Here is a 71,551-nt window from a genome sequence, read left to right on the forward strand (position 1 = left end):
GTCTGCTGTAATGCGGGCTCTGCGCCGGTCTGTCGTGGTGAAGAAGGAGCTGAGCCAGAAGGCGAAGCTCTCGATTTACCAGTCGATCTACGTTCCTACCCTCACCTATGGTCATGAGCTGTGGGTCGTGACCGAAAGAACGAGATCTCGTATACAGGCGGCTGAAATGGGTTTCCTCCGCAGGGTGGCCGGGCTCACCCTTAGAGATAGGGTGAGGAGCTCGGTCATCCGGGAGGGGCTCAGAGTAGAGCCGCTGCTCCTCCGCATCGAGAGGAACCAGTTGAGGTGGCTCGGGCATCTGGTCAGGATGCCTCCTGGACGCCTCCCTGGTGAGGTGTTCCAGGCACGTCCCTCTGGGAGGAGACCCCGGGGAAGACCCAGGACACGCTGGAGGGATTATATCTCTCGGCTGGCCTGGGAACGCCTCGGGATCCCCCCCGCAGAGCTGGCAAATGTGGCTGGGGAGAGGGAAGTCTGGGCTTCCCTGCTTAGGCTGCTGCCCCCGCGACCCGACCCCGGATAAGCGGCAGAAGATGGATGGATGGATGGACTTTAGTCAGTTTCAGCTTATTTTACAGGCAGCTGTTTTTTCCTTTCTTTCATGAAAGGGTATGAATAAATATGTGCAAAATTGTATACATATATATATTTATATATATAATATTGCTAAAAGTTTTACTCTCTCATGAGGTGGTTTTGCAGATGTGTAAATGTAGAAGAATATCATAAAACTTAAATAGAAATACTTTTTTTCACATTTAAACGTTACCAACATGTGACCAGTTCATTTTAAGTAAAGATGTGGCCGGTGTGTAAGAACGGAGAAGGAAACAGAAATCTAATTTATAAATAATAAAAAGAATTTAGCGTCCATCCCCGACAGGACAGGACAGTGAAATGCAATTTTACTACGAATTAGGAAGAAACGCAGGAGAAGGGCTTCGGTGGAATTAGGTGGAAAAGCCTGAAACAACTCGGCTAGCTGGAATCAGTCGGGATTCTTTTAGAATCTCGACAGAAACCGAATGGACCAATCAGACGCGGCGTGTTGGCAGCTTCACCAGAGACGGTTGTGAGCTACGCTGCTACTGTAGTCTGCTTTCTGTCTGCTTCTTCAAGCTGGAACAGGATGAACCCCGCCTTTTCAGTGCACCTTCACCTCATGTCGAGTCCATCTTGGTTTTTGCCATTTTGTTATTAATCACCATTTCTTCTCAAACCTGGCGTGCATAAACACAAACATCCATATTTCTCCTCCCAATTATTCGCAGTCTTGTGTTGTTTATTCACACCCATTCTGGTGTGTAGAGCTTAACTCTGTGATGGATATCTTACCCTTTGGGTGGTCTACAGAGGTTTTCCAGGTATTTATTTCCCATCCAGTCCTGTAAGAATAAACAGCATGTAGTTGTGTTGTTTGGTTAAACAACCAGTCACAGGTCATGGCCTTTCATAAACACATGGCTGGACTGTAAACCTTCTGTTGGCTGCACCAATGATCTGGCAGTTTTAAGGGGTCGACTCAGAGATCATCGACTCCAGACCCTTTGGGTCAGTGTCCTGCAGGTTTTAGAAGTTTCCCTGCTGCAACTGGTGTTGAGCCTGGTGCAGAAGCTACTGAGAACCATTTTCCTCGGTGTGTTACGGCAGGGAAACTTGCTAAACCTGCAGGAGTTGGTGATGCTGGGTTCAACTCCCAGATTAAAGCATCAGTACTGGTACTGTTACCGGTTTTATTTCTGACATGTCTGTCACTAGGGGCAGCGGACAGCGTCGCTAAGTACCTGCTGCAGTCCCAGGCAGCTGAAGCTCGAGCCAATGCTTCAACCACCGATGCTGGCAGCTGGGTGGAGACCTCTGCAGGTCTGCGCCAGCTCACAGAGAAAAGACTAAACCAGAGCAGCGAGGACTTCCTGAGGACAAACACTGAGCATGCTGAAAAACTGGATGATCTGGCAGGAGAGCTGCAAACGTTGGACTTATCAGAGATCAGCCATAAGGTGGGAGAACTAAACCTGCGCTGTTTTATTCCTACTGGAAGGTTGTGGAGATCAGGGAGGTCTTGGTCTGGTGCCGGACGTCAGTCTGCAGATATCTGCACAGACTAAATCCCCTGGTTGTCAAATTAAGAGCTGCATGACATCAAAACACCTGATGTTTGTGTGTTTGCATGTTTGCATGTTTAGATGTTTAGATGTTTGGGTGTTTGCATGTTTGCATGTTTAGATGTTTGGATGTTTGGATGTTTGGATGTTTAGGTGTTTAGATGTTTAGATGTTTGGATGTTTGGATGTTTGGATGTTTAGATGTTTAGATGTTTGGATGTTTGGATGTTTAGATGTTTTGATGTTTAGATGTTTAGATGTTTGGATGTTTAGATGTTTGGATGTTTGGATGTTTGGATGTTTAGGTGTTTAGATATTTAGATGTTTAGATGTTTTGATGTTTAGATGTTTAGATGTTTGGATGTTTGGATGTTTAGATGTTTAGATGTTTAGGTGTTTGGATGTTTGGATGTTTAGATGTTTTGATGTTTTGATGTTTTGATGTTTAGATGTTTGGATGTTTTGATGTTTTGATGTTTGGATGTTTGGATGTTTGGATGTTTGGATGTTTAGGTGTTTGGATGTTTGGATGTTTGGATGTTTAGATGTTTTGATGTTTAGATGTTTGGATGTTTGGATGTTTAGATGTTTAGATGTTTAGGTGTTTGGATGTTTGGATGTTTAGATATTTAGATGTTTAGATGTTTTGATGTTTAGATGTTTGGATGTTTGGATGTTTAGATGTTTAGATGTTTTGATGTTTAGGTGTTTAGGTGTTTGGATGTTTGGATGTTTGGATGTTTAGATGTTTAGATGTTTAGATGTTTGGATGTTTAGATGTGTGGATGTTTGGATGTTTAGGTGTTTAGATATTTAGATGTTTAGATGTTTTGATGTTTAGATGTTTAGATGTTTGGATGTTTAGATGTTTAGATGTTTGGATGTTTAGGTGTTTAGATGTTTGGATGTTTGGATGTTTAGATGTTTAGATGTTTTGATGTTTAGATGTTTAGATGTTTGGATGTTTAGATGTTTGGATGTTTGGATGTTTAGATGTTTGGATGTTTAGGTGTTTAGAGGTTTGGATGTTTAGATGTTTGGATGTTTGTATGTTTGGATGTTTAGATGTTTAGCTGTTTGGATGTTTAGGTGTTTAGATGTTTGGATGTTTAGATATTTGGATGTTTGTATGTTTGGATGTTTAGATGTTTAGATGTTTGGATGTTTAGATGTTTGGATGTTTGGATGTTTAGATGTTTGGATGTTTGGATGTTTAGAGGTTTGGATGTTTAGGTGTTTAGAGGTTTGGATGTTTGGATGTTTGGATGTTTAGATGTTTGGATGTTTAGATGTTTAGATGTTTGGATGTTTAGATGTTTGGATGTTTGGATGTTTGGATGTTTGGATGTTTGGATGTTTAGATGTTTGGATGTTTAGATGTTTAGATGTTTGGATGTTTAGATGTTTGGATGTTTGGATGTTTAGGTGTTTAGATGTTTGGATGTTTGGATGTTTAGATGTTTGGATGTTTAGATGTTTAGATGTTTGGATGTTTAGATGTTTGGATGTTTGGATGTTTAGATGTTTGGATGTTTGGATGTTTAGATGTTTGGATGTTTAGGTGTTTAGAGGTTTGGATGTTTAGATGTTTGGATGTTTGTATGTTTGGATGTTTAGATGTTTAGCTGTTTGGATGTTTAGGTGTTTAGATGTTTGGATGTTTAGATGTTTGGATGTTTGGATGTTTAGATGTTTGGATGTTTAGGTGTTTAGAGGTTTGGATGTTTAGATGTTTGGATGTTTGTATGTTTGGATGTTTAGATGTTTAGCTGTTTGGATGTTTAGGTGTTTAGATGTTTGGATGTTTAGATGTTTGGATGTTTGTATGTTTGGATGTTTAGATGTTTAGCTGTTTGGATGTTTAGGTGTTTAGATGTTTGGATGTTTAGATGTTTGGATGTTTGGATGTTTAGATGTTTGGATGTTTAGATGTTTAGATGTTTGGATGTTTAGTTGTTTGGATGTTTGGATGTTTAGATGTTTGGATGTTTAGATGTTTGGATGTTTAGATGTTTGGATGTTTAGGTGTTTAGATGTTTAGGTGTTTAGATGTTTGGATGTTTGGATGTTTGGATGTTTAGATGTTTAGGTGTTTAGACGTTTGGATGTTTAGATGTTTGGATGTTTGGATGTTTGGATGTTTAGGTGTTTAGATGTTTGGATGTTTAGGTGTTTAGATGTTTGGATGTTTAGATGTTTGGATGTTTGGATGTTTAGATGTTTGGATGTTTGGATGTTTAGATGTTTGGATGTTTGGATGTTTAGGTGTTTAGGTGTTTGGATGTTTGGATGTTTAGATGTTTGGATGTTTGGATGTTTGGATGTTTAGGTGTTTAGATGTTTGGATGTTTAGATGTTTGAATGTTTAGATGTTTGGATGTTTGCATGTTTGGATGTTTGCATGTTTGGATGTTTTGATGTTTAGGTGATGATTTGATGGCAATCACATCGTTTACCAGGGAACATCAACTAAAACCGGACAGTCTTTTTGGGTTTCCGTTAAAAAGCGGCAAACCTGACCTGTGATGGACCAAAGTGTTCCCGGTGAGTTGGGACAGGCTCCAGCTTCCCTGCAACCCTTTACTGGACTAAGCGGTCCAGAAAATGGACACATGACGTGACAAACCCATGACAACCAGCTTGGACCAGACAACTTGCTTCACTGTGATGTTGGGATTTAGCAGAATTCCGCTGCTGCCATGATGTTTAGCATCTCTTCTCTGAAATCACCGTGGGAACGGAGTTTTCCAGTAAATGGGATTTAACAACATGGATAGTTTTTTTGTTAGGATGGATTTCACGATGTTTTTCAGACATGCAGCAGAGTTTTGCTTCTTGTCGTTCAGTGAAGCTTTGAGATGAGATTCTGGACTTTCGGTGGATATCAGACCCTTTTTTACACCACAGTCCTCATGTTGCCCCCGCTGGACCAGATGTTGACTTAATCACCCCAATAGGAGAGGCACTTCAAGGTTGTGACATTACCACATAGTTTTTGTTTAATTAGGATCTTCCTGATCTGATCTTGACCAGCTACGCCTCTAAACCAGTTTAGTTAATAGATCAACATATTTTAAATAAAACCTTGTTCGGTTTCCTTCAAAGAAAACAGAAAATTAAGGTAAAAATCATCTTTTAACCTCAAAATGTGGTTATAATGAAGGTCTACGCTGCAGATCCTGTTGCTAACAGTCCCAGATTTCCCTTTTCTCTTCATTCTGACGTTACAAACTCACTTTTCTCAGTTATCCCTGTAACGCATCGAGGCCTCTCCAGCAGATGCCTGTTTAAAGGCTGTTTTCTCAGAATTGCAAACTGAAACTGAAGATGGAATATCTACAAATGAACCACTTCAATGAACATTACTAAAGCCTGTTACATACTCCACGAGAAGCAAGAACTGAGTTCTTGTTCTCGAGGCTGCAAGAACAAGAAAAAACGTCTTGTTCGGCAGGTCCATCCATCCTCCAGGAGAAGCAGGTCTGCAGCGGGGAGGGATCACTGCGGGGGGGCGATGTCTGCTTTATGTGCAATGAACCCGGTTGTTACCTCCACCGAGGAGGTTGTTTCCCCGGCGTCTTTTTGCTTAAGATAACTTAAAAGGTTACGGAGGGGTTTTATAAATATTTCAAGAGTTGTTGCAAATGTAAAAATGAAGAAGTGATTAAATTCTGGTGGTGATCAGGATCACCGTTTGGATCCAGGAATGTTTTAAAAGGATTCTTAAACATTGTGCTTGGCGGAGGTTTCTGCTCTGCGAGTTTCTAGTTTCATATTTAACAAGCAGCTTCGGCAGGGCGGGTCGTGCACGCGGCAGGGCGGGTCGTGCACGCGGCAGGGCGGGTCGTGCACGCGGCTGGGTCCGAGTGTTTTAACGCCACATGTAAAAATGTTGGTACTTTCTCACCACCTCGATCAGCTGTTTTATCAAAACAATCCGTTTTGCCGGCAATAGCAAACACACGGAAGCAGCAACTCCGCTTCCTGCTTTCTCTGTGTTAACCACGCCCACCTCCAATGGCCGACCAATCACACAATACTTCTCGCAGCCCCGCAAGAAAAAAGTTCTGCCAGCCCGGTGTGTCAAGAACCGTCCTCAAACACGTCCACAAGAACAAAATGACGTCATTTTCTTCTCGGAGCCTCGAGAACAAGAAAAAAGTTCTCGCTTCTCGTGGAGGATGGAACAGGCTTAAGTCATGCAATACACCCCCACTAACTAGATTATAAATATTCTATATATACACATATATAGGCCTCAGGGATAAACCGGACAAGAAGGCTGGTTTTGCCTCTGGACCAGTTTGACACCCCTGGTTTCCAGCTTGATGACAGTGTGGACGGTACTGGTTGTGGTGGTTCAGTCAGATGATGCCTTCATTGTCTGGTTTGGTTCTTGCAGACGTGTGGTAGTCCCTCATCTGGTCAGGACTCGTGCTGGTCTTCTACCTGTGGAGGTCTGGGCTGTGTGGACCCTGAGGGTCAACGCCGCTGTGGAGGAGAAGGATGCGGTGGCGCCGTGACGACGGCCCACGGCGTCCTGAGGAAGGCCCAAGAGTCTGAGAAGGAAATACTGAATGCGATGGAGGAAGTGGAGAAACTCTCCAAGATGGTGGGTCTGTCATGTCCAGCTGTCTGCTGCGTCTCGTGGACTGAAAGCAAATTTCTCATCTTATTTTGTCCTCAGGTGTCAGAGGTGAAGCTGCAGGCGGATGAGGCAAAACTCAGCGCTCAAAACGTCCTGATGAAGACCAACAGAACCAAACAGAAAGTGGACCAGAGCAACGAGGAGCTGCGAGGCCTGATCAGGCAGATCCGAGACTTTCTCACACGTAGGTCGCACAGGAAGGAGGACGCCTGGTCCTTCAGCTGGACGCTGCAGTTCACCTGTTCTCGCTCCGTGTCCTTCCAGAGGACGCTGCGGACCTGGAGAGCATCGAACTTGTGGCTACTCAGGTTCTGGCCATGCAGATGCCGACCACCCCGACTCAGCTGCAAAACCTCACGGACGAGATCCGACAGAAGGTGGGCGAGCTGGGACACGTGGAGACCATCCTGCAGCAGAGCGCTGATGACATTCTGAAGGCCGAGGACCTGCTGGACCAGGCCCGTCGAGTCAGGCGAGTCTTTTCCCCCGCAGAGTGGCTTCGTTCCATCCTGCATCACCACACGCCCACCGATGTCGCTGGAGACGGAGGTACAGACCGTCTCCTGCGTTGTTGGTGTCCAAGGCGCTCAGGGTTCCTAACAGTCTAAAGGAGGTCATTTCCAGGTAGTTCCAGATGCATCAACTTGGGAAAAAAGGACCATTTTGAGTTTCTATAACTGCTGTAGAAAATAAGAAAATCCTGAATAGTTGCAACCATGTGAGCATTTTAGATTATGATTAATAAACCATAAAAGTTGTTGCAGTTTTTTACTAACAAGTGTGAAATACAATCAGCTGTTATAACTAAACCCACAAGATGCTGCAAACTGCATCAACACAGAATAAAAGCCACGAAAAGAAAAACAATGTGACTGGATTTCAATAATTTGACTGAAAAAAAGAGTTTTTCAAAAATTCACGCTGCTGGTGCCAAAACAATCAAAATAAATAGAAAAATAAGGAGACGAAACTTCCCACAGGTGGAAGAAGACTTAAACAAGAATGCTTCTACATTTTTGTTTAAAACCTTTAAATAGTTTTATTTCTGTAAAATAAACTTTGTCTCCTTGTGTTCCTCAGTGAGGAAGCAACCGGTGTGAAGGACTCCGCAGAGCAAGTGAAGAAAGCTCTGGAAGAAGCGCAGAGAGCACAGGCGGCAGCCAGCAGCGCCATCCAGCAGGCCACGTCCAACATCCAGAACACCAAGGAGCTGCTGTCCTCCGTCAGTACCGTCTGTCCCCGACAGGAACGGAACTTCGCCTCCGGTCGGTTTCACTGACATGAAGGAAATGTTGCTGTTTGCAGGTGCAGTCAGAGGCCGACACGGCAGAGTTAAAGCTGAGCAACGCAACTCGCAGACTGCATGAGCTGGAGCACGACGTGATGCTGCTCAGAGACAAAGCTGACAATGCAACTCTGACCTCCAAACTGACCAATCAGGATGCAGCAAGTGTCACAAAGATGGCCGACCAGGTGAAGAAGGTGAGCTGGCCCGTTACCGTCTCAGTACAGGCGGTCCTCTGCTTCCCCGGTTCTCTACTTATGTCGTTTCGACTTTACAACGCTCATTAGATAAATGTAAATAAAAAGATGAAGTAATTTTGGAAGTTACAAGGATCCAGAGAAGCTCTTACGACGCGAGACACTGAGGCTGAGACCATGTTTCAGTGTGGATTTTAAATGCCTCTACTGTTTTTCTATTGACATGATGTATAATACGTGTATTTAGATGCTTATTTAGTGATTAAGCAGCAATATGGGGTATTTAAGGATAAAAATCCAACTTGCGTGGAACTTCGGGTTATGTTGTAACGGTAGGAACGGAACTAGTTTGTAAACCGAGGACCACCGGTATGTCTTATTTCCTTTGGTGATTAAATGTGTGTGTGTGTGTGTGTGTGTATGTGTGTGTGTGTTTAGGATCTGGAAACAGAAGTGATGCAGAAGTACAGCACCGTGGAGCAACTGATTGGTCAGAAGGCAGGGGGTGTGGTCGATGCGAAGAAGAGGGCGGAGTCTCTGCAGAAAGAAGCCAAAGACCTGCTGCTGCAGGCGAGTGACAAGCTGCAGCTGCTGAAAGGTACAGTAAGGAAGAAATACTGACATCTACTGGAAAAAATGAGTACAGCAATGACTGAAAAGCAGATGCAGCTGTGACTGTATGGTGGCCGTCAAAGGCCAAAATTCTCCCAGACAACAGAAGCCTCAGGTGCAAGCGTTACTTCATTACAGATAATTACTTCCAGTTCCAGTTTAACAAATACGTGACATCATATGGTAACAAAACCATTTTATTATAACATGAACATGCAGACGCAAAACGCTCAGTAAGCCAGCATATATATATATATATATATATATATATATATATATATATATATATATATATATATATATATATATATATATATATATATATGTGTATGTATATATATATATATATATATATATATATATATATAGATAGATAGATAGATAGATAGATAGATAGATAGATAGATAGATAGATAGATAGATAGAGAGAGAGAGAGAGAGAGAGAGATATACATATATATACACATAAATATGTATATATATGTATATATCAATCGTCTTGAAAAAGCCAGTGAGGCCAGTAGAACGCAGCAGCCTGACTGTCATTCTGCTGCTTCCTTGCTGGACAAGACAAGTAAAAAAAAAAAAAAACAGTGTTCAACAAAATACTAGGTTCTGAGTGATGTGTACTTTATTAGTTTTGTTTGCTAAGTTTTCATGTTTTTATTGAACCACATGTCAAAAGCAGTTTTGTCTAAACTCACAGCTGCTTTTTGCTTCTTTAATGCAAAGTTATGAATAAACCTGAGGACTTTGGCTTTATTTCGCTTTCAGATCTGGAAAAGTCGTATGAAGACAACCAGCGGACGCTGGAGGTGAAAGCGGAGCAGCTGGTGGAGATGGAGGCCGCTGTGAAGGAGCTGCTGCAGGAGATCAGCCACAAAGTCACCTTTTACAGCACCTGCTTGTTCTAGATCCAGATTTCTGCCAACAGAAATAATCCTGAGGCTTCACTCCTTTCTGAGCTGAAGAAATGAAACAAAGACCAAAGATTAAAGGACCATTTTACTGAAACCAAAGACACAATATTTTTACTGGATAAATGCTGGATGTTTTCTGTTCAGATTTAAGATTTGTTTCCTTTTTGTCCTTTAATAATCTGGAAGAAAATCCACTAAACAGCCTTGTGATCAGATTGTTGAAGAAACGTTTTGTTCCATGACAGTAATAAAATCACCTGCTCCTCATTTAACCAGATTTCACACAAAACAAATGTTTCATTTTATAATTTTCACATCTTTATCTGAAATCATCTTTAGTAAAAATCTTTCAGTCAAATGAATGGTTGATGCTGGATTATTTTCTCAGTACAACATCAGCGCTTCGTGTGCTCAGAATGCGAGCTCTGTCTTCTGTCACGGCTCGTCGAGGTGTGCAGGATGGAGAAGCAGGCGGACCGTTTGCAGGAACACGATCTGATCCAGAACACTGGACTGAACATAAGACCTGGAAGTCGCAGGAGACAACAGGCAGCAAACACAACAAACCAGCCCTGCTAGGAGAAACCAAGGGCTGTAGATGCAGACAGAAACGGAACAAGACTCTGCCGTGTTGAGTAGACCGAGTCTGGGTGAACTTAACAGGAAGGCTCAACAGAAAAATCACAATTTCAAAATAAAACAGAAAACATGAACCAAAGACACACAAAGTCCAAACCGAGACAGTTTCCCATGTTCCCAGAGGCTTTGACAGTCCACGACCACGGGGGACTGAGGACCCATGAGGGTCATTATCACATCTAAAGGTCCATTTCTGCTCCCTTTACCTTTCACACATCACGTCGCTGTCATGCCAATGGTTGGTACTGGTAAGTACTGGTTGGTACTGGTAAGTACTGGTTGGTAGTGGTTGGTACTGGTAAGTACTGGTTGGCAGTGGTTGGTACTGGTAAGTACTGGATGGTAGTGGCTGGTACTGGTTGGTAGTGGTAAGTGCTGGTTGGTACTGGTAAGTACTGGTTGGTAGTGGTTGGTAGTGGTAAGTACTGGTTGGTAGTGGTAAGTACTGGTTGGTAGTGGTTGGTAGTGGTAAGTACTGGTTGGTACTGGTAAGTACTGGATGGTAGTGGCTGGTACTGGTAAGTACTGGTTGGTAGTGGTTGGTACTGGTTGGTAGTGGTAAGTACTGGTTGGTACTGGTAAGTACTGGATGGTAGTGGCTGGTACTGGTAAGTACTGGTTGGTAGTGGTTGGTACTGGTTGGTAGTGGTAAGTACTGGTTGGTACTGGTAAGTACTGGATGGTAGTGGCTGGTACTGGTAAGTACTGGTTGGTAGTGGTTGGTACTGGTTGGTAGTGGCTGGTAGTGGTAAGTACTGGTTGGTACTGGTTGGTAGTGGTAAGTACTGGTTGGTAGTGGTTGGTACTGGTAAGTACTGGTTGGTACTGGTTGGTACTGGTAGGTACTGGATGGTAGTGGCTGGTACTGGTAGGTACTGGATGGTAGTGGCTGGTACTGGTTGGTAGTGGTTGGTACTGGTAAGTACTGGTTGGTACTGGTTGGTACTGGTAAGTACTGGTTGGTACTGGTAAGTACTGGTTGGTAGTGGTTGGTACTGGTTGGTAGTGGTAAGTACTGGTTGGTAGTGGTTGGTAGTGGTAAGTACTGGTTGGTACTGGTTGGTAGTGGTAAGTACTGGTTGGTACTGGTAAGTACTGGATGGTAGTGGCTGGTACTGGTAAGTACTGGTTGGTAGTGGCTGGTAGTGGTAAGTACTGGTTGGTACTGGTTGGTAGTGGTAAGTACTGGTTGGTACTGGTAAGTACTGGATGGTAGTGGCTGGTACTGGTAAGTACTGGTTGGTAGTGGTTGGTACTGGTTGGTAGTGGTTGGTACTGGTTGGTAGTGGTAAGTACTGGTTGGTACTGGTTGGTAGTGGTAAGTACTGGTTGGTAGTGGTTGGTAGTGGTAAGTACTGGTTGGTACTGGTTGGTAGTGGTAAGTACTGGTTGGTACTGGTAAGTACTGGATGGTAGTGGCTGGTACTGGTAAGTACTGGTTGGTAGTGGTTGGTACTGGTTGGTACTGGTTGGTAGTGGCTGGTAGTGGTAAGTACTGGTTGGTAGTGGTAAGTACTGGTTGGTAGTGGCTGGTAGTGGTAAGTACTGGTTGGTACTGGTAAGTACTGGTTGGTACTGGATGGTAGTGGTTGTTACTGGTTGGTACTGGTAAGTACTGGTTGGTACTGGATGGTAGTGGTTGTTACTGGTTGGTAGTGGTAAGTACTGGTTGGTAGTGGTTGGTAGTGGTTGGTAGTGGTAAGTACTGGTTGGTAGTGGTAAGTACTGGTTGGTAGTGGTTGGTACTGGTTGGTAGTGGTTGGTAGTGGTAAGTACTGGTTGGTACTGGTAAGTACTGGATGGTAGTGGCTGGTACTGGTAAGTACTGGTTGGTAGTGGTTGGTACTGGTTGGTAGTGGTAAGTACTGGTTGGTACTGGTTGGTAGTGGTAAGTACTGGATGGTAGTGGCTGGTACTGGTAAGTACTGGTTGGTAGTGGTTGGTACTGGTTGGTAGTGGCTGGTAGTGGTAAGTACTGGTTGGTACTAGTTGGTAGTGGTAAGTACTGGTTGGTAGTGGCTGGTAGTGGTAAGTACTGGTTGGTAGTGGCTGGTAGTGGTAAGTACTGGTTGGTACTGGTTGGTACTGGTTGGTACTAGTTGGTAGTGGTTGGTACTGGTAAGTACTGGATGGTAGTGGCTGGTACTGGTTGGTACTGGTAAGTACTGGTTGGTACTGGTTGGTAGTGGTTGGTAGTGGTAAGTACTGGTTGGTACTGGTAAGTACTGGTTGGTAGTGGTTGGTACTGGTTGGTAGTGGTAAGTACTGGTTGGTAGTGGTTGGTAGTGGTAAGTACTGGTTGGTACTGGTAAGTACTGGATGGTAGTGGCTGGTACTGGTAAGTACTGGTTGGTAGTGGCTGGTACTGGTTGGTAGTGGTAAGTACTGGATGGTTGTGGCTGGTACTGGTTGGTAGTGGTTGGTAGTGGTTGGTACTGGTTGGTAGTGGCTGGTAGTGGTAAGTACTGGTTGGTACTGGTAAGTACTGGTTGGTACTGGTAAGTACTGGTTGGTAGTGGTTGGTACTGGTAAGTACTGGATGGTAGTGGCTGGTACTGGTTGGTACTGGTAAGTACTGGTTGGTACTGGTTGGTAGTGGTAAGTACTGGTTGGTACTGGTTGGTACTGGTTGGTAGTGGTTGGTACTGGTTGGTAGTGGTAAGTACTGGTTGGTAGTGGTTGGTAGTGGTAAGTACTGGTTGGTACTGGTTGGTAGTGGTAAGTACTGGTTGGTACTGGTAAGTACTGGATGGTACTGGCTGGTACTGGTAAGTACTGGTTGGTAGTGGTTGGTACTGGTTGGTAGTGGCTGGTAGTGGTAAGTACTGGTTGGTAGTGGTAAGTACTGGTTGGTAGTGGCTGGTAGTGGTAAGTACTGGTTGGTACTGGTTGGTACTGGTAAGTACTGGTTGGTACTGGTTGGTAGTGGTAAGTACTGGTTGGTACTGGTAAGTACTGGATGGTAGTGGCTGGTACTGGTAAGTACTGGTTGGTAGTGGTTGGTACTGGTAAGTACTGGTTGGTAGTGGCTGGTAGTGGTAAGTACTGGTTGGTACTGGTTGGTAGTGGTAAGTACTGGTTGGTACTGGTAAGTACTGGATGGTAGTGGCTGGTACTGGTAAGTACTGGTTGGTAGTGGTTGGTACTGGTTGGTAGTGGTTGGTACTGGTTGGTAGTGGTAAGTACTGGTTGGTAGTGGTTGGTAGTGGTAAGTACTGTTTGGTACTGGTTGGTACTGGTTGGTAGTGGTAAGTACTGGTTGGTACTGGTAAGTACTGGATGGTAGTGGCTGGTACTGGTAAGTACTGGTTGGTAGTGGTTGGTACTGGTTGGTACTGGTTGGTAGTGGCTGGTAGTGGTAAGTACTGGTTGGTAGTGGTAAGTACTGGTTGGTAGTGGCTGGTAGTGGTAAGTACTGGTTGGTACTGGTAAGTACTGGTTGGTACTGGATGGTAGTGGTTGTTACTGGTTGGTAGTGGTAAGTACTGGTTGGTAGTGGTTGGTAGTGGTTGGTAGTGGTAAGTACTGGTTGGTAGTGGTAAGTACTGGTTGGTAGTGGTTGGTACTGGTTGGTAGTGGTTGGTACTGGTTGGTAGTGGTTGGTAGTGGTAAGTACTGGTTGGTACTGGTAAGTACTGGATGGTAGTGGCTGGTACTGGTAAGTACTGGTTGGTAGTGGTTGGTACTGGTTGGTAGTGGTAAGTACTGGTTGGTACTGGTTGGTAGTGGTAAGTACTGGATGGTAGTGGCTGGTACTGGTAAGTACTGGTTGGTAGTGGTTGGTACTGGTTGGTAGTGGCTGGTAGTGGTAAGTACTGGTTGGTACTGGTTGGTAGTGGTAAGTACTGGTTGGTAGTGGCTGGTAGTGGTAAGTACTGGTTGGTTGTGGCTGGTAGTGGTAAGTACTGGTTGGTACTGGTTGGTACTGGTTGGTACTAGTTGGTAGTGGTTGGTACTGGTAAGTACTGGATGGTAGTGGCTGGTACTGGTTGGTACTGGTAAGTACTGGTTGGTACTGGTTGGTAGTGGTTGGTAGTGGTAAGTACTGGTTGGAACTGGTAAGTACTGGTTGGTAGTGGTTGGTACTGGTTGGTAGTGGTAAGTACTGGTTGGTAGTGGTTGGTAGTGGTAAGTACTGGTTGGTACTGGTAAGTACTGGATGGTAGTGGCTGGTACTGGTAAGTACTGGTTGGTAGTGGTTGGTACTGGTTGGTAGTGGTAAGTACTGGATGGTTGTGGCTGGTACTGGTTGGTAGTGGTTGGTAGTGGTTGGTACTGGTTGGTAGTGGCTGGTAGTGGTAAGTACTGGTTGGTACTGGTAAGTACTGGTTGGTAGTGGTTGGTACTGGTAAGTACTGGATGGTAGTGGCTGGTACTGGTTGGTACTGGTAAGTACTGGTTGGTACTGGTTGGTAGTGGTAAGTACTGGTTGGTACTGGTTGGTACTGGTTGGTAGTGGTTGGTACTGGTTGGTAGTGGTAAGTACTGGTTGGTAGTGGTTGGTAGTGGTAAGTACTGGTTGGTACTGGTTGGTAGTGGTAAGTACTGGTTGGTACTGGTAAGTACTGGATGGTACTGGCTGGTACTGGTAAGTACTGGTTGGTAGTGGTTGGTACTGGTTGGTAGTGGCTGGTAGTGGTAAGTACTGGTTGGTAGTGGTAAGTACTGGTTGGTAGTGGCTGGTAGTGGTAAGTACTGGTTGGTACTGGTTGGTACTGGTAAGTACTGGTTGGTAGTGGTTGGTACTGGTTGGTAGTGGTAAGTACTGGTTGGTAGTGGTTGGTAGTGGTTGGTAGTGGTAAGTACTGGTTGGTAGTGGTAAGTACTGGTTGGTAGTGGTTGGTACTGGTTGGTAGTGGTTGGTAGTGGTAAGTACTGGTTGGTACTGGTAAGTACTGGATGGTAGTGGCTGGTACTGGTAAGTACTGGTTGGTAGTGGTTGGTACTGGTTGGTAGTGGTAAGTACTGGTTGGTACTGGTTGGTACTGGTAAGTACTGGATGGTAGTGGCTGGTACTGGTAAGTACTGGTTGGTAGTGGTTGGTACTGGTTGGTAGTGGCTGGTAGTGGTAAGTACTGGTTGGTAGTGGTAAGTACTGGTTGGTAGTGGCTGGTAGTGGTAAGTACTGGTTGGTACTGGTTGGTACTGGTAAGTACTGGTTGGTACTGGTTGGTAGTGGTAAGTACTGGTTGGTACTGGTAAGTACTGGATGGTAGTGGCTGGTACTGGTAAGTACTGGATGGTACTGGTTGGTAGTGGTAAGTACTGGTTGGTACTGGTTGGTACTGGTTGGTAGTGGTTGGTACTGGTTGGTAGTGGTAAGTACTGGTTGGTAGTGGTTGGTAGTGGTAAGTACTGGTTGGTACTGGTTGGTAGTGGTAAGTACTGGTTGGTACTGGTAAGTACTGGATGGTACTGGCTGGTACTGGTAAGTACTGGTTGGTAGTGGTTGGTACTGGTTGGTAGTGGCTGGTAGTGGTAAGTACTGGTTGGTAGTGGTAAGTACTGGTTGGTAGTGGCTGGTAGTGGTAAGTACTGGTTGGTACTGGTTGGTACTGGTAAGTACTGGTTGGTACTGGTAAGTACTGGTTGGTACTGGTAAGTACTGGATGGTAGTGGCTGGTACTGGTAAGTACTGGTTGGTAGTGGTTGGTACTGGTTGGTAGTGGTAAGTACTGGTTGGTACTGGTTGGTAGTGGTAAGTACTGGATGGTAGTGGCTGGTACTGGTAAGTACTGGTTGGTAGTGGTTGGTACTGGTTGGTAGTGGCTGGTAGTGGTAAGTACTGGTTGGTACTGGTTGGTAGTGGTAAGTACTGGTTGGTAGTGGCTGGTAGTGGTAAGTACTGGTTGGTTGTGGCTGGTAGTGGTAAGTACTGGTTGGTACTGGTTGGTACTGGTTGGTACTAGTTGGTAGTGGTTGGTACTGGTAAGTACTGGATGGTAGTGGCTGGTACTGGTTGGTACTGGTAAGTACTGGTTGGTACTGGTTGGTAGTGGTTGGTAGTGGTAAGTACTGGTTGGTACTGGTAAGTACTGGTTGGTAGTGGTTGGTACTGGTTGGTAGTGGTAAGTACTGGTTGGTAGTGGTTGGTAGTGGTAAGTACTGGTTGGTACTGGTAAGTACTGGATGGTAGTGGCTGGTACTGGTAAGTACTGGTTGGTAGTGGTTGGTACTGGTTGGTAGTGGTAAGTACTGGATGGTTGTGGCTGGTACTGGTTGGTAGTGGTTGGTAGTGGTTGGTACTGGTTGGTAGTGGCTGGTAGTGGTAAGTACTGGTTGGTACTGGTAAGTACTGGTTGGTAGTGGTTGGTACTGGTAAGTACTGGATGGTAGTGGCTGGTACTGGTTGGTACTGGTAAGTACTGGTTGGTACTGGTTGGTAGTGGTAAGTACTGGTTGGTACTGGTTGGTACTGGTTGGTAGTGGTTGGTACTGGTTGGTAGTGGTAAGTACTGGTTGGTAGTGGTTGGTAGTGGTAAGTACTGGTTGGTACTGGTTGGTAGTGGTAAGTACTGGTTGGTACTGGTAAGTACTGGATGGTACTGGCTGGTACTGGTAAGTACTGGTTGGTAGTGGTTGGTACTGGTTGGTAGTGGCTGGTAGTGGTAAGTACTGGTTGGTAGTGGTAAGTACTGGTTGGTAGTGGCTGGTAGTGGTAAGTACTGGTTGGTACTGGTTGGTACTGGTAAGTACTGGTTGGTAGTGGTTGGTACTGGTTGGTAGTGGTAAGTACTGGTTGGTAGTGGTTGGTAGTGGTTGGTAGTGGTAAGTACTGGTTGGTAGTGGTAAGTACTGGTTGGTAGTGGTTGGTACTGGTTGGTAGTGGTTGGTACTGGTTGGTAGTGGTTGGTAGTGGTAAGTACTGGTTGGTACTGGTAAGTACTGGATGGTAGTGGCTGGTACTGGTAAGTACTGGTTGGTAGTGGTTGGTACTGGTTGGTAGTGGTAAGTACTGGTTGGTACTGGTTGGTACTGGTAAGTACTGGATGGTAGTGGCTGGTACTGGTAAGTACTGGTTGGTAGTGGTTGGTACTGGTTGGTAGTGGCTGGTAGTGGTAAGTACTGGTTGGTAGTGGTAAGTACTGGTTGGTAGTGGCTGGTAGTGGTAAGTACTGGTTGGTACTGGTTGGTACTGGTAAGTACTGGTTGGTACTGGTTGGTAGTGGTAAGTACTGGTTGGTACTGGTAAGTACTGGATGGTAGTGGCTGGTACTGGTAAGTACTGGATGGTACTGGTTGGTAGTGGTAAGTACTGGTTGGTACTGGTTGGTACTGGTTGGTAGTGGTTGGTACTGGTTGGTAGTGGTAAGTACTGGTTGGTAGTGGTTGGTAGTGGTAAGTACTGGTTGGTACTGGTTGGTAGTGGTAAGTACTGGTTGGTACTGGTAAGTACTGGATGGTACTGGCTGGTACTGGTAAGTACTGGTTGGTAGTGGTTGGTACTGGTTGGTAGTGGCTGGTAGTGGTAAGTACTGGTTGGTAGTGGTAAGTACTGGTTGGTAGTGGCTGGTAGTGGTAAGTACTGGTTGGTACTGGTTGGTACTGGTAAGTACTGGTTGGTACTGGTAAGTACTGGTTGGTACTGGTAAGTACTGGATGGTAGTGGCTGGTACTGGTAAGTACTGGTTGGTAGTGGTAAGTACTGGTTGGTAGTGGCTGGTAGTGGTAAGTACTGGTTGGTACTGGTTGGTAGTGGTAAGTACTGGTTGATACTGGATGGTAGTGGTTGTTACTGGTTGGTAGAGGTTGGTACTGGTAAGTACTGGTTGGTAGTGGTTGGTAGTGGCAATGCGGCGCCATAAGTCGTTTAGAACCGTCCAAAAAAAAAAGAAAAAAAAAGCAGTTTTTGCTTTTAACTGCTTGTTTGGCAGTTTGTACATCCTCTTCTTCTCTGGCTGTGCGTCAGCTTACAGCACTGCCCAGTGGTTCCGGTGGTACTACTCCGTTCTCAACATGGTTCTAGACCAGGTGTGCCCTAGTCCAGTCCTGGAGATCTACCTTCCTGCTGTTTGTAGGTGCAACCCTTCTCCAACACACCTGAATCAGATAAGCGTCTCATCAGCAGGCCTCTGCAGAGCTGGATGACGTGCAGAAGAGGAATTCAGCTGTTTGACTCAGCTGTGCTGGACAGGGGTTGCATCTAAAGGTTGCAGGATGGTAGATCTCCAGGACTGGACTTGGGCACCCCTGGTCTAGACGCAGGAGATGAACAGAGATTTGAATGTTTATTGTGGAATTTAGTTTACATTCTGGAGTTACAGGCTTTTCAGCAACTCCATTTTCAGGACATCTCCAAACAGGGAAAGGCTTAGGGGTGATCTTGATCGCCCAGGATGGTCTTTCTACTGGTGCAGCGTTTGGTAGTAAAATATTTTCAGCACCAATCTTCAGATTTAATAGATTTCATAGTTTCCTGTAAGTCGGACAGGAAACTTGTTGGAACAAAGGATCTTTGTTCCAACAAGACATAACATGCCAGTAGCCATTAAGGTGATGATTCACACTGGAATGGACAAAGGAGAGAAGGTATTCCTACACGATCGGTTGCTTTGGCAGAGAATTTAAGCGCACTGCACCCTCTACTGAGAAAAGTTTGTAACTTCCTCTACAAGCCAGAAGGAAACTTCCAGATGTGTTCAGAACTGTCTTTAAACATGTCTGAAACAAAATGGTTCTCAGCGCTTGGAGAACAGTTCAGACGTAAGAAGCTTTATTCTGACTAGAAAAGAGCTGGCAGCCATTGTGTTGAGTCTGGACCATTAAGATAAAGACTGTCCACTCCTGTCAGGTGTTTTGTTCTTCCCAGTCAGACTTCTGTACCTGTTGACAGGGATTTTGTCCCACTGTTCAGAAAAATGCTCTTTACAGCACATGTCAGCTGGACCAGGTGAGATGTGAACACAGGAATGAGTGTCAGGTCCTCTGTAGGAGCAGCTTTTCCTCTAAACTACAGAACTTCTGCAGGTTAGTGGTGATCTGCAGACTGATTCAGCCATCCTACCTGTACTGGAACAATCCGGTTCGTTGCAGTTTCTCTGTATTAAAGCATCACTGCAGGTCAGCAGCTCAGTCGTGCCTGACTTGAGGATCTTTGGCTTAAACTGGTGCAGCTGTAGCTCGATGGAGACTTTTCTACCTTATGGAGAGATTGCAGGCCTCCCCAGACAAGCCTATGGGTCCTTGGACCAGACAGGTGAGTCCCAAGTTGACCTGACCCCCCCCCCCCCCCCATGAGAGAATTTAGCATGTCGTGTAAAACCCTTTGTGCACCACATAACAGTAACAAGTCCATTTACCAAGCTTAAGGTTCCTAAGGATGGACAGAACATTTGTGTAAGACTCTAGGTCAATTTATCCAACCCCCCCTCCCTCCAGTCAGCAACAGCTTCTGATCAGGTTATGAGAACAGAAACATCTGCCTGATGAAGTCATGTGAGCATTGACCACTAAATTCCCCACCAAGTCAGACATTAAAAGCCATTTATTGCATCCCATCAGCAGGAAGCAGCTTCACCTCTGCAGCATGGAGACCTGCAACACAAAGACAGCAGTCAGTCAACTGGCAGCAGCTACAGAGAGACAGACGGAGTGAAGGAGCCTCACCACAAACATCTTCAGAAGCCCTTCTGGACCTGGCCTTTGCTGTGCTGAGACGTTTTGCCATGGTGTTGGAATATTGGCCCCTGGTCCTCAACTGGTTCTGTTGGGATGTAGACGAACTGGTGGAACCTCAACTTACTCTTCCTGTACTGGGAGCGAGATTTGCGAGCGTAGACTTGATCCTCGGCAGACACGTGAGTGAAGTCGGGCTCCTGGTCGCCACCGGTAGATGAAGAGCTCCAGTCCCCCTGTGCAGACTGGGACTGGCTGCCTGGATATCCAGACTGGCTGCTCTGCTGGACCCCAGAACTGAAGCTGCCAGAATCTGGACCAGGATGGGAGCTGCTGGAGATGGGATATCCAGGATAGCTTGGACCAGCAGGACTGGAGAAGCTGCCAGAATCTGGACCAGGATGGGAGCTGCTGGAGATGGGATATCCAGGATAGCTTGGAGCAAAGAAGCTGCTAGAACCTGAAGCAGGAGGGTAGACGCTGCTGGTGTAGGAAGATCCAGCAGAACTAGACTGGCCAGCAGGTTTCTCATAATCTGGAAAACCTCCAGACCTGGGATACAGGGGTCCTGTGGAGAACAGGTTCAGGAGGAGTCAGCAGCCAATCACAGCTCAGCTTCTCATTCCAGGTATTTCCTGCCACCTTACCTGCGTAAGGTGAAGGAACGCAGGTGATGCTTCCAACCAGCAGCAAAGAAACCCACAACACCCTGCAGACACATCATGAAGGTCACAAGACATTCCAGACCAGTGGGTCCATTAGTCCACCCCACCACCTCCCTCCACCCAACATGCAGCATCCTGAGGAGCTTGACTGCACAGTGTGATGCTGTGACTGATGCAGGTTGTTTCTCCTCTCTGAAACATTGGAGGCAGCCCAGGATCAGAGCCACCTTTTAGAAGCTCTGCTGGAGACGAAGTTCCTCACCTCATTCTGCTGCAGTTAAAGCTGACCTGGGACCTGCTGCTGACAGACAACACAGAGTTCACAGCACTCTGACTTCAAGCTGCAGCAGCTGCTTTTATATGATCCTCAGCGCAGAGGGACTGATTGGAGCTGATTGGTCACTGATAACACCTGCTGGAGGTGCTGATTGGTCTCCAGGTGATCTGGTTATTGACACCAGAGACAGAAATTTCTGTTTGTGTTAAAACTTGATATTTACTTCAAGACTTGAAGATTTTATAAGTTCTTCCAGAACACACATTACAGACAATAGAAAATGATCTCCTCTGCAGTGGAAATATGTTCTAACAAAGGAATAAATGCACATTAATCTGAAGAATATCAAACTTTATAAAAAGACATAAAGCACAGAATTTACTGGATGAAAGTTTAACCATTTATGTTTTTTTTTTTTGCACATTTGAGTTAAATCTGCACATTTGACACTTAAATCAATTATTGAAACCCATCTGGATACAAACTGGCTTCATCTGTGGCCTGAACGCGGTTAAAGGAATTAAACGCTCCAACACAAAAATAAGAAGATTTTGTCACCTGGTGAACAAACAGGACTGAAAAAACACCATTCAGTCGTTTTAACCGACCCGTTCTAAACCATAGGATGGAGATACGTCATCAGTCTGTCCCTTCCCCTTCACCCCCTCTGCACAAGCCCCCCTTCCTCGCTGCTTTTCTGGCAGATCACAGATCAGCTGAGTCTGCAGGTGTTGTGAGTCGGGCTGCCGGCCTGAAGCAGCTCCGTGATGTTGGAGCCGCTGCAGAACGTCTGGCATTAGCTCCATGATGTTGGAGCCACTGCAGAACGTCTGGCATTAGCTCCATGATGTTGGAGCCGCTGCAGAACGTCTGGCATTAGCTCCATGATGTTGGAGCCGCTGCAGAACGTCTGGCATTAGCTCCATGATGTTGGAGCCGCTGCAGAACGTCTGGCATTAGCTCCATGATGTTGGAGCCACTGCAGAACGTCTGGCATTAGCTCCATGATGTTGGAGCTGCTGCAGAACGTCTGGCAGTGATGTTGGAGGCACTGCAGAACGTCTGGCAGTGATGTTGGAGCCACTGCAGAACGTCTAGCAGTGATGTTGGAGCCGCTGCAGAACGTCTGGCAGTGATGTTGGAGGCGCTGCAGAACGTCTGGCAGTGATGTTGGAGCCGCTGCAGAACGTCTGGCAGTGATGTTGGAGCCGCTGCAGAACGTCTGGCAGTGATGTTGGAGCCGCTGCAGAACATCTGGCAGTGATGTTGGAGCCGCTGCAGAACATCTGGCAGTGATGTTGGAGCCGCTGCAGAACGTCTGGCAGTGATGTTGGAGCCGCTGCAGAACGTCTGGCAGTGATGTTGGAGCCGCTGCAGAACATCTGGCAGTGATGTTGGAGCCGCTGCAGAACATCTGGCAGTGATGTTGGAGCCGCTGCAGAACGTCAGGCAGTGATGTTGGAGGCGCTGCAGAACGTCTGGCAGTGATGTTGGAGGCGCCGCAGAACGTCTGGCAGTGATGTTGGAGCCGCTGCAGAACGTCTGGCAGTGATGTTGGAGCCGCTGAAGAACATCTGGCAGTGATGTTGGAGGCACTGCAGAACGTCTGGCAGTGATGTTGGAGCTGCTGCAGAACATCTGGCAGTGATGTTGGAGCCGCTGCAGAACTTCTGGCAGTGATGTTGGAGCCGCTGCAGAACTTCTGGCAGTGATGTTGGAGGCGCTGCAGAACGTCTGGCAGTGATGTTGGAGGCGCTGCAGAACATCTGGCAGTGATGTTGGAGGCGCTGCAGAACATCTGGCAGTGATGTTGGAGCCACTGCAGAACATCTGGCAGTGATGTTGGAGGCGCTGCAGAACGTCTGGCAGTGATGTTGGAGGCGCTGCAGAACGTCTGGCAGTGATGTTGGAGCCGCTGCAGAACGTCTGGCAGTGATGTTGGAGCCGCTGCAGAACGTCTGGCAGTGATGTTGGAGGCGCTGCAGAACGTCTGGCAGTGATGTTGGAGCCGCTGCAGAACGTCTGGCAGTGATGTTGGAGCCACTGAAGAACATCTGGCAGTGATGTTGGAGCCGCTGCAGAACGTCTGGCAGTGATGTTGGAGCCGCTGCAGAACGTCTGGCAGTGATGTTGGAGCTGCTGCAGAACGTCTGGCAGTGATGTTGGAGCCGCTGCAGAACGTCTGGCAGTGATGTTGGAGGCGCTGCAGAACGTCTGGCAGTGATGTTGGAGGCGCTGCAGAACGTCTGGCAGTGATGTTGGAGGCGCCGCAGAACGTCTGGCAGTGATGTTGGAGCCGCCGCAGAACGTCTGGCAGTGATGTTGGAGCCGCCGCAGAACGTCTGGCAGTGATGTTGGAGGCGCTGCAGAACGTCTGGCAGTGATGTTGGAGCCGCTGCAGAACGTCTGGCAGTGATGTTGGAGGCGCTGCAGAACGTCTGGCAGTGATGTTGGAGCCGCTGCAGAACGTCTGGCAGTGATGTTGGAGCCGCTGCAGAACGTCTGGCAGTGATGTTGGAGGCGCTGCAGAACAACTGGCAGTGATGTTGGAGGCGCTGCAGAACGTCTGGCAGTGATGTTGGAGGCGCTGCAGAACGTCTGGCAGTGATGTTGGAGGCGCTGCAGAACGTCTGGCAGTGATGCTGGAGCCGCTGCAGAACGTCTGGCAGTGATGTTGGAGGCGCTGCAGAACGTCTGGCAGTGATGCTGGAGGCGCCGCAGAACGTCTGGCAGTGATGCTGGAGGCGCCGCAGAACGTCTGGCAGTGATGTTGGAGCCGCCGCAGAACGTCTGGCAGTGATGTTGGAGGCGCCGCAGAACGTCTGGCAGTGATGTTGGAGCCGCCGCAGAACGTCTGGCAGTGATGTTGGAGCCGCTGCAGAACATCTGGCAGTGATGTTGGAGCCGCTGCAGAACGTCTGCAGTGATGTTGGAGCCGCTGCAGAACGTCTGGCAGTGATGTTGGAGGCGCTGCAGAACGTCTGGCAGTGATGTTGGAGCCGCTGCAGAACGTCTGGCAGTGATGTTGGAGGCGCTGCAGAACATCTGGCAGTGATGTTGGAGGCGCTGCAGAACGTCTGGCAGTGATGTTGGAGGCGCTGCAGAACGTCTGGCAGTGATGTTGGAGGCGCTGCAGAACGTCTGGCAGTGATGCTGGAGCCGCTGCAGAACGTCTGGCAGTGATGTTGGAGCCGCTGCAGAACGTCTGGCAGTGATGTTGGAGGCGCTGCAGAACATCTGGCAGTGATGTTGGAGGCGCTGCAGAACGTCTGGCAGTGATGTTGGAGGCGCTGCAGAACATCTGGCAGTGATGTTGGAGGCGCTGCAGAACGTCTGGCAGTGATGTTGGAGGCGCTGCAGAACGTCTGGCAGTGATGTTGGAGCCGCTGCAGAACGTCTGGCAGTGATGTTGGAGGCGCTGCAGAACATCTGGCAGTGATGTTGGAGCCGCTGCAGAACGTCTGGCAGTGATGTTGGAGGCGCTGCAGAACATCTGGCAGTGATGTTGGAGCCGCTGCAGAACGTCTGGCAGTGATGTTGGAGGCGCTGCAGAACATCTGGCAGTGATGTTGGAGCCGCTGCAGAACGTCTGGCAGTGATGTTGGAGCCGCTGCAGAACGTCTGGCAGTGATGTTGGAGGCGCTGCAGAACATCTGGCAGTGATGTTGGAGCCGCTGCAGAACGTCTGGCAGTGATGTTGGAGCCGCTGCAGAACGTCTGGCAGTGATGTTGGAGCCGCTGCAGAACGTCTGGCATTGCTGACTGAGTGACAGATCCAGTAAAACAGGAGCCATTCCAGCCACATTCTTCCCAGATGCCGCAGGAGGAAGGTTTGCAGGTTCGTCGTCCTTACATAACCCTCCTGGTGAAATCACAGGAAGTTTCCCACCACCTTACCCGACAGCACCACTCCCACCATTAAATGGACTCTTTCATGATAATTTACTTCTCCTGGATGTTTAATGTGTTGGAAATAATTCTGTTTTTACATAGCCAGGTAATATTTAGCCTCCGTGACGACCGTCCCAACCCAGCGAAGTGGATGTGTTATTAAACTGTTTTACTTTCATTTCCATTTGTTTTCGTGAACTTGGTGTGTTGTTGTTGTGCACGCCAGTGAAGCAGACTTGCCCAGAAGCTGTGGAGGTTTTCATACATCTGTTCAGAGTCCGCTACGTTTTGCAGCATTCTGCCGAAAAATAAAAGGACAAAATCAGTCTTGTGTGTCCTGTTTCTGACTCCTCTCACCTGAAGAAGGGTCCTCTCAACCTGAACCAGAACTACAGCCGATCTGGGTTGGAGGACTTGCAGGTTCTCGGCTGAGTGCAGCACGAAGTACCAGGTGTTTGTTGCAACAACATGACTTGATAGGGGCCCAAAAAGATGCACAAACTATTAAAAAAAAAGTCATTAAACCTTCATTAAAAATAATAAATACTTTTTTCAAAGATTGTGATAAAATATAGCAGTAATATAAACTGATAAACTGAACTATTTATATTAAAATAACCTAGTTAGATGTATGCGCTGTGATTTAACCCTTTATATGGCACTCAATGAAATACCTTCAAATTAGAAATTTTAATCTAAAATTGTCCTTCTGGTCTGAACAAAGACCTCCATTTTGTTGTTACATTAACAAACAAACAAACAAAAAATAGTGATCAAAAATGGTCACATAAAGAGTTAAACACAGCCCTAGATCTAAATTATTATATTATATAATTTTATTATTCCCATGAAAAGCTATTTTCTTTATCAGCTTGAAGCAAAAACAAAAATCTGAAATTTGGGATGAAGTGTTGGCGTCCATGCTGTTGTCTTTCATAGGACCCAAAATGTCCTGGCAGCGCCCCTGCATCGCCCTGTCAATCATCTCTGGATTCCTCCTCCCTCTCCTCATTTTCTGGAAACAATCCGTCATTAGTCATCATGTTAGCGACAATGGGAGGGAGAGGAAGCTGTTCTTCTTCCCAGTCTGACCAGTCTGACCACATTTCATCAGAGTGAGGAGATGAAGGCGTGTCTGCACAGTGATGAAGGAGAACAAGCTGGGAAAGTTCATAAACACGATGAAAATAACTTTTAAAACAAAAAAACAAGTTTTTTCTTGCTTCACCAACAGAAACTCATGATTTCTTCTGTTGGGACAACTTTTTATTTTCTCCAGATAAACCTTTTAATACTTTTATCTACCTGTTGGGACATGAAAACACTGCTGCTCCTCCCACCTGTCCTCCCACCTGCCCTCCTCCCACCTGTCCTCCCACCTGCCCTCCTCCCACCTGTCCTCCCACCTGCCCTCCTCCCACCTGTCCTCCCACCTGCCCTCCTCCCATCTGTCCTCCCACCTGCCCTCCTCCCACCTGTCCTCCCACCTGCCCTCCTCCCACCTGTCCTCCCACCTGCCCTCCTCCCACCTGTCCTCCCACCTGCCCTCCTCCCACCTGTCCTCCCACCTGCCCTCCTCCCACCTGTCCTCCCACCTGTCCTCCTCCCATCTCAGGTATCTGACTCAGTCCAGGAAGCACCTCACCTGAGCGTCGGGCTTCTTCTTCTTTTCTGACCAAACTGTAAGTGGGAACTTAATTCTTTGTTTCTTCGTTTGGGGAAAATGGTCACTTTGGATTTCAGCTCCGATCTCTCGGCTGTTCCAAGCCGGGATGATCAGAATATTGATGAACTGGAATGAGACGGAACGTCCAACCTGTTTTCTGCTTCCTGTTTGGAAGTCTTCCATCTTGTTTAGTTTCAGATACAAAAAGAGAAGAAATATTTCCAGCTTTATTAAAGTTCTCTGATATGTGTGTTTTGTCCCCTAAAGTCTCTGAAAGTAAACAGGAAGAATTCTGGTGATGATTTTAACTCTGATGAAGGTCTTCTCCATCATCTATCAGCAGGAGTGAGTCTGCTGACTTTTAGGTCTAAAAAGTCTGGCAGGTTTTAGTTGTTTCCCAGGTCCCGCACACCCGACTGAAATTAATGTTCATTATGGAGAAGTTGACAAGCAGCTGCTTGATCCATTTGATCTGATTGGACGGAACTTTGAGACCCTTGTTCTCGACAGTTGTTGTTGTTATCATCATCAGTCTATGGCTCCACGTCTCCATCTAGTGTCCTGACAGACGTTCAGCAGCTGAAGGCAGCTTCTTCTTCCTCACTGCATCTATGTGACGCTGATATGAAGCAGAAACTCAGAGCCGATCAGAGGAGGACCAGCTGGGGGTGCTCAGGTGACTGATGTGTGTTTTCTCGGCAGGTGAAGGTAGAAAGTGTGTGTGAGCTGATGTGAATCCAGCATCATGGATCAGGACCAAGAGGGCGGGGTCCCTCCCTCTAAAACCACTGAGAGACGTCCATCCCTCACTGTCCATGACTCGTCTCCATGTCAGAGATCTGCGCTCACATCACCAAACATCTGGATTCACCAGCCTGGACCTGAACCAGAACTCAGACCTGATCCCAGCTGTGTGTCCTTAAAAAGCAACAAGTCTAAGGGGGCAATTACTAATTTCTCCTCAGATCCTCAGAGGTAAGCTGTGACTAAATGCTGTATCAGACTCAGTTTAAATTATTTTCATTTATTTTTATTTTATTTTGTAGGGAAAATGGTGATTCATGGGGGAAAACAATATAAATAAATAAAGGTCAAATTTAAAAAGTTTCAAGAACACGAAGGGGCAGCGCACTCTAAGAGTGATGAGTTTGACCCTCCTGCCCTGCTGTAGCAGCTCTGACGTCATGTGAAAACAGAAGCTGGGAGGTCGGAGACGCTCATTGTACAAGTCGGTTGTGTACTTCATGTGAAAGTTAGACAGTCCCGTCCAGTACTGGAAACCGACAAGAGATTTAGTGGCAGTACACAGTTCCATGAAGACGGGAGAACGTACACACACAGACACACACACACACACACACACACACACACACACACACACTTATATATACATATATATATGTATATATGTGTATATATATATATATATATGTATATATATATATATATATATATATATATATATATATATATATATATATATATATATATATATGTATATATATATATATACAAACCACCCTAGTCCAGCTGAAGACCATGGTCTCAGATTTGGAGGTGTTGATTCTCATTCCACCCGCTTCACACTCGGCCGCAAATCGCTCAAGTGAGAGCTGGAGATCACGACCAGATGAAGCCAACAGGACCACGTCATCTGCATCCAACAGGGACCATATCCTGAGGCCACCAAGTCGGATCCCCTCAACACCTCGGCTGTGCCTAGAAAATTCTGTCCATATAAGTTATGAACAGAATCGGTGATAAAGGGCAGCCTTGGTGGAGTCCAACCCTCACCGGAAACGAATTTGACTTGACTTGACGACCGGCAATGTGGACCAAGCTCTGACACCTGTCGTACAGGGACCGGACAGTTTGTACAAGGGGGTCCGGTGCCCCATACTCCCGGAGTACCCCCTTACAGGAGCCCCCGGGGGACACAGTCGAACGCCTTCTCCAGGTCCACAAAGCACATGTAGACTGGTTGGGCAAACGCCCATGCCCCCTCCAGGACCCCAAAGAGGGTATAGAACTGGTCCACTGTTCCGCGACCAGGACTAAAACCACACTGCTCCTCCTCGATTCGAGATTCTGGTGGACCTTCCTGTCATGGACCCCTCAATAGACCTTACCAGGGAGGCTGAGGAGTGTGATTCCCCTGTCGTTGGAACACACCCTCCGGTCCCCCTTCTTAAAAAGGGGGACCACCACCCCAGTCTGTCAATCCAGCGGTACTGCCCCCGATGTCCACGCGATGCCGCAGAGGCGTGTCAGCCAGGACAGCCCCACAACATCCAGAGCCTTCAGGAATTCCGGGCGGATCTAATCCACCCCCGGGGCCTTGCCGCCAAGGAGCTTTTTGACCACGTCAGCAACTTCAGCCCCAGAGATAGGAGAGTCCATCCCTGAGTCCCCCAGCTCTGCTTCCTCATCGGAAGACGTGTTGGTAGGATTGAGGAGGTCTTCGAAGTATTCCTTCCACCGACCCACAACGTCCCAGGTTGAGGTCAGCAGCTCCCCACCTCCACTGTACACAGTATTGATGGAGCACTGCTTCCCCCTCCTGAGCCGCTGGATGGTGGACCAGAATCGCCTCGAAGCCGTCCGGAAGTCTTTCTCCATGATCTCGCTGAACTCCTCCCATGCCCGAGTTTTTGCCTTGGCGACAGCCGAAGCCGCATGCCGCTTAGCCCGCCGGTACCCATCAGCTGCCTCCAGAGTCCCACAGGCCAAGAAGGCCCGATAGGACTCCTTCTTCAGCTTGACGGCATCCCTCACTGCTGGTGTCCACAACAAGTCCTGGGATTACCGCCACGACAGGCACCAACGACCTTACAGCCACAGCTCCGGCTGGCCACCTCAGCAATAGAGGCACGGAACACAGCCCATTCGGACTCAATGTCCCCCGCCTCACTCGGGACATGGTTAAAGCTCTGCTGAAGGTGGGAGTTGAAGCTCGCTCTGACGGGGGACTCAGCCAGACGTTCCCAGCAGAACCTCACAACATGTTTGGGCCTGCCAGATCTGACCGGCTTCCTCCCCCACCATCTGAGCCAACTCACCACCAGGTGGTGATCAGTTGAAGCTCCGCCCCCCTCTTCACCCGAGTGTCCAAGGCATGTGGCCGCAGGTCCGGTGATACGACTAAAAAATCGATCATTGAACTGCGGCCCAGGGAATCCTGATGCCAGGTGTACATATGGACACTCTTATGTTGGAACATGGTGTTCGTTATGGACAATCCATGACGAGCACAGAAGGGGGGGGGGGGGGACTATGCCTCCCAATCACTGCCCTCCAGGTCTCACTGTCATTGCTCACGTGAGCATTGAAGTCCCCCAGCAGAACAATGGAGTCCCCAGAAGGAGCACCCTCCAGCCCTCCCTCCAAGGACTCCAGAAAGGGTGGGTACTCTGAACTGCTGTTCGGCGCATAAGCACAGACATCAGTCAGGACCCGTCCCCCCACCCGAAGGCGGAGGGAAACTACCCTTTCATCCACCGGGGTAAACCCCAACGAGCAGGCACCAAGCCGGGGGCTAATCAGAGCCCACACCTGCTCGGCGCCTCTCACCATGAGCAACTCCAGAGTGGAAGAAGGTCCAGCCCCTCTCGAGGGTTCTGGTTCCAGAGCCCAAGCCATGCGTCGAGGTGAGTCCAACTATATCTACCTGGAACCGCTCAACCTCGCGCACAAGCTCAGGCTCCTTCCCCACCAGAGAGGTGACATTGCACGTCCCTAGAGCCAGCTTCTGCTGCCGGGGATTGGGCCGCCAGGGTCCCCGCCCCTTGCTGCTGCCCAGCTCACACTGTACCCGACCCCTACGACGCCTCCCGCAGATAGTGAGCCCACGGGAGGTGGGGCCCATGTAACTCTTTCAGGCTGAGCCCGACCGGGCCCCATGGGTAAAGGCCCGGCTACCAGACGCTCGCTCTCGTACCCCACCTCCAGGCCTGGCTCCAGAGGGGGGTCCCGGTAACCCGCGTCCGGGCAAGGGAACATTTCTTCCCAGGTTTGTGTTCATCATAGGGGTTGATGAGCCGTGCTTGGTCTGGTCCCTCCCCTAGACACCTGTTTGCCATGGGTGACCCTACCAGGGGCATAAAGCCCCAGACAACATAGCTGCTAGGATCTTTGGGACACACAAACCCCTCCACCACGATAAGGTGACGGCTCAGGGAGGGGATACATATACACTGCTCAAAAAGATAAAGGGAACACTAAACAACACAAAGTAACTCCACGTCAACCACACTTCTGTAAAATGGAACTGTCATCTTAGGAAGCAACACTGATTGACAATCAATTCCACATGCTGTTGTGCAAATGGAATAGACAACAGTTGGAAATTATAGGCAATTGGTCAGACACACCCAATAAAGGAGTGGTTCTGCAGGTGGAGACCACAGACCACTTCTCAGTTCCGATGCTTTCTGGCTGATGTTTTGGTCTGAATGCTGGCGGTGCTTTCACTCTAGTGGTAGCATGAGACGGAGTCTACAACCCACACAAGTGGCTCAGGTAGTGCAGCTCATCCAGGATGGCACATCAATGCCAGCTGTGGCAAGAAGGTTTGCTGTGTCTGTCAGCGTAGTGTCCAGAGCGTGGAGGCGCTACCAGGAGACAGGCCAGTACATCAGGAGACGTGGAGGAGGCCGTGGGAGGACAACAACCCAGCAGCAGGACCGCTACCTCCTTCTTTGTGCAAGGAGGAACAGGAGGAGCACTGCCAGAGCCCTGCAGAATGAGCTCCAGCAGGCCACAAATGTGCATGTGTCTGCTCCAACAGTCAGAAACAGACTCCATGAGGGTGGTATGAGGGCCCGGGGTCCACAGGTGGGGGTTGTGTTTACAGCCCAACACCGTGCAGGACGTTTGGCATTTGCCAGAGAACACCAAGATTGGTAAATTCTCCACTGGCGCCCTGAGCTCTTCACAGTTGGAAGCAGGTTCACACTGAGCACATGTGACAGATGTGACAGAATCTGGAGACGCCGTGGAGAACGTTCTGCTGGTATATTGGTGCGGTTGGCCCTGGGTTCCTCCTAATGCAAGACAATGCTAGACCTCATGTGTCTGGAGTGTGTCAGCAGTTCCTGCAACACGAAGGCATTGATGTTATGGACCGGCCCGCCCGTTCCCCAGACCTGAATCCAGCTGAGCACATCTGCGACATCATGTCTCGCTCCATCCACCAACGCCAAGTTGCACCACAGACTGTCCAGGAGTTGGGGGAAGCTTTAGTCCAGGTCTGGGAGGAGATCCCTCAGGAGAACATCCACCGCCTCATCAGGAGCATGCCCAGGTGTTGTAGGGAGGTCATACAGGCACACGGAGGCCACACACACTACTGAGCCTCATATTGACTTGTTAAAAGGACATTACATCAAAGTTGCATCAGTCTGTAGTGTGTTTTTCCACTTTCATTTGGAGTAGAACTCCAAATCCAGACCTCCATGGGTTGATATGTTTGATTTTCATTGATAATTTTTGTGTGATTTTGTTGTCAGTGCATTCAACTATGGAAAGAACAAAGTATTTAATGAAAATATTTCATTCATTCAGATCTACAACGACTTACTTTAGTGTTACCTTTATTTTTTTGAGCAGTGTATATGGGGTTGGACTCCATACCAGAGACCAGACCAGAGTCTAGACCAGAGTCCAGATTACATTCCAGACCAGAGACCAGACCAGAGTCCAGACTAAAGTCCAGACTAAACATGGAGAAGCCGTATTTAGCTGTTATGCATGATGTTTCATTTGACACCAGTTTCCTCACACTGTTTCAAACTGATGATGATGAGTAGCTTCAGAGTTAATCAGCACACAGTCAGACTGGGAGTTTCCCATTCCATGCAGTCTGCTTTAACTGGCTGTGGCTGCCTTGCTCCAGGGTGCTGATTGAGCATTCCCTATACTGGGAGTCTTCTGGTTGACTGTCCACATCATCCCATCACCTCATGGACTTCTACTTTGTCTCTGTAGACAGAATATCAGATGACTCTTTCTGATTCCTCCGCAGTGTGGACCAGCAGAGCTCAGAGCCTCCCAGTGGTCAGTCTGCCCAACAGCCTCAAACAAAGCTGGACTCCATATTTCTGGTGTGTACATGTACAACACCTACTACAAGACACGGGATTGTCACTGTGTCCAACATGGATCTGATGTTTGGCTCCATGATTTCAGTCTGACTCTGTCCTTCATGTGGTTTTCTCTTCCAGCTGCTGGAGGACAACATCATCACTTTTGTAAAGAAGGAGCTGAAGAAGATCCAGAAGGTTCTGAGTCCAGATTACCCCGAATGCTCAGTGTTGGAGGGTGAGGATGAAGAGCAGAGGAAGAGCAGCAGAGAGGCATTAATGAAGATCACAGTGGACTTCCTGAGGAGAATGAAGCAGGAGGAGCTGGCTGAGCGTCTGCAGAGCAGTAAGACTGAAGCTACTGAATAAACGAGACATTTACTGAAATCTCAACACATCCTGGTTCTTCAGAGGCGTGAAATCTTTACTGACTCGTCTGATTTCTGCTTTTCATTCAGAACTTCTGGATTCAGTTTGTGGCCATAAACTAAAATCTTCTCTGAAGAAGAAGTTCCAGTGTGTGTTTGAGGGGATCGCTAAAGCAGGAAAGCAAGTCCTTCTGAATGAGATCTACACAGAGCTCTACATCACAGAGGGAGGGGCTGCAGAGGTCAATGATGAACATGAGGTCAGACAGATTGAAGCAGCATCCAGGAAAGCAGACAGACCAGAAACAACCATCAGACTAGAAGACATCTTTAAACTCCCACCTGGAAGAGATGAACCAATCAGAACAGTGATGACAAAGGGAGTGGCTGGCATCGGGAAAACTGTCTTAACACAGAAGTTCACTCTGGACTGGGCTGAAGACAAAGCCAACCAGGACATCCAGCTGACATTTCCACTGACTTTCAGAGAGCTGAATGTGCTGAAAGAGAGAAAGTTCAGCTTGGTGGGACTTGTTCATCACTTCTTTACTGAAACTAAAGAAGCAGGAATCTGCAGCTTTGAAGACTTCCGGGTCGTCTTCATCTTTGATGGTCTGGATGAGTGTCGACTTCCTCTGGACTTCCACAACAATGAGATCCTGACTGATGTTACAGAGTCCACCTCAGTGGATGTGCTGCTGACAAACCTCATCAGGGGGAAACTGCTTCCATCTGCTCGCCTCTGGATAACCACACGACCTGCAGCAGCCAATCAGATCCCTCCTGACTGTGTTGGCATGGCGACAGAGGTCAGAGGGTTCACTGACCCACAGAAGGAGGAGTACTTTAGGAGGAGGTTCAGCGATGAGGAGCAGGCCAGCAGGATCATCTCCCACATGAAGACATCACGAAGCCTCCACATCATGTGCCACATCCCGGTCTTCTGCTGGATCCTTGCTACAGTTCTGGAGGATGAGCTGAAAACCAGAGAGGGAGGAGAGCTGCCCAAGACCCTGACTGAGATGTACACCCGCTTCCTGCTGGTTCAGACCAAAGTCAAGAAGGTCAAGTATGATGGAGGAGCTGAGACAGATCCAGTCTGGAGTCCAGAGAGCAGGAAGATGATTGAGTCTCTGGGAAAACTGGCTTTTGATCAGTTGCAGAAAGGAAACTTGATCTTCTATGAAGCAGACCTGACAGAGTGTGGCATCGATATCACAGAAGCCTCGGTGTACTCAGGAGTCTTCACACAGATCTTCAAGGAGAACAGAGGCCTGTACCAAGAGAAGGTGTTCAGCTTCTCACATCTGAGTGTTCAGGAGTTTCTGGCTGCTCTTCATGTCCATCTGACCTTCATCAAGTCTGGAGTCAATCTGATGGAAGAAAAAGAAGAAACAACCTCCAAGTGGTATCTGTCTGAGAAGAAACAAGACTCACTTAAAGATCTCCATCAGAGTGCTGTAGACGAGGCCTTACAGAGTCCAAATGGACACCTGGACTTGTTCCTCCGCTTCCTCTTGGGTCTTTCACTGGAGACCAATCAGAGACTCCTACGAGGCCTGATGACACAGACAGGAAGGAGCTCACAGACCAATCAGGAAACAGTTCAGTACATCAAGAAGAAGCTCAGTGAGAATGTGTCTGCAGAGAGAAGCATCAATCTGTTCCACTGTCTGAATGAACTGAATGATGGTTCTCTAGTGGAGGAGGTCCAACAGTCCCTGAGATCAGGACGTCTCTCCACAGATAAACTGTCTCCTGCTCAGTGGTCAGCTCTGGTCTTCATCTTACTGTCATCAGATGAAGATCTGGATGTGTTTGACCTGCAGAAATACTCTCCTTCAGAAAAGGTTCTTCTGAGGCTGCTGCCATTGGTCAAAGCCTCCAACAAAGCTCTGTAAGTACATGAAGAGATATGCTGTTGCTGCTCTCATAGAACAGAATGTGACAGAGAACTACTGTTTTATTATTTCCTCTGCAGACTGAGCAGCTGTTCCCTCTCAGATGAAGGATGTTCAGCTCTGTCCTCAGTTCTCAGCTCCCAGTCTTCCAGACTGACAGAACTGGACCTGAACATCGAGGATGCAGGAGTAAAGAAGCTGTGTGTTGGACTGGAGAGTCCACACTGTCAACTGGAAACTCTCAGGTCAGGTTTCTCTGCTGCTCTCACAGGTTGAAAAAAAAGATCAGCAGTTGAACTATCAAAAGTTTTATCTAAATGGCATTTAAGAATATCATTGTTCTATAGTGTATTTTTATTTTATTCCATTTAATCTTTAAGACCAGAGTAATCAATCATAGATCACTCTGTCAGAAATTATCAGAGCATTTATTCTGACAATTTTCTTTTAGAAAGTAATTACTTAAGTATCTTTTCCTAAGGTACAAATATGGATGATATCAAGTTACTTTTTTACTATATATACATTACAATATTTGATACCGTTTTGTGCTTTAACCATTTTATATCCATTATACAGACATCCTAAATGAGTAATTTACAGATGAAACGCTGTCTGAAACAGACAAATACGCAATACGATGGCAGGAAGAGATTCACAGATATTCAGAGAATATTAACCTTCAATCTGTAAATATCTTCTACACGTATCTTTGTTGTGAGACTTGATGCACTTGTAAAACTTTAATCATTTAATAGAAAATTAAAGATTTTTCTGTCCACTTTTGGTGAAATTCTGTAAAGTTGTGGTTCAGTCTTCAGAGACACTTGAAAATCTTTACTGTACATTAAAATCCAACAAAAACTTTCCTAATAACAATTGATCTATCCTGTGTGTCAGTACAGTTAGCAGCTCTTCACTGGAAACCATGGAAATCTTCTGCCTTCACAGAGTAATTTCTCTTTAGGTTGAGCATCTGTGGCCTCTCAGAGGGAAATGTTGCAGCTCTGGCCTCAGCTCACAGCTCCCGATCTCCCAGGCTGATAAAACTGAACCTGAGAAACTGCAACCTGCAGGATTCAGGAGTACAGCTGCTGTCTGGTCTTCAGAGTCCACAATGTGAACTGGAATCTCTGGGGTAAGGCTGCTTTTATACTGAAGAGTGTACAATTATAAAATTATATCGATATTAAAACATATTCAAGTGCTAGATAATTAGATTTATATATTTTTTAAAAAAGTTAAAATGGAAAGAAAATTCAGTTTACTTATATATAGGGGTATGATGATACACTCAGTTCACGGCATGAGATGACACTTCACAAGAACGACACAAGATAATATTTTCACATTACATTTAAGAAAACTAATATCACTTATATATATACACACACACACACACACACACACACACACACACACACACACACACACACACACACGCACATATATTTCTGAAATCAAGAAAAATTACTAGCAAAAAAGTTTTATAATTTTTTTTGTTTGTTTTTAATCCACAAAAATCAGCAAAATCAAAGAATTTTGAGAATAGCAATTTAAATTGAATCGGCACTTAGGCATTTAAATTGAATGTCTTCGATTCGATTCCTATTTTTTTGGGTGCCGATTCAATTTAAATTGCGATTCTCAAAAAACAAACAAAAAAAAATTATAAAACTCTTTTTGCAAGTAATTTTTTTTTTTTATTTCAGTTAGATAAAAAGCCAGACCATCATTCTGCAGCTATAATACCCAAGAAGACAAGTAAGAATATCAATAAAACCAATAAAAATGACAAAACTATTACAGTGGATTCATTTTACTTAATTGAATTTAAAACAACTTTTTAACAAAAGAAAAAATCGATTTTTAAATTGTGAAACAAAAAAATCCCAATTTTCGATTTTTCAATTCGATTTTCCCACCCCTAATATATATATATATATATATATATATATATATATATACATATATATATATATATATATAGATATAACTTCAGGTGATCTTTCAGTCCAAGTCCTGCCTGTTGAATGTTGTGGAATTCACTATTCTTTAGACTGATTACATATAATGTGGATGAGCTGCAGATTAATTGATCTTCGGGATTTTTACTGGACTTTAGATTTTAACTGATATTTGAAATCAATAAACTTGTCTTAATAAGAATTCAAAAGGACAGATGATATTTTGTGCTTTTCTCTTTACCTGTACCAGATTGAGTGCATGTGGTCTCTCAGAGAGAAGCTGTGAAGCTCTGTCTTCAGTTCTGGGCTCCAAGACCTCCAGTCTGACAGAACTGGACCTGAGTAACAACGACCTCCAGGATTCAGGAGTGAAAAAACTGTGTGATGGACTAAAGAGTCCAAACTGCAAACTGGAAACTCTCAGGTGAGGATTAATTGTTTGAACGTTACTCTTTTTTTTTTTTTTTTTTTTGTCCTAGATGTAAATCATTGTTAGTTTATCAAAAACTGATTCTGATTTCAGAAATCAAGATACTGGATGTCTTATAAATAACTACTAACTACTACTAAACTACCACTACTCAACTAACGTTGAGTGCTAGCACTAGCAAGAAGGTGGCTAGTTTGGGCCTGGGCTGGTGGAGTTCAAACAATATGTGGAATTTACATGTTCTTGTGTATGTGTGAGTTTGTCCCAGTACTCTGGGTTCCTTGCACCATCCAAAGACATGCATGGTTGGCAAGACTGGTTGGTCATGCTAAATTATTTTTTCTAGGAGTGATGCATGGAGGTTGGTTGTCTCTGTGTTGACCATGTTATGGACGGATGACCTGTCCAGTGTCTCTCAACTAACAGAAACTATGTTGCACCCAAGTGCAAATAAGTGAATACAGAAAATGGATATATGTTATTAAGCAGAGTTGTGTGGGTTCATGGCTCTGCCCTATACACGTGGACAAAATTGTTGATACCCTTTGGTCAATAAAAAATAAACTCATTAACCAGGCCTGGACAGAAATGATGGTTTCCCTAGAAAAGACTGAAAATAATGTTACCAAAAGGACATGTTGGTCCAAAGTGTGTCCACTAATCAGCATCACAATTTCAATTTCAACTTTATTTGTATGCCGCCACTTCACAACAATGTTGTCACAGGGCACTTTACATACACAAATAAACATACACATAATTTAAAGCCAATTCATACATATCCTATAATAGAAACCAACTGATTGCATCGAGTCATGACTTCGATCCAATCCCCCATCCTGAGCATGCATGCGGCGACAGTGGGAAGGAAAACACTCACTTTTAACACGAAGAAAACCTCCGGCAGAACCCGGCTCAGGGAGGGCAGTCATCTGCCTGGACTGGTTGGGGTGGAGAGGACAGGAAAGACAGATCAACATGTAAAACTGCACTTATTCAGGAAGACCTGTGGAAAAAAGGAAAATAAGTTAGAAATGGTATATTGGCATATATTAGAGAAATAGAACGAGGTACTTCTCAGTGGATCAGGTGACACACACACACACACACACACACACACACACACACATATATATATATATATATATATATATATATATATATATATATATATATATAGATATATATATATATATATATATATATATATATATATATATATATATATATATATATATATATATATATATATATATAGATATATATATATATATATATATATAGATATATATAGATATAATTTATTTATTTATTTATTTTATTTTATTTTTTTGTCCTAGATGTAAATCATTGTTAGTTTATCAAAAACTGATTCTGATTTCAGAAATCAAGGTACTGGGTGTCTTATAAATAACTACTAACTACTACTAAACTACCACTACCACATATATACACATATAAACATGTGTATATATGTGTGTGTGTGTGTGTGTGTGTGTGTGTGTGTGTGTTTATGTTCCTCAACAGTTCTCTCAGACTTTGTCTTGTGTTGTTTTCTGTAGCCTGTCAGGATGTCTGATCACAGAAGAAGGGTGTGTTTGTCTGGCCTCGGCTGTGACCTCCAACCCCTCCCATCTCAGAGACCTGGACCTAAGCTACAACCATCCAGGAGTTTCAGGAGTGAAGCTGCTGGTGGTTGCGCTGAAGGATCCACAGAAACTCAGGTATGGTGGTGCTGCTGCTGCTGCATAATGTCTGAAAGAGGAGGAAGCTCTGCAGATATGTAGTTCCCACATACAAGCAGGATCTGTAGTAATAATGTAGTGATGATGATGTTTTATTGAACGATTGATCTGCTCTGAACATCATTTGTGCTGTTTGATTTGCCACTATGTCAATACATATTAGTCATTCTGACGGCAGGAAAAATAAGCTTGTGTCCCTGATAGCCAATGTCCTGAATGATTAATTTTTCTCTGATTTGAATGGTGATAATCAGCTGCATGATGTTTTGTAGCTGTTCCTCCGAATCTCAGAACAGTATTGTAAGTATGAAAAGACCAGGCAACAGTACAGAGTGACTTCTCATGCAGGATCTGCTTTGGCTTTGGTTTTTAATGCAATACTTCCTGAGACTTTAGTTTGTAAATATTTATCTTAGTTTGTAAATATTTATGTTCTTCCAGTTAAGTTTGTCTTCTATAGGACCCCCAAATTTTTATTTCATTAACTCTATTTCCACATCATCTGTTTTCTTATTAAAAAAGAAATAATTTCACAATAATCAGAAAGAAATATTTTGGGTTTGCTCAAATTTAATGACATCTTTCTGACAAGGCATTTTTTAGTTTGTTCACTTCTATCATGACCTTCTGTAATTTTAGCAAACTGTCCCAGAAAGTACAATATTAACTACTCGTGAAGCGATGAAAAGCAGAAGAACGCTGAAACTGACCTCCACACAGCAGTGTTGCTGGTGTGGATGTGGACCAATCGGCTTTCTGATTCTGCTTCTTCTACACTGGAGATGCTCCATTCAGGTGGACATTCCAGATGTTGGATGTCTCCTTTCTCAGTGCAGAACAAAGTGTGTATGAGAGACATGTCATGTCCATGCCAGCATGCTCTGACTCCCTCCTCCTTTCAGGGTGCAGCCTGCTGGAGAACCATGGTTGAGACCAGGAGGTCCGAGGAAGTGTAAGTGTGTTTTTCACTGGATTCATCACATTCAACCATCATCACACCGTCACATCACTCTTTCATCAGTCACATCAAAGTGTCAATAGATCAATAACTGCAGCTGGACTGTGTCTGCTCTCTCCTTCAGATTCCTGTCCACTCACCATCGACATCAACACGGCGAGCAGAAACCTCAAACTGTCTGACAACAAAAGGAAGGTGACGCATGTGACAGTGCTTCAGTCATTTCCGGATCATCCAGAAAGATTTGATAATGGATGTTCTCAGCTGCTGTGTGGAAACGTTCTGGCTGGTCGCTGCTACTGGGAGGTGGAGTGGAGAGGAAGAGTTGATATAGCAGTGAGTTACAGAGAAATCAGCAGGAGTGGAGACCACCGAGACTGTTGGTTTGGATACAATGATCAGTCTTGGAGTTTGAGATGCTCTGATGATGGAGATTACTCTGTCTGGCACAATGGTATAAAAAACTCTATCTCCTCCTCCTCCTCCTCCTCCTCCTCTGTCTCTAACAGAGTAGCAGTGTATGTGGACTGTCCTGCCAGCTCTCTGTCCTTCTACAAAGTCTCCTTTGACTCACTGATCCACCTCCACACCTTCATCACTACATTCACTCGTCCCCTCTATGCTGGATTTGGGTTCTGGTCATGGAAACCTGGTTCCTGGTTCTGTCTGCGGTAAATGTAAAGACTCTGATGGCAGTAGAAAAGCCCATCAACAGATGGTTCAGTCTGGACGTGTCTGTCTCCTTCACCTTTCGGATTAAATCCATTTGCATATGAAACTCTTCTAAATGAATCTTGGAAACGTCTTCCTGGATAGAAACAGTCCAATGAAGGGTTGCAGGGAAGCTGGAGCATATCCCAGCAGGCTTTTGGGCGAAAGACAGGGTACACCCTGGACAGCTTGATAGTCCATTTCAGGGCCACACAGAGACAAACAGTCACTCAAGCTCACACTCACTCCTATGGGCAATTTAGAGTAACCAATTAACCTAACATGCACATCCCACATTGTTGGATGGTGGGAGGAGGACCCAGAGAGAACCCATGTATACATGCAAACTCCACACAGAAAGGACACTGTCCCAACCTCTGTCCCAAGGATCAAACCAGCGACCTTCTTGCTGTGAGGCCACAGTAGTAACCACTATTCCACCATGCAGCCCTTCGTCCAGGATCCGCATGTAGTTTTTCTGTTTCCAGTCAAAGCTTCACACTGAGTATCAGGATGTTGTGTTTAGCTCATGTCAGGGCAGTTAGTTTCACTTCATGATGCTGAGAATGAAAATCCTCCCAGTGTTTTAGTTTGCTCATTCTGGCATTTTCACGGGTTTTTTTTTCACTTGTTTTCTTATTACAGGTTTTTCATAATTAAAAACAGAATAGTATCTGAGCCAAAACAAAAATAAATAAATAAATTTGTATTCATATTCAGGCGGTCCTTGGGTTACGTGGTTCTCGACTTACAACATTTTGACTTTACAGCACTTATTAATTAAATATAAATTAAAACAGAGGAGGTTTCGAAATTACGAGGGTCCACATAAGCTCTTACGACTCGTGATATGGAGGCTGAGACAACAGCGCAGTGTGTATTTTATGTGCTTGTTCTGTTTTTCTTTAAATATGATGTATAATACATGTATTTAGATTGGGGTCGGCAACCCAAAGTGTTCAAAGAGGCATATTGGACCAAAAAAAAAAAAAACAAACAAATCTGTCTAGTGCCACAAAAACGTAAAAATCTTACATAAACCTCATATATGAAGGCATCACAGGCTGTAAGTATATATTAGCTGTATTATCCCACTATTAAAATGACCAAATAGGCTCAAATATATAATGAGCATTGTTGATTAAATGTTTATTTTCCCTGCAGAGGATCCTGGAGAAAGTGACAGACCATGTAACTACTCTGCTGTACCATATTTGGTCTTTTAAGTTTAACTTTCAGTACAATATTGATGTATTGTGGTTTGTTGCAATGATAAAACTATAGACATACAATAAAGAAGTCAGATTTTTGGTGCTGTTTTTATTTGAGGATTTGAAAAAAAGACAAACCAAAATGGGACATGCAAAGTAGGTCTCCTGTAATTTGAAAACCTCCATGTGGAAATAAGAAGTATTTCTCTTCAAACCTCAACAAACACTACAACCCTTATCTGGGCAACATTGCAAAAACATAGCCTGCGACAGCAGCCTTTTGAAAAGGGAAGTAAGCTAAGTAAATAAAAATGAGCCAGTTTAGTTTATATTTTATTGCATTTCTGTACATTATCCTCTTCTCTTAAGTTTTCTTCAAATTCCACAAAGCGTAAGTCAGTGTATCTTTTTTTCTTTTCTTCCTTATAGCAGCAACAGACACAAACTAATTTGCTGCAATTCCAAAACAAGTAATAAACCAGCCTGTAATTAAAAGGCCACTTGCTTAAAATTTAAAACACAGTAGAGTAGCCTTTTGAAAATGTGAAGCATGAACTTAAAATAAGACCATTTAAGTTGGATTTCTTTGCATCTGTGGTTTCCTCTTCTCTTTAGTTTTCTGCAAATGTCAAGTAACCGCAAAGGTAAAACGCAGCAGCATCCTCTTTTCTCACCCCCTCCTCAGCAACAGACATGCACAATACAATGCAGCAATCCTCAGACTTGGGCAACAATAATAAAATAAATATATTTTAAATATATTTTACAAGTTAACAAGCACAAATAAAACATTACCATAGGTAAATGAAAGAGAGTATTTAAATGCCAAAATAACTTGCACAAATCCTTCATTACACAAATATAAATTAATAAAACAAGGTAATAATAATTAACTCAATCTGAATTTAGTACTTAGACTGTAGCAGATTTTTCACACTGTTTACATAGTGTTGGCCTTAAAATATGTGTTCGGATTGCTATCAGGCAGTGCTCGACCAAATGACAGGGCAAGCGGAAAGTGCAATCTAAAACCTGACTTTTCTGGCCTTCTTTGATGCAAAATCATCAATAACGTCATCATACAAAATCTGTTGTGCAATATTATGGTTGATGCATTACATCGTTGTGTCCCACTTAATGTTCTTTTAAACAGTATTTCATATATAAAGTCATGGATGGCAGAGAACTTTTTACAACTTAACCAGGACAAACTAAAGTTTTTTAATGATTGGTCCTGAAGGCAATAGAGAGATCCTTTTATCAAAATTACAACATTTGAATCCCTCTCAGTGTGTGAGAAAACTGGCTGTTCTCGACTCTGAGCTGGATTTTATTCCATACTTGAAAAAGTAACAAAAACAGGTTTTATCGTATAGGAAACATCACCATTTTTCTCTCCTGCCAAAACAGAGGTGTTGATGCTTTTATTTCTGCCCTGCTGTCTGGTCTTCCCAAAAAGTCCATTTCCAACCTACAATTTCTCAGAACTCAGCAGCACGAGTTCTGACAAGCACCAGAGGTCAGGAACACTTTATAGCAGTTTTAAAATTGCTGCATTGGCTTTCTCTGTGTTTCAGGATGGATTTTAAGATTCTTTAGTTGTTTATAAATGTCTCAATGGCAAAGAGAGACTGCAACATGTCCTTGGGTGGGGGCTTCTTCTGTGGGCGTGGGGACGGTGGGCCTTTAATCAGGGGTCACTTTCTGTCTCTCCATGCTTTCATCTTTAGTTGGCTTGATTACTCTAACCGTATTTTTATGGATCTTCTTGAAAATTCTATTAGACACCTGCAGCTAATTCAGGACTGTGCTGCTCGAGGCCTCACTAAAACAAAGAAAGTTGACCACATCAGTCCAGTTCTGAAGTCGCTACACTGACTACCTGTAGAGGATAGACAGACATTCTGTTACTGGTCTATAAGGCTCAGAAGGTTCAGGACCAAAGTACATCAGAGACCTTCTGTCCCATTGTGAACCTACCAGATCCTTCAGGTCTTTTTGTTTTGTTTTTTTTTGTTTTTTTTATCAGTTCCTAGAGTCATAGACATGGAGAAGCTGCATTCAGCTTCTATGCTCCTCATGTCTGGAACAAACTCCCAGAAAGCCTCAGATCAGCTGAAACAGTTTATTTAAATCAAAATTGAAGACCCGCCTGTTCTCAGCTGCATTTCAGTTGTTTTTATTCAGTTAATTTGAGTTTGTTTCAATTCCAAATCTGCATGTTTCTTTACTAAATTTTCATTTTTTTCCCTTGCTTTCTTGTTTTTAATTTTAAATTATGCTTTTTATTTTCTAATGTTTTATTGTCTCTGTAAAGCACTGAATCAAACTGTTGTGTAATTGTGCTAAATAAATAAACTTGCCTTGCCTTGCCTATATGCAGGTACACAGAGTATAGCCACTTCTTTTTCAGTCAGCATTGAGTATGCCCACTTCTAAAGCGATGCTGCTTTACAATTCCAAACATCCCTTCACATGTAGCTATGTCACCCAGCAGCTCAACTAAGGTTAGCTATACTACACTGGTGCAGTTACCTGTCAGCTGTGTTGACTGTCTTTCACCAGTCTGTGTGCCAGTACTGGTTTAGTCACTTCATAACTCTTCCTCCCTGAAACCAAAGAGCAGTAATTATGTGACAATGAGCAAATATACTGATGGATTTTGGGGTAAACGAAATAGAGTAGTCTTACATGTCATTTTTTCTGAATCAGCGTTTCAGCGTTTCTGGGCTACTATTTTTCTGCTTTTTAAAACAAGGGCAAAAGATTGAGAGTATATCCACTTCTTTACATCACTGCCCATACCCGACTGTATCAGATCCAATCAGCAGGCAGGTTAAGCTCTGGACTGAGAGCGCATTGCTGGACTGTTGTGCTACTAAAGACTGGGACCAGTTTAAACTCTCGTGTCAGTGTGCAGGATTATGCCGATGATGTGATTGGATACATCAGCACTTGTGTGGATAACACTGGTAGCACATTGATGCTCTTAAGGTCTTCAAACTGGGCTTGTTTAGATCCTTTTTTTTCAGTAATGGATTTGCTCAACTTTTTTCAGAAAAGTTATAAAAAAAAAATTTTTAAAAAGGGTGTTACTAAGGTTAACACAGATTAAAACCACAGTTTTTCACCTGTATCATATCTGAGACCACTTCCTGTAAGACAGGAAATGAATGAAGCTGCACCTTTCTGATGAGAAAGTAGGTTGCATTTTTATGACATGTGACATTTAAACACACGGACGCAGCTTCTCGTGAATACAAACAGACCAGACCAACAAGAAATATTTTCCTGTTTTTGTCCCCTCAAGAACAAGGACAATAAAAGTCGATGAACCAGATCACCTGGAGACCAATCAGCACCTCCAGCAGGTGTTATCAGTGACCAATCAGCTCCAATCAGTCCCTCTGCGCTGAGGATCATATAAAAGCAGCTGCTGCAGCTTGAAGTCAGAGTGCTGTGAACTCTGTGTTGTCTGTCAGCAGCAGGTCCCAGGTCAGCTTTAACTGCAGCAGAATGAGGTGAGGAACTTCCAGTCTCCAGCAGAGCTTCTAAAAGGTGGCTCTGATCCTGGGCTGCCTCCAATGTTTCAGAGAGGAGAAACAACCTGCATCAGTCACAGCATCACACTGTGCAGTCAAGCTCCTCAGGATGCTGCATGTTGGGTGGAGGGAGGTGGTGGGGTGGACTAATGGACCCACTGGTCTGGAATGTCTTGTGACCTTCATGATGTGTCCGCAGGGTGTTGTGGGTTTCTTTGCTGCTGGTTGGAAGCATCACCTGTGTTCCTTCACCTTATGCAGGTAAGGTGGCAGGAAATACCTGGAATGAGAAGCTGAGCTGTGATTGGCTGCTGACTCCTCCTGAACCTGTTCTCCACAGGACCCCTGTATCCCAGGTCTGGGAAAACAAAACTTGTCCCTAGTTTACAGCATCAATCCAGACCTCACAATACTGAGCTTGGAGTCTGCCACATGTTAATGATGTTCTTGATGCTCTGAACATTAAACATTGACGTTTCTCAAATGTTTCAATCCTTTCCGGGGACAGGATCATTATCTAGTATGTGGTCAATCGTTCAGGTTGATCTTGAACCTGAACTGAGTTAACTCTGCACACCATGGGATACCCAATGCTCTTTCCACTGGTAAGCTGTCTTTATCCAAATCCTGAAATCCTTTAGCTCTTGATCTGGGGGGAAAAAAAAACTTAAACTTTAATTCAACTTTATTTTTGTAGCATCAAATCACAGCAATGCCATCTCAAGATGCTTTACAGATGGGGGGGGGGGGGGGGACATGAAAGCCAATTCACAACAGCCTATATAAGGAAACTGAGTTGGACCTCCAACTCAATCTGCCATCCTGAGCAAGCCCACTGACAGTGGGAAGGGAAAAAACTCTAACAGGAACCTCCAGCAGAACCTGGCTCAAGGACAGGCAGCCATCTGCTGTGTGTGGGGGGGCTGGGAGGGAAGTGGATGGACAACAGGAACTGCTACTCCTGGCCAAGGAGACCTGCTGAGGCGGGAGACCAACATTTTAATGATGCAAGTTATTTTAGGGGGGGAACTTCCTGCTGTTTACCTATTTTACCAGTCAAAATCCAACATTTCCCTTAATCCAGTACAAAGGGTGATAGCTGTATCTTCAGATGACTTAAGATGGTCATCCACAGAAATTGTTCTGGAGTGTTTTAGCCACATTCTGACCAAATTCATCTGCAAAATCAGTTGCACACTTAAGTGCAATGTTGATGCACCAAAACTGTGAACAGACATCCTATAGTTAAACAAGGTCCTGGTCATAGTTACAATCAGCCCTTCACAGAAACATGAGATTTGTGTCTTCACTGCTGACTCTTGCTTGGTGAAACAGCCTCCACATCAGACATGGCTGCCACGTTACCATGTTTGTCCCTCAGGAGGTTCACATTCGGTAGCATCAAGCTTCACTGCATTGCCTTAAGATCATCTATGAAGGCAACATATTCCTTGTAAAACTTTCAACGTAATAAAAAATTATCATTTTTCACTCTTATTGATTGTGTTAACACAGTAGCTGAGTTTTCTGGGTTTTATGTGGACTCTCGTGGTTCTGGAGCCGGATGAGCAAGCCTCCACAGCACTGTCTTCATCTTCCTTCAGACTGAGCTGAGATCTCACCTTCACTGCTGTCCTCTGGGTTCCTTTTCTGCACAGAACCAGACACTGACATCAGAACAAGCAAAAGTGCTTCTTAGCTTCCATTACGAATGTATATGTGTTTGATTTATTATCATTTTCTGTATGTAAAATTAATCAAACAAACCTGTATTTCTGAAGAGAGGGTGGAAAGTCCTTGATGACAGCTGTGTTCCAGTTGTTGGCTGCATTGTAGGGTCAGTCTGCTCCAACATCAATTTAGACATCAGTAGACCGCTGGTGCTGTGCATGGTGCTGCGCATGCTGGACTAAAATCTGCAAATACAAGTTTGAAAAATATCAGATCATCACATAAATAGCATGTACGTGTAAATAGCTACAGTTTAAGAGTAATCAAATATTGTAATACAAATAGATCAAATCAAACTTTATAAAGCACTTTCATGCCAAAGACAACACGAAGTGCTTTGCATACTTTTATTTTTAAAAAGCTGATTAAATAAATCAGGTTTTCACACACCAAAATATTAACATAGAATATTAAAAACACACTTATTTTATTTCACACAGTTATACACAGGCACAATTTTCCCTAACCTCTGTGTCTTCACTGCATGTAGATAAAATAAAACATATCTTTCAGATCCATCATACCAGGAGTCAGACCTCCACATCCACAGAGGCTGCAGCTGCAGATATTAATCCTGCACAGCTCCCGTTTTACAAACATGATGTGAAGATGTCATAAATAAAAGGTTTACATTCTGGTTCGGTGAATAAATACGATGATGGAAATAAACTATCCTCCTTGCCGATATCCAATAGGTGGCAATATCAGATTACATGATGGTCACCTTGTTAAATTATCATTATGATTATTACAACTGCATGTTATGTTGGGGAGAGCAAAGCTACATCCATCATGAGTACTTACTGTGTGGTAGCAGGCGTGAAAAATAATAAATAGAGAAGTCATTTACAAATATTTACGGCAGAGCATAGGATAGATATAAGAAAATAAAACCTGGGCCTCATTTATACGCAGGACGTTAAACCTTCCGGCTCATCCCATTAGCATAGCCGTTAGCATTAGCCTTATTGTCATCAACTTAAGTCACGTCAGTCACAAAAAAGCAGAACTTTACAGCAGTAGTGACACTTACCGACAGCATTGATGCTGAGCCGCTTAAATCAAAGCGTTAGAATCAGAGCTACCATCACTATCAAAACAGAAGGGAAAAGGATCAGAGAGAGGAAGATCCGAAGTAGGAAGTGGGTCATAAACAAGCTGAGGAATGCGCTGACCTAAGGCAGCATCAACCAGCCTAAGCAGGAGAGCTCTGATACACGGGATGCAACAGCATCCACACAAAAGCAGCAAAGCAGAGAAGGATGCAACAGAAGTCAGAACTGATGCAGCAAAGGCCCAAATTTACCAAAACCCATCAAACCAGCCATTCCCAAAAGGGGCATCAGTGCCAGAGTGCAAAGTCATCTTACTACTAAGGGATCTAAGGCCATCCATAGCACGAGTGAGCTTCCCCATAGGGGCAGTGCTGTTAGGAATGTAGGAACCCCCAATAACATCTATGTAAGTGATCATCCGAGTCATCAGGGAGAATAGAGTGCCTGGCGAGCAACAGGGGAAGGGGGGGCCGAAGGGAAACCTGGGAAGACAGTAGTTGGTAAGAGAAGGGTGACTGGAGCACAAACTCCAGCCCATTAGGCTGGCAGCACACTCCGAAGAACCGGACCACCACACCACCACCAAAGGTCAGCTCGAGCTACAGAAAAATGCACATTAACAGCATACACACTACCACACCATCCCCGGTTCACAGCCCCAACAAACCCAGAACCGGGAGAGGAGCTTGTGAAGCAAGTGAAATTCTGCCGAGCCACACCTGAGTCAAATAGGGGAGGGGACCGCGTGCAGGGTGTAACAGGGAAAGGAACATCCCAGGAAATGCACCTCTGAGAGGGATTTGTGGAAGATAGGAAATCAACCATACAGGCAGAGTCAAAACCAGGTGAAGGGATGATTACACGCAGCACAGGCCTGGGCCCCAGGCAGACAACACAAGCAACCCCAACAGACACCCCTACCTGCTCAGCCAGCAACAACCAGTTATTACTCTGAGCAGACATGCCCATCATCACCTCAAAGTAATCATCCACTTCCAGGTCACCATTACGCACAACCAACACCTTACTCAGGTCAGACTTGGGACCCGGGAAAAGACAAAAGACGGGGACGTCAGCATAGGACGCAGACAAGATACGAGGCGGCGACACAACATCACTGCAAAGAGAAAAATCCACAAACGGGTCCCGGCGAGGGCCTGGAATATACACAAAAAACCTCATATGATAACAGGAGTTATTAAAAGTGTCACTCCAATACCGGCTAGGAGGAGGATGCTGTAAAAGGGGTTCAGAGTTAACGTTAAATGTGAACACCAGTGTAGTCTTAGTAAGGTTAAATTTCAACACACGAGACCACCTGTCAGTCCCGGTATAGGAAAAAACGGTCCCCCAAGAAGACGCAGAAGCGGAATCAGACAAATACCACTGGTAACCGGTCCACTGATCACCGCGCTTCTCGAAGAACCGGAGAGAGGACAGAGGAAGAGACACCATGGCAGAAAATGAAAGGGTATTGTAACACACATAAGGCGCAGACATCTCAAACATGGAGGAGGAAGAGCCCGAACAGGGGCTCTGAAGAACGCCAATTGTGGTATAAGAGTGGATGGGCTTGCTTATCGGAATCCACCTAGACACCCGGCGACCACAGGATAAAGGAGGCGCTGTAGGGAGAGGCAGAGGGGTGGTTGCCACAGTGAGGTTAACAAGAGGTGAAGCAGACTGATTAAAGAAGACATTAGGGAACACAATGATTACAGCTAAAATGACCAAGCAACACATTGAGCCCTTTAATGACCAGTCACGAACCCTAAATGGGTGCCAGGGTCGATTCCTCTCCAAGACACCGGGTGGGTGGAGCTTGCGTTGGAGCTTGGCATGCTACTGTTGCAGGTGGATGCTAATTTCAAGCCACACTGATATTGCTTGAGAACGGTGGCTGGTCATCAGGTGTGAGAGTAGACTGTCTCACTACCCACACTACCAAAGGGATTATTCTGCCCTCTGCTGGGTGGTGCGTTACACTGCTGCGACAGAGGTAGCAGCGAGACGAAGAGCAAAGTTCACCTTACGCTGAGGATGCACAGAAGCGAAGGCCACAGGTCTTCAGATGTGAGAGTAGAGTTTCTCACATCCAACACCACCACAGGGGATTATTCTGCCCCTATGTTGAGTGGGGTGATAATGCTGCTAGGGTGGACCAGGAGCAGCTGGAGGAGCCTCAGCGGGAGGAGGCACTTTCCTGCAATGAGTCGCGTGCACCCACGTGGCTCTCTCCCCCACCTTCACTGCAGTCTGAGTGATCAGGAGATCCTGGAAGGGCCCCTCCCAACGCCGTTGATTCTACCTCTGTCTCTTGAAGCTCTTAACCAGAACGAATTCCCCCAGTCTAAAGGAATGGAGCTGTCCCTCCGCGGGCAAAGGGAGGGATGCTGACACCTGTGAGCGGATGCCTGAAAGAGTTTTAGTCAGGTTAGCACAATACAACAACATGTTGCTCTCACACAGAGCCGTATCAGCAGGCGGAGCCTTGGGTGGGCCCATCCCAACGTTTGGTGGAGCTGCAAACAGAATTTCAAAAGGACTGAGGTTAGATCTTTCCTTCCTACGCATGCGCATATACATCAGCACAATGGGAAGGGCCTTCGTCCAGGGGAGGCCTGATTCTGCACAGTACTTCGCCAGTTTGTTCTTCAGGGTCCCATTTTCCCTCTCAATTGCTCCCCCACTCGTCGGACTGTAGGAGCAGTGTTTCCTGACATCAATGCCTAGATGCAGGGAAATCTGAGACAGCGCCTCATTAGCAAAATGAGTTGCACAGTCACTGGACAGACATCCAGGGAGACCCCAGCAAGGAATTATCTCACACAACAGGGCCAGCGCCACAGCAGACGCATCTGCCTTCAAAGTGGGAAAAGCCTCAACCCACTTAGACCACATGTCCACAACAACAAGACAATACCTCTTTCCTTCAGAGGGTGAGAGTTCAATGAAGTCCATCATGACATGTTCAAACGACCCTGCAGGGGGTGGATGTGCCACACTGTGAGTGTCCCGTGCCTGCCTGCCCGGATTGTGGGAAGCACAAACCAAGCACGCCTGGCAGTACCTCTGAGCACACGCTGTGAAACCTCTTGTGAACCAATGCGCCGCCACCATGTCCATCATTCCCCCTTTGGACACATGGTCCAAACCATGTGACAACTTAGCAAAATGATGAAACAAAGCAGAGGGCAAGCAAGGTTTACCATCAGGCCCAAACCAGCCCGCATCAGAGCAGGTGGCACCCGCTTTCCTCCAGAGACGCTTATCATCCTGCGAAGCCAGGGACTGCATTGCAGAGAAAAAGAAGACATCTGAGAGGACAGGGGGCCCCGAGCAGCAGCATCCGCCCATGCATTCCCTGTAGAAACGGGGTCTGAACCGTTAGTGTGAGCAGAGCACTTACACACACCAATTTGTGAAGGAAGCAAAATAGCAGATAAAAGCCTGTCAATGAGAGCATGATGGAGCACAGGTTTACCGTCCAACCTGAGGAAACCACTGTGTTTCCAGAGCCCCCCAAAATCATGTACAACCCCGAAAGCGTAACGCGAGTCAGTCCACATGGTCACCGTCCTGTCCCAAGCCAGCGAGCAAGCGCGAGTGAGTGCCACAAGTTCAGCAGCTTGCGACAAGAAATGAGACGGGAGACCTGCAGCCTCCACGATATCATTAGCGGAGCAAACAGCATACCCAGCATAACAAACTCCTGTATCAGAGTCCCGAGAAGCAGAGCCGTCAACATAAAAAATCAAGTCAGGACCTACCAGAGGCTGGTCAGAAAGGTCAGGTCTGGGGGTGCAAAGGATGGTCAGTTCAACCACACAGTCACGAGGTGTGCCATCGTCAGGAGTGAGCAGGAGGGTGGCCGGATTGAGAACAGTGCAACGCTTCACAGTGACATTAGGGAGGCCCAAGAGGCTTGTGTGATATCTCACGAACTGTGGAGCGGAGAAGTGCGAAGTTCTGTGCTCGGACAAGATCAGGTGGACTTCATGAGGGACCAGCCAGGTGAGATCAGAGTAACTATGTCCCTTGAAGCAGCTAGAGCTCTGTCAGCTGCAGCCACAGCACGCAGACAGTGAGGCAAACCAGCAGCAACCGGATCCAGTTTACACGAGAAATAAGCAACTGGTCTCATAGAGCCACCGTGGTCCTGAAGGAGAACAGAAGTCGTGCAGCCGCCACGCTCACTCACGGTCTGGGTGAATGGCTTGGATGGATCAGGGAGCCCCAGTGTAGGAGGAGACTGAAGGGCCAACTTCAGGGCCTCAAAGGCCGATGAGGCCGCCGGAGTCCACCGCAGCCTCGCTGACATGGGCTGAGAATATGTCAGGGCACGAAGGGGTTTGGAGTACTCTGAAAAGTTAGGAACAAAGGCTCGGCAGTATGAACAGAGTCCTATGAATGAAAGGAGCTGCCTCACCGTCTCAGGCTTGGGAGCCTTCTGAATCGCTGTGAGATGTTTCGAAGAGAGACGCCTGCCCTGCCCAGAAATGCAGTGACCCAGAAACACAACCTCAGGTTGAGCAAACTGCATCTTCTTTTTGCTGACCTTGTGACCCTCCGCCACCAAGTGGCAGAGCAGAGCCACAGTGTCAGCTACACATTGCTCCCTCATTGGCGCACAAAGAAGCAAATCACTGGAGGAGGGCAGACCCCTCCGTCAAAACCAAAGAAGACAGAGAATCGGCCAGGGCTTGGTTATACACAGTGGGTGATTCACAGGGGATACTGACCCCGGCGAGGGTGAAAGTGAGACTTAGGTGTGACCACCAACGGTTGACAGTTCTTTATGAGTCCAACATCATAGGGATGAGAACCCGACACAGTCAGGAACCAAACTCAGTTCAGAGAAGTGGCCATCCTGTGAAGGGGAAGAAACAAGAGAGGTAGTCAGAGCAGTATGGATGATGTGAAGTGATCTCAGAGCTGGAAGCTGGAGCTGACATGGGGTTTTGCAGACGTTCAAGGAAGGAGAAAACAAGATCGAACTGTCAGAAGTGGGCAGCCAATCTGATGCAGATAGACAGGCCCTCATCCAGGGCCCTAGGTCCTGCCAGTCATCCGATTTCACAAGAGCAACATGAGGACTGCTATTCTGCACATCAAAGAACTCCTGCTGGTCTGGATTAAGCAGAATAGAGAGGGCACATCTTGTGGAGGACCAAAACAGATCTTGGGAGTGTATAGCATCTTCTATGCCTGCAAAGAAATGTTTTTCAAAGTCAAGGTCAGGAGCACAGGCCACGTGTGCAGCGCAATGAAGACGTTCTGCAGACATGTACTGTGCAGCATGTGAAAGCCGCTTGCATGCCATAGAACACAGCTGTTCAGACTGCTCTGAGTTTATCCACCACTGGTAGATAAACATACCGCCAGAAGATACATGATTCACTAAGGAGTAGGCAGATTTAGAATTTGGATAGACCTCCTCTCCAAGTGGGGTCGAATGAAGTTCAATACCCATAGCAATCATAAGATCCCGTCCCAGCAGATTAAATGGACAGCATTTAGAAAGCAAGAATGAATGTTTGAGTCAGGGTGCACTATCTGAGGAGCAAGTAAGAGGAACAGTAAAGTTTTCCTTTACTTCCGAACCACTTGCACTCACAGAATAGAGATATCTCCCACTAAGGCTGGTGTTTGGCAGGTCAGAGTGGCGAATCACTGAAAATGTTGCTCCAGAATCAACAATAAAACTGAGTTTCTTTGTTCCAACAGTCAACATCATTGTGGGCAGATTTAAAATACTCTCTTCAGTGGGTGTTTGCAGCAGTGTGTGTGTTGGTGTGGGTGTGCACTTATCTGTGTGTTCTGGCGCCAGAGAAGGGCGGTCCTCAGTCGAATTCCCCTCCGAAGTTCCACTCTGCTTCACCTCTCAGTCTGCCAATTGGGATCTGGCCGGTCCCCTAAGTCCTCCCCTTTCAGAATGCGGAAATAGCCACGTCCACAACCTCTCTCCCTGCGGCGCCGTGATCTCAGGGGGCACTGCATAGCCCAGTGGCCTGGTTGGTGGCAATAGAAACAAACGTCCTCACGTTGTTGCATGTCAGGAAGTGAATAATGTGTTCCCATGTGTGAGTGGAGGTGGAGTTGCATCTTGTGATGAGTGTCCTCCTTTTTCTGCTGGTCCTTGGCAGCCTTGTCATCTCGCCTGCACTGCTGGTGTTTAGCATGGCGAACCACATCTGCCAGACGCACAGATGAATCAAAACAACCCACACATGAGTCCTTGACCGCATCAGCAAGCCGGGGGTCCATGTTGAACAGAGGTCTCAGAGGAGAGAATTGGGAGGGGGTGAGGACGTTCATCGTGACTCGACCCAATTCACCAGAGGTGGGAGTGAAATCCCGGATAAACTCCTCCAATGCATTGGCAAGAACATTTCCTCCCTTTTCAGGAGGCGGCAGGTGTTTTGCAGCCTTTATGATATCATCTGGAGTCCACGCTCTGTAAACAAACATAGGAGCCCCATGTGGTCCTCCTACCTGTACCATCAGCAGCTGGGGAACATGAGCCATCTTCTGCTGTCTAGTATGGCTGGAAATAGGAGGATCAGACTGTGTGGAACTGATGGTGCATTGTGCACCAAAGGCCCCTGCAAGATTGTCCTGTAGCGACGCCTGGTGTACTGGACTGAGTACCGGAAGTGGGAGAGTGGCAACACGTGGCACAGCCTCGGGCGACACCTGGTGTACTAGACTGAGTACTGGAGGTGATGGGGTGGCGACACGTGGCAAGGCCTCGGCCTCAGACGATGATGACTGCGCGCTGCTGCGCTGTGAGCTCAGCCCGTCATCTTTTCCCTCCTGATAGTGCTGATCAGTTGGACAATAAGGCGGAAGGTTAGAGTCCAGAGAGTAGTTGACTGCAGATGCCCACATGGATGTCTGTAATGAAGGATAGAGAGAAGCTGAGGTTCCTGGTTTAACATTAGGTTTCTTAGCAGGCCTCTCCTGTCCCTTATCACCATGTGCTACTCCAGACATAACTGTCTGGCTTCTCTTCTGGCCCTTACTTCCTCTTAATTCACACTCTTGTTCCCATTTCTTTAGACATTCATTCATTCTGTACATCATTTTCACATCTTCACTCTTAACCGTTTTTCTTTCCAACATCTTACAGCATTCCTTTTCTAGTTCATCTCTCAACTTCTTCAACTGGTTCTTACTAAGCGATCCACCGTCAGGAAACCCGAACCTTTCACACCACAAAACAAGAAATTCACAACATTCATTCCCATATTTCTTTTTCATCATCATAATAGGTGAATCTTGTTTAGGTTGCTCCTCCTTTCCCCCTATATTCCCCATCGTCACCTGGTCTTATATTTCTGTTATGTCAGTCCTAAAAGTCTACTCACAGGGCTTCGTTTTGGAACCTGATCTCGTATTTCTACTCACAGGGTTTCGTTTAGTAACCTGATCTCGTATTTCTACTCACAGGGCTTCGTTTAGTAACCTGATCTCACACTCACAGGGCTTCATTTTGGAACCTGATCTCGTATTTCTACTCACAGGGTTTTGTTTAGTAACCTGATCTCGTATTTCTACTCACAGGGCTTCGTTTAGTAACCTGATCTCGTACTCACAGGGCTTCGTTTTGGAACTTGATCTTGTAGTACTACTCACAGGGCTTCGTTTTGGAACCTGATCTCGTAGAGTCTATGTCTCTATTTGTCTATTTGTCAAAGTCAGTCCTGGGGAAAAAGAGCGCAACCACCATTATTATGAAAACAGTCGACAATTTTATAAACAAACTGTTTCAGTTCGATTAGCAATGAGAATCACTCAGTCTATAATATTATATCAAAAACCACTTTCAATCAAATTATAATTTGGAAAAATATACTTCTCACCAGATAAACCCACAGGTGGGTTAAGATCCCGTCGTGATCGACCGAAACCGTTGACTGTGGCCCTCGTCACTCTCAAGGCCTACACGAGGTTTGAGGATAAATCTATTTGGATCCAGGTGGCCTGCCCCTTAGTCCGGTCCCGGAAGAAGCACATGGGATCCCACTTCTGACACCAAATTGTCGTGGAATTTATCCAATGAGAAATAAATCTATAAATCAACTGTTTTCTGTTCAGATTTATTGACCATGTACAGATGTTGCGAGCGAGAGGTCTCGAGAGCTCTGCCCCTGCTCAGAGTGTTATAGCGTTCTTTAAACAACCTCTGCCTGGCAGCACTTGTCAAAACAACTGCCAGCTTGAAGATAACAGTCAAAGCTGAAAAAGGCCTTGAACAGAACACTTAGTTTTATGCATGAATCTACTAAAGCAAGCTTACTGAACTACTCTAAACTATGCAGAATATATAACTTGTACTACATAAAAGAAGCTTAATAAATGAGTAACATATTAAAATAGGATCCCACCACAAGTTGCAATCCCCCCTCTTTCCAACCGGGTTGATGCCATCTTCCCTTGGTGTTTTCCCAAATGTCAGCAAAATGTTTGGCAACAGGCCGCAACAGGCAGAGATGCAGGTGCATTATCAGCAAAAAAATAATTTAATCCATCTGTCCCTGGTAGTTTGGTCCGCTGATGAAGGGAGAGAAAAAACCTTCCGATGTTGGTTTTGGTAACAGACCACCGAGCAGTGGACATGATCGCTGCTCGCACGTCTTCACACAGCCTGTTGCTAATAGCAACTGAGGCATGTCCAGCAGGTGTATTATTGCTGGAAAAGGGGCTGGTTAATGCAAATATTTTAAAGAAAATTTTAAAAAATGCATTTGCGAGATTTGGTTTTGCGGGCAGTTTTGCTGCAAACAAAGCATCCAGATGGGAAAACCCGCCCGTCTTCAACAGAAAGGCTGCTGGGGATGTTAGCACTTCCGCCCAACACTAATACGCATGTTTTAACTCGAAAAAGTGCAATTTCCGGGTGATGACTCCTTTAAACTTAAAAAATTGATCTTTAATACAATGTTTCAGATCAACACGCTTTAGACAGCAACAACTTTCCAATGAATATGAGCATGAACAAGTCATCACAATAGTTTTATATATATATATATATATATATATATATATATATATATATATATATATATATATATATATATATATATATATATATATATATATATATATATATACATTTATATATTGAGGCTGGGAAAAACCATGCTGTACTTTAATTCAGGTACTTTGAATTTGGCTTAAAACTCTACCAGATCTAGTGTAATACAGGGAAGGAGTAGGCTCCACCAGACTTTTGTGTCGTAGCTCGACTTCTTTCTGTAATGGTCCATTAAAAGACTTTTTCTGGTGGTGTGTGGTCAGAGTTGTCAACTCTTTCAGTCATCCGTGTTCTGTTCAGTTTTGTCTCAGGAGTGTGTTGTGGCACCTCTGGCTCATTTACCAATGTGATGTGCTTCGAGGGATGCGGCTCCATCACTGGCAGGATATGACGTTGGTTCCTTCTGTATTCTTTTCCTTCCATCTCCACCATGTATGATCGTGGCTCTCCACATCTCGTCTTTATCACACCGACCTTGTCGTGACCTTTCTGTGTCTGGAGTCTTACCACTTGGTTTGGTGTTAAGGGAGCAAGTGGTTTGCTGGTTCTGTCGTAGCTTTGTTTCTGTGCCATGCGTGTCTTTGTAAGCTGAGCCTTGGCGCTGGCTGTTGCCTTAGCTGCTGGTGTTAACAGCTCTTTTGAGACAGGCAGAGTTGTTCGAGTACACCTGGAACTCAGTGTGCAGGTGAACCCAGGATCTTATCTCGGGGCATGTTGCGGATGTTCAACAGGTTTAAGTAGAAATTCGTCCCATCTCTTTTAGTTGTTTCCAGCAGCTTTTTTGCACTCCTCACAGCCTTCTCACTGAGGCCGTTGGACTGAGGATACTCAGGACTGCTAATCACATGAACAAAGACCCAAGATCTGGCAAAGTCCCGGAAAGTCTGGCAAGTGTATTGAGTGCCGAGTGTACAGTCTCTGTGGTATCCCATGAACGGAGAAGTGTTGTTCAAGCTTGCTTATGACACAGAAAGATGACAAACTGCTGAGCTGGTCGATCTCAAACCATCCCAAGTATGAGTCCACAAGCACCAGGTAGTGATGGTTGTTCCATTCAAAGATGTCTGAAGCAACAAGAGACCAGGGTAGATCAGGGACTGCTTGCAACTTCAGAGGTTCTTTTTGTTGGTGAGATTTCAGACTATTACAGATGCTGCATGCTTCGACAGTAGCCTTGATGTCATCACATAATGATGTCCAGAACACACTTTCTCTCGCCCTTCTTTTTGTAGTTTCCACGCCTGAATGTCCTCTGTGGAGTATCTTTATATATTCACCCTGCAGGGATCTGGGAATTAGCGTTCTGTTGCCTTTCATGATGATATCATCGACAATGAAGAGTTCTTCACTGAAACCAAAAAACGGTTTCAGTTCAATTGGCACGCTGCACAAGCGTTTTGGCCATCGATTTTGAATGGGTTGGGTGAGCGTTTGGAGGGAAGAGTCTGCAGCTGTGTGCTCGTGGAGTTCTTTGAGGCGCTCCGGAGAGATCAGCTGGACTGACATTGCCTCAAACTCATGCTTTTCTTCTTGCAAGGGACAAACAGCACACTCAGGTGCATGAGAAAGTGTGTCAACCAAGTAGAGGTGTTTCCCCTTTTTGTAAACGAGGGTCAGGTTGAACTTCTGCAGCCTCAACATCATGCACTGTAAACGTGCTGGAACAGCATGGAAGGGTTTGTTATGGATTGTGACCAGAGGCTGGTGGTCCGTCTCAATCACAACTGGCTTGCCGTAAATGTAGTCGTAGAACTTATGGCAAGCAAACACAACTGCTAGTAACTCCTTCTCTATCTGTGTGTATCTCGTCTTGGTTTGAGTCAGAGTACAAGACGCGTACGCCACAGGTTTACCATCTTAAAGGCAGGCTGCCCCAAGACCATGCTGGGATGCATCGCTGGTGAGAGTTACTGGTTTTTGCACATCATAGTAATGAAGCACAGGAGGGTTTGTGAGACATGCTTTGAACTTGTTAAAAGCAGCTTGTTGATGCTGAGTCCAGGTCCAGACGACATCTTTGTGTAACAACTGATGCAGTGGTGCTGACAGTTCACTCAGGTTTGGGATGAATTTGCCGAGATAATTAATCATCCCCAGAAAGCTCTGTAGGGCTGCTTTGTCCTCTGGAGGTGGAATTTCTTTGATGGCCGTGACTTTTGTTGGATCAGCTTTCACACCTGTTTTTGTGAACAGATGTCCAACATAGCTCACCTCCTCCAATCTGAACTTGCACTTTTTGGGGTTGAGCCTGAGTTTTATCTGTCTGGCTCGCTCCAGTACTATCATCAGGTTCCTTTCGTGTTCTTCGACACCCCTGCCATCAACGATAATATCATCCATGATTATGGCACATGGGTATCCAGCGAAGATTTGTTCCATGGCTCTCTGGAAGATTTCAGACACTGTGTTAATGCCAAAAGGCATCTTCAGGAACTTGAATCTACCAAAAGGAGATTTAAATGTTGTCAGTAGAGAAGAACCTTTATCTAGTTTTATTTGCCAGAAAGAACTTTTCGCGTCCAGAACAGAAAAGACTGTGGCTCCTGCCATCTGTGCAGCTACCTCCTCCACCATGTGCATTGGATGATGGGGACGCATTAGTGCTTAATTCAGATCTCTTGGATCTATGCAGATACGAACATTATCAGTCTCTTTCTTGTGTGTTGCGACCATGTTGGAGACCCACTCTGTGGGCTGATCTATGGGTTCTATCACTCCGAGGGTCTGCATCCTCTGGAGTTCTTGTTTCACCTTCTTTTGCATTGCCACGGGAATACGTCATGGAGGGTTAACAACTGGTGTTGAATTTGGAGTGACTTTCATTGAGAATATTACTGCCAACTCACCAACTTCATCTGTGAACAGATCAGAATATTCTTTGAAGATCTTCTGTGACAGAGTCTAATACTGGGCAGTCTCAATGTGATGTACTTCTTTGCTAAATGTGACCAGCTTTGTTCTCAGGCTGTCCTCTAGCCCCAGGATGGACTGCACATTTTCATTAACTACTTGAAATTGCAGGTCATATGGCTGTTCACCAAGACTGCATCTTAAAGTAACTGTACCAATGAGCCTAATTGTGGCTCCACCGAAAGCGACAAGTTTGACCTGTTTATGTGGCATGAGCAGTTTTTCAGAGTGTTTCATGGCCTTGTATGTATCAAGAGAAATGACATTACATTTGGCCCCAGTGTCCACCTTCAGTTTGAGAGGTTTGTTGTTGATTTTTACATTGCAATGTCCCTCTTTGTTGTGGCTGTTGTTTTGAGTCTCTATGGAGTCTACATCACCGTCCTCATGAAATGACAGGCCTTCAGTGTTGAACGTGTCTACGTCTGTGTCTGTCTCTGTTGATACTTGATTTACCTGCCTGCTAGGCTTTTTCCGTTTTGCAGATCTGCACTGATTTTTAAAGTGATTTTGCTTGTTGCAGTTATGACATTTTTGACCGAAAGCTGCACATTGCTCACGTTTAGCTAGGTGTGTCCCTCCACTATTCTTGCAGCTTGAAATCATTGTTGGTGGCTTTTCTGACTTATAAAGCCTTGTTTTGCTTTAGTCTTGAACTTCCTGCTGTGTTTTACCTGTACAGCATCCACACTGGTTGCAGTCACATGTTTTGGCACAGACAGCACTTTGCTGTGTTCCTCTGTGAGTTCACTTATTTGGCAGATACGCACAGCTTTTGATAACATTAGTTCAGTCTCTCTAAGCAGGGTACGCCTGACGCTGTCGCTGCTGATTCCACAGACTAGTCTGTCTCGGATGAGTTCGTCTTGTAATGCACCGAAGTTACATGTCTTGGCCAGGTTTCTTAATGTACTCACATATGCTTCGATCGTTTTGCCAGTTTCTGATATCAGGTGTGGAAACTGTGCCACTCAGGATTGCATATTTCTCTGAACTTCCTTTTCAAACAGTCGGGGTCTTCTCTGGACTCCGCCGGGGTTACGACAGTGCCCTTCTCCGACATTATGGCGGTTGCGTATGTGAAAGACCGCTCTCTCTCTATGACCTCCGGTCCCACAAGATTGAGGAGTATGTAAGCTCTGGTTTTAGCTGATTTATCGCTGTGTGCAGTTTTATTTGGAATTAAACAGGAATTAAAGCTTCCATGTAAACCCAAGGTTTGTTATCCTTACAGTGATGCTTCTTTACAAATATACTTCTGAAAGTTCAATAAACTGGTCTCCTTCCAACTTGCTGACTTCCAGACCACTCACAAACTGTGTGTTCACAATTGATTCATTTCCCATGGTACGGAATGAGATGCAAGCATTTCCCAATTCATATTCAGCTGGTTTATCAGTGACTCTGTAGCAAAGGTAGCTGAGCTGCCTGGATCCAAAAATGCAAACGTCTTGGTTTCCCATCTTGCACCTTTCACTGGAATGATCGAAAGAACAAAATCATCCTTACCCGGTGACATCAACTGCTTCAGTTGTTTGCACAAAGTAGCTTGATACAGATTGCTGTTCACAGCATTTCTTTTCTGTTTCATCTCTTAAGTCTTCATTGATATGTGTATGGGCAGGGGGAAGAACCGCAACAAGGAAACACTGTACTAGGCTAGCTGCTAGCTTCCTGCTAGCTCTGCTGTTTTCTGTTGGCGTGCATGACATTTATGTTCCTGCCACACTTTGCTGCTGCATTTCTGTCTTTTGATTATGATGAAAAAAAATTGTGTTTCATCGCCACAAATCTGCTCTCTGCGACTCTTCATCCTGATCAGGAAAAACAGACATGTTAGAAGACTTCATACATGTCAGACCATGAGGCAGATTAAACTTCTATTTTGTTTACTTATTCTTTACCAAATCCTCCAAAGTCCAACGACCAAGTGATAAAATCAGCTGATCGGTTTCACCTGCATCATCCAGCAGGTGTTATCAGTGACCAATCAGCTCCAATCAGTCCCTCTGCGCTGAGGATCATATAAAAGCAGCTGCTGCAGCTTGAAGTCAGAGTGCTGTGAACTCTGTGTTGTCTGTCAGCAGCAGGTCCCAGGTCAGCTTTAACTGCAGCAGAATGAGGTGAGGAACTTCGTCTCCAGCAGAGCTTCTAAAAGGTGGCTCTGATCCTGGGCTGCCTCCAATGTTTCAGAGAGGAGAAACAACATGCATCAGTCACAGCATCACACTGTGCAGTCAAGCTCCTCAGGATGCTGCATGTTGGGTGGAGGGAGGTGGTGGGGTGGACTAATGGACCCACTGGTCTGGAATGTCTTGTGACCTTCATGATGTGTCTGCAGGGTGTTGTGGGTTTCTTTGCTGCTGGTTGGAAGCATCACCTGTGTTCCTTCACCTTACGCAGGTAAGGTGGCAGGAAATACCTGGAATGAGAAGCTGAGCTGTGATTGGCTGCTGACTCCTCCTGAACCTGTTCTCCACAGGACCCCTGTATCCCAGGTCTGGAGGTTTTCCAGATTATGAGAAACCTGCTGGCCAGTCTAGTTCTGCTGGATCTTCCTACACCAGCAGCGTCTACCCTCCTGCTTCAGGTTCTAGCAGCTTCTTTGCTCCAAGCTATCCTGGATATCCCATCTCCAGCAGCTCCCATCCTGGTCCAGATTCTGGCAGCTTCTCCAGTCCTGCTGGTCCAAGTTATCCTGGATATCCCATCTCCAGCAGCTCCCATCCTGGTCCAGATTCTGGCAGCTTCAGTTCTGGGGTCCAGCAGAGCAGCCAGTCTGGATATCCAGGCAGCCAGTCCCAGTCTGCACAGGGGGACTGGAGCTCTTCATCTGCCGGTGGCGACCAGGAGCCCGACTTCACTCACGTGTCTGCCGAGGATCAAGTCTACGCTCGCAAATCTCGCTCCCAGTACAGGAAGAGTAAGTTGAGGTTCCACCAGTTCGTCTACATCCCAACAGAACCAGCTGAGGACCAGGGGCCAATATTCCAACACCACGGCAAAACGTCTCAGCACAGCAAAGGCCAGGTCCAGAAGGGCTTCTGAAGATGTTTGTGGTGAGGCTCCTTCACTCCGTCTGTCTCTCTGTAGCTGCTGCCAGTTGACTGACTGCTGTCTTTGTGTTGCAGGTCTCCATGCTGCAGAGGTGAAGCTGCTTCCTGCTGATGGGATGCAATAAATGCTTGTCTGAATCTCATTCCTTAGTAGTTTGCTGTGGCTGAACAAATGGGTTTTCTTCCTAACCTGGTCTGTTGCACATTAACCATGTTTATGTATCTACATGTCAGCAATCTGACCCTTAAAGGTGCAGAAAGAACCACCAAATGCAACATGAATGGCCAAACCTACAGGTTTTAAATGCTACAAGACCCCAGGCTAGGAGTAACTGTCCTTACGACCGACACTGTCTGGACCTGAAATTTTTGCACCATGTAGAAACGGAACAATGCTAGCGGTTTGACATCAAGCTGTATCAGCGCTGCAGTCAAACCTGTTTCCCAACAAATGACTTTATTCAACCACCAATATTAATCAGCAAGGGTCTAACTCTGAGGGTCTCAGTTTTACCTGTGGTCTCATATCATTTGAGACTTCAGGTAGGTCATTTTTAAAAGGCTTTAATTGGATAAAATGTAAACTGGAAAATTAACTGCATAAGCAGACTTTGGTTTTTTTTTTTTTTTTTTTTTTTTTTTTTTTTTTAAAATACTTGAGGTTGTCTGGTTTGCTCCAGATATCAGATCTGTTTAGAACTGTAATGATGGAAGGCAAACTGGAGCCAGAATATAGATCAAATCTGGCTCTTATGGAGTCAGATCTGGTCTTTTGTGCCAGCAGAAAACGTCTTTCAGGAAACCAGTGCAGAGATGTTCCCTTTTACTGGTCTTTGAGGACATGATTAGCTGCAGATGTCTTAGAGGGTATTTAGACATGCATGTATGAACTCTTGCAGTTGAGGCCAAAAGCATTTTTCTGAATTATACTAAGTCCTATTATTCCAGATCTAATCTTTAGGTGATAAAAGCTGATTTATTTCTGCTTTTAATGTGGATATTACCATTTAGCTCAGTACAAAATGACAGCCAGATAACCAAGACTATGGATACCGCCTCTGGAATGGGGCCACCTCCTGTACATGGACGACATCAGTGAGCGGGACATCGACTCACTGATCCACACCACCAGGATCTACAGCAGGGACATCAGAATGTCATTCGGACTGGAGAAATGTGGGCGGATCATAAAGAGAGGGAAGGTAATCCATACGGAGGGCATTGCACTCTCAGAGGGCAGGATAACAGATGTGGAGGAAAGCTACAAGTACCTGGGCATGCCACAGGCGAATGGTAACCATGAAGAAGTCACAAGGAAAGCTGCCACAGCTACATACCTGCAGCGACTGAGGCAAGTACTGAGAAGTCGGCTCAATGGCAAGAATAAGGTCCGGGCAATTAACAGCTACGCCCTGCCAGTGATCCGATGCCCTGCTGGGAAAATAAGATGGCCAAAGGAGGAAGCTCAGATTACGGATGTCAAAACACAGAAGCAGCTCATCATGCATGGAGGGTTCCACCCCATGTCCAGCATCCAGCAACTATACACTATGTGCGAAGAAAGGGGCCGGGGACTAGTGAGCATCAAGGCCACTATCCAAGATGAAACATCCAAGCTCCACGAATACATCAGGAAGAGGGCACCGAGGGCTGAAACACTTAGTGAATGTCTCAGGTTGGTTTTTTTTTTTTTACATAGTCTATGGTTTTTACCGGAGTTTATCTGTTTGTGTTCGAGAGAACTAAAAAAGTTAGCAACGGATTTTCATGAAATTTTCAGGAGTTTTTAAAAAAGTGAAAAGGAAGAACTGATTTAACTTTGGTGGTGATCCAGATCACTGTTTGGAACCAGGGATTTTTTTAAAAAGGATTCTTTTACATGGTGGCCCTTGGTGGCCTAGGTGTTTCTAGTTATTTAGGTTTTTATTGTAAAGAAGACTGAAAATTCTTTTTTGACGTTTTTGTAATCAAGACAGAGCTTGTTAACAGGACATAGGAATAGAGGATAGGATAGACGCTGCATAGTACCACGCTGCCGATACGAGCTGACGTCTCATCACGCCGCCATCTTGGACGGGTCTCCTATACGCCTCTTATAAGGTGTAGGTCCAACCACAACAATAACTTCTCTTATTTTCACCTGATTTTTCTCACAGTTTGGTTTCTTACAAGCGGCAGAGATATTATGATACAGATCACTGTAAAACATTAAAAACTGTGAGCTAAAATATTTTTATAATACTATTTAACAAAGACATAGGGTAACTACAATATAAATAAATGTATAGATGAATTTGATACTAACATGTTTGTTTATTGATGCATTTGGATTTATCTATTTTTATCTGGTCAAATAAATTATTAAACCTTGTGAAAAGTAATTCCACGCGATCTGCTTTCAATATTTCTCCGGTTATTGCAACCGTATGCTGAACAAAATACGGGAATAGTTGCTGGCTTTTGCTTAACTACGGTTGAATCTTTCTCTTTTACATTTATTAATTTATCAATATAGAGATACAGTTGTACAAAGTCTGAAAATAAAATATTGAATCAAAATTGTGCAATTCAAAACCCAGAAAAACACTTGGAGAGCGCAAACCTCCGCCAAGGCCTTTAAGGAGTTTCTGGATCCAATATAATAGTATATTGAAAGCAGATCGTGTGGAATTACATTTCACAAGGTTGAATAACAATTTATTTAACCAGATAAAAATAGATAAATCCAAATGTATCAATAAACAATCAAACATGTTAATATCAAATTCATTTATACATTTATTTATATCACAGCTACATTGTGTCTTTGTTAAATAGCATTATAAAAATATTTTAGCACGTAGTTTTTGTTTTACAGTGATCTGTATCATAACAATATCTCTAATATCTCTGCACTTTGTAACAAACCAAACTGTGAGAAAAATTAGGTAAAAATTGGTGAAGTTATTGTTGTCGTTGGGCCTACACCTTACAGATAAATCCACTGGAGGCGTTTGCAGACCCATCCAACATGGCGACACGGTGATACTATGCAGCATCTATGTATATATTATGTCTATGGAGGCTAGGCGAGGTCTGGTGGCCCTGTCAGACCATATGTGTATAAAAGACTCCTTACCCAGTTGGTGGCGGTAATACACCTCTTTGTTGTTTTCTAACCACCAACAAAATACAGAAGAAGAAGAAGAAGAAGAAGAAGAAGAAGAAGAAGAAGAACGTTTTAAACATAGACATCATATATACGTATATGATGTCTATGGTTTTAAAAAGCGGAAGATGTTTAGTTGTGAGCTATCGGCTAACATGCTAACAGTCACGTGACAGACGTTTCTCCGGTCAGGTGCATAGACAGGTCAGGTGTGACTGTCAACAGGTGTTTTTAGGTGTTGTCAGACGTCTGGAGCTGTAGTAGCGGAGTTTCTCTCGATGCTAAGCCGCCTGTTAGCCACTGTGGTCCGGCCAACATTTCCACCCCCGCCCGTAACGACCCTCCAGCGGAGACGTGCCTGGACAAACACACAAATGCCTAAAAAGGACACGGCGGTGAGTTTTTTTTTCCACTTTATTTTCCTACTTTATACATTTTGTTTAAAAATATAAATAATGGGAAAACATTCAGCCAGACAGCCTACCTATAAACGATCAATTTAATGTGATATTGATCAGGAAATGATTGATCATCTGTATTATAAAAGGTTGTAGTTTCTGGTATCACGTTGCTATGGCAACCCGGCTGCTTTACGACTCAGGCTCGGACTCATAGTTTATAAGTTTCCTTTATTATTGTTGATGCACATGAAGAAGAATGAATGCAATGACGTGTTCATAGTTTTTATTTCGAGGTTTTGTCCCACGTGGTCGTGTCACTGGGAACCAGTTCAGCAGGCTCTGGGGCTGACTGGGTGACAGATGGATGCATACATGAAGCTCTGCAACTTTCTGTGCTGCTCAGCAGGTAAAGGGAAAGTCGGCGGCAGCTGGATGTGCAATAGCTGGGACACAAAGTCCTGGTCCAGTGGCTCAAGATAAACATGGAGCTGTAACCATAGTGGTGCGAGCGAAGCCCAGCTCCAAACACAGCAGCATCACAGGTCTGCATCCAGCTGTTTCACATCCTTCATGTTATTCAGACACAACTTCAGCTCTCTGCTCCTCTTCCAGATGTTTCTGCAGAGGCGGTGGGTGTTTCCATCGCAGCTCCACCTACAGACGGAGAAGCGAACACTGAGCTCATCCGCTACCTGGCAGAGGTTCTGGACCTGAAGAAGACTCGCATTTCTCTTGACAAGGTTCTTTAATCTCATGAATTTATATCCCTGAACCTCATAAACCACAGCAGGGTTAACATCTGTCTCCACTGGCTGCAATATCAGCTCTGTTATGTAAATATAAACATGTGGTTTCCAGTGAAAGTCCAGAATCTCAGCTAGAGGCTCGCTGAAACCATTTCAGACCAACAGAGGTAAGAGAACAAACAATGAAAAGGGCAGTTTGATGAAAGATGGAAACAGATGTAATGGCTCCACGGCAGGATGTCGCTACTGAAAGCAGAAAACTGTCCAATCAGGAGCCAGAACTTCGTTACACCAGGATAAAAATTCCCTTTGACAAGTTCGCCTCTAAATCATCACGTTCAGCACGGTTACATGGATGTGATTGGACCAAAAGGGTCTCCGTCATTCTGTGTCCCTGCGTTAAAAGTTTCATGATCAGTTTCCCCCGGAAAGATCCGCTTTTGTGCTGGCAAAGCCTCTTTCCTCCAGCAAACATCCACCCACCCACCCATCCGACCATCCATCCATCCGACCATCCATCCATCCGACCATCCATCCATCCATTCATCCGACCATCCACCCATCCGACCATCCATCCATCCGACCATCCATCCATCCGACCATCCATCCATCCGACCATCCATCCATCCATTCATCCGACCATCCACCCATCCGACCATCCATCCATCCGACCATCCACCCATCCGACCATCCATCCATCCATTCATCTGACCATCCACCCATCCGACCATCCATCCATCCGACCATCCATCCACCCATCCGACCATCCATCCATCCGACCATCCATCCATCCACCCATCCATCCATCCATTCATCCGACCATCCACCCATCCATTCATCCGACCATCCATCCATCCACCCACCCATCCATTCATCCATCCATTCATCCAACCATTCATCCAACCATCCATCCATCAACCCATCCATTCATCCGACCATCCATTCATCCGACCATCCATCCACCCATTCATCCATCCATTTATCCGACCATCCATCCATCCATCCACCCATTCATCCGACCATCCATCCATCCACCCATCCATCCATTCATCCACCCATCCATCCACCCATCCATCCATTCATCCACCCATCCATCCATCCATTCATCCACCCATCCATCCATCCATTCATCCGACCATCCATCCATTCATCCGACCATCCATCCACCCATCCATCCATTCATCCGACCATCCATCCACCCATCCATCCATTCATCCGACCATCCATCCATCCATCCATTATCCGTCCATCCATCCATCCATCCACCCATCCATCCATCCATTCATCCGACCATCCATCCATCCATCCATTCATCCATCCACCCACCCATCCATCCATCCATTCATCCATCCACCCACCCACCCATCCATCCATCCATTATCCGTCTGTCCACCCACCCACCCATCCATCCATCCACCCATCCATTATCCGTCCATCCATCCACCCATCCATTATCCGTCCATCCATCCATCCATCCATTATCCGTCCTATCCATCCATCCATCCATTATCCATCTGTCCATCCATCCATTTATCCAACCATCCATCCATCTCTCCATCCATTTATCCGACCATCCATCCATCTCTCCATCCATTTATCCGACCATCCATCCATCTCTCCATCCATTTATCCGACCATCCATCCATCTCTCCATCCATTCATCCGACCATCCATCCATCTCTCCATCCATTCATCCGACCATCCATCCATTCATCCGACCATCCATCCATCCATCCATTCATCCGACCATCCATCCATTCATCCGACCATCCATCCATCCATCCATTCATCCGACCATCCATCCATCCACCCACCCATCCACCCATCCATCCATTTATCCGATCATCCATCCATCTCTCCACCCATCCATCCATTCATCCGACCATCCATCCACCAATCCATCCATCCATTCATCCGAGCATCCATCCATCCACCCATCCATCCATTCATCCGAGCATCCATCCATCCACCCATCCATCCATTCATCCGACCATCCATCCATCCATCCATCCTCCATCCATCATCCACCCATCCACCCACCCATCCATCCATTATCCGTCCGTCCATCCATCCATCCACCCATCCATTCATCCAGCCATCCATCCATCCATTATCCGTCCGTCCATCCACCCATCCATTCATCCATCCATCCACCCACCCACCCACCCATCCATCCATTATCCGTCTGTCCATGCATCCATTCATCCGACCATCCATCCTTCCACCCATCCATCCATCCATTATCTGTCTGTCCATCCACCCATTCATCCATCCATTATCCGTCCGTCCATCCATCCATCCATCCATCCACCCATTATCCATCCATCCATTATCCGTCCATCCATCCATCATGCATCCATCCATCCATATTCTTAATCTTTGTCCAGTTAAGGGTTGTGGGTAAACTGGAGTCTATCCCAGCTATCACTGGGCAGGTACACCTGGACAGGTCGCCAGTCCATCGCAGGGCCCCAGCAAACGTTACTCCTCCATTAAGCTGCGAACTCCTCCACCACTCATCGTCACTTCTCCCCGGTTCGTGGTCCAGCTGACAGTAAAGGAGTGGACCCACTGTAATTCTGTTGGATCACGTGATTAAAACAAAGATCAATCGTGCAAGTCGATCGATTGAAGCGAATTACATCTCGTCATAATTCATCTGTACAGAAATGTTGATGCATGCACAGATCCACCTTTTTGCAGTGTCCCTCCACCACATGAGAAGAGATGGAGGTGAGTTTAAAGACAGCAGGACAGACGTGTGTCCCAGACTCTTTATCAGAGGAGGTCCTCACTGAAAACCACAGGGTTGTCACTTTACTAAAAATCTGTTTCACTTCAGATCCACGAATCTTTGCACAGATAATGTCCACATGTTGATGTCCATCTCTGAGTGAATGCTGTAATGTCTCTTCTGTTCTTCAGGGTTCCAGATCCAAAGACAAACTTATCAGAGTGGACTCGTCTCTCAGTCCAGAGGAGGTCCTGAGTCTTCTCCGACAGGCTGCAGACTGACGGGGGAGGAAGAGGAGGAAGGCAACGGGAGGTCCTGCAGAAGATGTCAGCAAACAGCAGGAAGCAGCGATGCTAGCATGTAGCATAGCAACATGATGGGAGAAAGTCAGCTGAAAGACTCCACCAGCATCAGCATCCAAACCAAACACAGTTCAAACCCCAAACATGAGAACATCAGTGTCCACTTTACAGCTTCTCATCATGTCTCCACACAAACAAGGCGTCATATGAAAGCAGAGACTCCGCTGCTCACAGAGACGTCTGTCTCTTCTCCGTGGGACAGAAACTCTGGAAGACGTCTGTACGTCACTGTGGGACAGAAACTGGGAGTACTGGTCAGTAACAGACCACCTGGTTGTCGTAGTGGGGGTTAGCACTGGACTGTACGCTGAGTTGTATTGAAGCCTTTCTGTAAATGTGGCTGTTTGGTATGTTTTGTAACGACTGCCAACATCCATGAGCCAACCGGGTCTCAGAATAAACAGCCTGAACTACCCGTCAGTGGTCCGTCTTCTACCACACACACACACACACACACACACACACACACAGCAGAGTTGCCGGTTGAAGGTTAAATGGAGAGTTTCGCCGCTTTCATTGGCATCATGTTCAGATGCCTGGAGGATGTGAAGGCCTTTCCTCTGGTCGGCGAGAGAACGGCAACCTCGCAGCGGATTGGACGAAACTCGGGAATGAAGGCTTAAAGCTGCGAAACAAAACGCAGCGTTGACCCAGGTTTCACACACAAACTGAACATTTTAACACTTCAAACTCAACTTTCAAGGTTTCAGAACTTGTTTCCAGACGTGTTGAACTTTATATCAGGTTTTACAACCGTGGACTTCCAAGTAAACGTTTTCTTTCAGTTCCAGATTATGGCAGGATGTAATCCCACAGTCCCGGGACGTACGAGTCACATCCGGCTTCTGATAGCCACCAAAATCCCATTTATTTATTTATCTATCATTGTTTAACATGGAAATAACGTTACACTCCTGCATTATCTATGATTTTTA

The 71,551-nt window shown here is 45.6% G+C and overlaps 3 protein-coding genes across 4 annotated transcripts in view; all 3 read left to right on the forward strand.

Moving 5' to 3' along the window:
* Positions 1 to 9,880, forward strand: part of lamb1a (laminin, beta 1a) — a 44,525-nt gene extending 34,645 nt beyond the window's left edge. The window contains exons 26-33 of the mRNA XM_079249028.1: positions 1,759 to 2,000; positions 6,508 to 6,717; positions 6,793 to 6,937; positions 7,018 to 7,246; positions 7,834 to 7,975; positions 8,059 to 8,235; positions 8,674 to 8,833; positions 9,622 to 9,880. Of these exons, the coding sequence (XP_079105154.1) occupies positions 1,759 to 2,000; positions 6,508 to 6,717; positions 6,793 to 6,937; positions 7,018 to 7,246; positions 7,834 to 7,975; positions 8,059 to 8,235; positions 8,674 to 8,833; positions 9,622 to 9,761 (1,445 nt within the window). The 3' untranslated portion in view covers positions 9,762 to 9,880. The remainder of the gene's footprint in view (positions 1 to 1,758; positions 2,001 to 6,507; positions 6,718 to 6,792; positions 6,938 to 7,017; positions 7,247 to 7,833; positions 7,976 to 8,058; positions 8,236 to 8,673; positions 8,834 to 9,621) is intronic.
* A 17,385-nt stretch (positions 9,881 to 27,265) lies between these two features.
* On the forward strand, positions 27,266 to 40,644 carry LOC306764705 (NACHT, LRR and PYD domains-containing protein 3-like; the record flags this gene model as incomplete). Its single annotated transcript, XM_079251920.1, has 9 exons — positions 27,266 to 27,495; positions 32,543 to 32,621; positions 32,742 to 32,946; positions 33,059 to 34,865; positions 34,950 to 35,114; positions 37,087 to 37,260; positions 38,829 to 38,990; positions 39,914 to 39,963; positions 40,094 to 40,644. The coding sequence occupies 9 exons, from the start codon at positions 27,266 to 27,268 to the stop codon at positions 40,642 to 40,644; spliced, it is 3,423 nt and encodes a 1,140-aa protein (XP_079108046.1).
* A 25,766-nt stretch (positions 40,645 to 66,410) lies between these two features.
* On the forward strand, positions 66,411 to 71,031 carry cUnh15orf40 (chromosome Un C15orf40 homolog). 2 transcript variants are annotated; one of them, XM_079248295.1, is made up of 4 exons: positions 66,411 to 66,768; positions 67,178 to 67,316; positions 67,387 to 67,514; positions 70,446 to 71,031. In XM_079248295.1, exons 1-4 carry the CDS (start codon positions 66,652 to 66,654, stop codon positions 70,533 to 70,535), a joined length of 474 nt encoding a protein of 157 aa, XP_079104421.1. In that variant the 5' UTR covers positions 66,411 to 66,651; the 3' UTR covers positions 70,536 to 71,031. The 2 variants fall into 2 exon arrangements, with proteins under 2 accessions (XP_079104421.1, XP_079104422.1); XM_079248296.1 differs by having other exon boundaries at positions 67,181 to 67,316.
* Positions 71,032 to 71,551: the final 520 nt, after the last annotated feature.

The sequence above is a fragment of the Telmatherina bonti genome (genome assembly GCF_933228915.1).
Source record: "Telmatherina bonti genome assembly, chromosome: 2".
Classification (NCBI taxonomy): domain Eukaryota; kingdom Metazoa; phylum Chordata; class Actinopteri; order Atheriniformes; family Telmatherinidae; genus Telmatherina; species Telmatherina bonti.

Coding starts and splice junctions, on each gene's coding strand:
- cUnh15orf40 (XM_079248295.1), top strand. CDS start 66,652: ATGCTAAGCCGCCTGTTAGCCACTGTGGTCCGGCCAACATTTCCACCC. Junction 66,769..67,177: donor TGCCTAAAAAGGACACGGCG/GTGAGTTTTTTT, acceptor TGTGCTGCTCAG/CAGGTAAAGGGAAAGTCGGC. Junction 67,317..67,386: donor CAAACACAGCAGCATCACAG/GTCTGCATCCAG, acceptor CTCCTCTTCCAG/ATGTTTCTGCAGAGGCGGTG.